This window comes from Strongylocentrotus purpuratus, unplaced genomic scaffold (assembly GCF_000002235.5).
Source record: "Strongylocentrotus purpuratus isolate Spur 01 unplaced genomic scaffold, Spur_5.0 spur5_scaffold_19, whole genome shotgun sequence".
NCBI lineage: Eukaryota > Metazoa > Echinodermata > Echinoidea > Camarodonta > Strongylocentrotidae > Strongylocentrotus > Strongylocentrotus purpuratus.
Window position 1 is genome coordinate 25,851,120 of NW_022145604.1, and position 72,089 is coordinate 25,923,208.

General features: G+C 38.5%; 2 protein-coding genes across 3 annotated transcripts; both read left to right on the top strand.

Annotated features, from left to right (window-relative positions):
• Positions 1-26,591: 26,591 nt before the first annotated feature.
• Positions 26,592-36,448, top strand: LOC590442 (protein LSM12 homolog B). 2 transcript variants are annotated; one of them, XM_790047.4, is made up of 5 exons: positions 26,592-26,770; positions 32,268-32,404; positions 33,868-33,977; positions 34,657-34,777; positions 36,377-36,448. In XM_790047.4, the coding sequence occupies exons 1-5, from the start codon at positions 26,617-26,619 to the stop codon at positions 36,413-36,415; spliced, it is 561 nt and encodes a 186-aa protein (XP_795140.2). In that variant the 5' UTR covers positions 26,592-26,616; the 3' UTR covers positions 36,416-36,448. The 2 variants fall into 2 exon arrangements, with proteins under 2 accessions (XP_795140.2, XP_011677539.1); XM_011679237.2 differs by lacking the exons at positions 34,657-34,777; positions 36,377-36,448 and adding an exon at positions 34,537-34,647.
• A 26,377-nt stretch (positions 36,449-62,825) lies between these two features.
• On the top strand, positions 62,826-64,776 carry LOC115925858 (alpha-2,8-sialyltransferase 8B-like). The gene is made up of 2 exons (XM_030989873.1): positions 62,826-62,854; positions 64,201-64,776. Exons 1-2 carry the CDS (start codon positions 62,826-62,828, stop codon positions 64,736-64,738), a joined length of 567 nt encoding a protein of 188 aa, XP_030845733.1. The 3' UTR covers positions 64,739-64,776.
• The last annotated feature ends 7,313 nt before the right edge of the window (positions 64,777-72,089 follow it).

A 72,089-nucleotide genomic window follows, 5' to 3' on the forward strand; every position in this document is an offset into this window, starting at 1 on the left:
ATTGATTTTCTTCTGTTTCTAAAAGCCTTGGCGTTTGAGTTTATGACTGGTGCATGACTCTAAACTGAACCACTGATACACTGGAAAGAGCAATCTAGATGTACATAAGACCTCGGTGCATCATGTATTCTAGATAGGCCTACTATACTATCCCATTTCGAATTCCCGATTTTCGAAACTATCAAGCGGGGACGAAGATGATCGAATTTAGCGTCTTAAAAGTACGGCAGAGGTGGCAGTGACTGAATATGAGGCCCGAGGGGAGGAGGAGGAGGAGGAGGAGGAGGAGGAGGAGGAGGAGGAGGAGGAGGAGGAGGAGGATGAGGAGGAGGAGGAGGATGAGGAGGAGGAGGAGGAGGAGGAAGAGGAGGAGGAGGAGGAGGAAGAGGAGGAGGAGGAAGAGGAGGAAGAGGAGGAGGAGGAGGAGGAGGAGGAGGAGGAGGATGAAGAGGAGGAGGAGGAGGAGAAGGAGGAGGAGGAAGAGGATAAGGAGGAGGAGGAGGAGAAGGAGGAGGAGGAGGAGGAGGAGGATGAGGAGGAGGAGGAGGAAGAGGAGGAGGAGGAAGAGGATGAGGAGGAGGAGGAGGAGGAGGAGAAGGAGGAGGAGGAGGAGGAGGAAGAAGAGGATGAAGAGGAGGAGTAAGAGGATGAAAGGAGGAGGAGGAGGAGGAGGAGGAGGAGGAGGAGGAGGAGGAGGAGGAGGAGGAGGAAGAGGAGGAGGAAGAGGAGGTGGAGGAGTAAGTGGAGGAGGAAGAGGATGAAGAGGAGGAGGAAGAGGATGACGAGGAGGAGGAGGAGGAGGAAGAGGGGGAGGAGGAAGAAGAAGAGGAGTATGGGATAATACTGATGACGATGATAATGATGATGATAATGCTAACAATACTGATAATGATGAAAATTATAATGATAATGATGATGATAATCATGATGATGAGGATAATGGTACTGATAATGATGAACTTATAATGATAATGATGTTGATGATGATGCTGATGACAATAAAAAATATGGTAACGATGAAGGCGACGGCAATGATGCTGATGACGATGGTGAAGGTTTAAGTCGACGATGGCGATTGTCTTTGCTGTTGGGATGATGATAAATAAAATCAAATACAATTCTAATTTTTCATTCAGAGTTATTCTTCCGCTTTTTAAAATGTTACTTCATCTCTTGATCTCAAGATAATGTGAATGATCAAATAGCTTTGGAGGGAGTCGCTGAAATGATCACTAAATATTCGCCACAAATGTTTTTTTTTATAATTGACATATGCAAAGGGTTATTGATAGAGAGTCAGATTTTTAAAACATATCTTTAATAAAACGAAAGAAAAAAACAAAACAAAACAAAATGAAATAAAGGAATAATCATAAACAAAAAATACAAACCAAGCTGCTTTTTTTAAGCGACGATTACTGTCATCCTCATAATACTACATTATTTTGATCGAGAGAGGACGTTTCTCGCTATCTAGGTACACACGGTGGGAAGCTCTCTACACACGTATAGAGCCGGTATACAAGTACTTGCAAACCGAATCGGCTAAAATTGGAAGTGACCAGATGGAAGGCGTACTAGTTAAATGAGGCAGGGCGAAGGGGGCTGAGAAGGAGAGGGCTGCAGCTCATCCAATAATTGTTTACAAACTTCATATTGTTTCGTTTTTAAATTTTCCATATCTTTCCTTAAATATTTCAACAACAAAAAAATAAAAAAAAATCGCAATATATTCCTAAACGAATCGCCCATAACTGAACTGCATGGAATGACACAGTACAGCATCCGCAGCCCACATCCACGTTAAAATGAAAGAAAAAGTCTCAAATCTTAGCTCTTCCGTTTCGCTTGCTCGCCGCAGTTGTTGACTATGAAAGTTGATGTTTGGAAAGAGACAACAGCCGCTGAGAATGAGAGAAAGAGAAAGAGAGGGAGAGAGAAAGATGGGGAAAGATAGAAGAATAGAGAAAGGGAGGGAAGCGGAAGATGCAACAGACAACGTCATACCCATCAATTGACAAAAGAATGATGACATAATATATTAATATAAAAATTGAAAATTGAAATGAACTGAATTGATCGTATTTGCCTGATTTTGTCTATTTCTTTTAATAATAAATGCACCTTTTGCAAAATAACATCAGTAACTTTTATCCTTCACAGAATTCAGTATGACCGAATACCCTACCTACCCCCCCCCCCCACCCCAACCTCTCCTTGCATTTTCGCTTATCGAACCCTCAACAGGCACTTGGCATACAAACACCGGGGGTGCCAATCCAAAAGATTCCGAGAAGTAGGCACGAAATCTTTAATTATCAATCTTATCCTCCCACCGCCCTATAAACCCTATACCCCAAACTCGCCCTAACCTGTTTCTCAAATTGTTTAATTTCTGATTACGAAACGAGAGGCCAACGTTAAAAGAGAACTTGTCCGCGATCAATATTGGTTAAGTGTGCCAGCCTGTTTACACAATTCTTCAACGGGGTGCTAATGTTATTTTAATTTTACGCAATCTTGAAGCGATTATTTCCAACGCCAATTTTCCTCCTTTAAAATCCACACTTCTTCTTCTTTTGTTCGTGGCATCGAAAGATAAACTTTGCTCTTATGAGAGATAAGACATATGTTTGGATTCTCATCAGTTTCTTCTCTAGCAAAAAAAGAATAAAAGGAAGATGGACTATGATCCGTGTCTTCAACGTCGTTTAGGATCCTGCCCCGGCGGTCGATGTACACTTATACCATGAAAGCTCTTGCACTTTTAGGTGCAATAAATAAATTAGAGGGGGAAAAGAAAGGAAGGGAGAGAGAGAGAGAGAGAGAGAGAGAGAGAGAGAGAGAGAGAGAGAGAGAGTGTGTGTGTGTGTGTGAGAGAGAGAGAGCGAAATTAAAATTAAATACAGAGATATTATTTTAAGTAAAGTTGTAATAATGTCGATTCGGAATAATAAACTGTTTGGTGGATACCAGTCTGTTGTCACGAACGTCAAAACATCATGAAATAAATCATTTGAACAACTTCTGAATTAGGATCAACTTGGAGAACCATGGCAATAATAATGCGATTCCCTTCATGTTTCGGAAGTTCCATATGGCGGATTTTTTTCTTCTTCCAAATAAATGTGGATATCAAAAGAGAAAAGAAAGAAAAAATCCCAAATGCTCCTTTCAAATCATGAATCAGTCCTCTAATACAAGAATTAAGAATTAAATTTAGCAAGCGGTACTGTTCTCAATACTCTCTATATTGTCTTGCTGTGCGCTAGATAATGTACCGACAGAATAATCATGATAAAATTAAAAGTGAAAAACATTAAGCAAAATCAACCACCAGTAATTAATGCGTGGCAGACATGCAAACAACTTACAAATGGCGCGCTAAATATAGCTTGGTTATCAAGTCGAGTCTGCGAAACAAATGTTACGACAAATGTTTAATCATATCCAATATTCTTTGTTTCACGAAACATGTTTCTTCTCATTTTTTGTTGATGTTCTTTTTTTTTTTAAATGAGGGCTTAGCTATTGCCTGCATGCTCCGTGACTTCACATGATGACAACTGTTCTTGGGGTGCTTCAATTCTTACTAAATATTAGCTTGAAGAAGCTCCAGATGAGTATTTGCCTTCTCCCTTAAGAAGAGAGAGATAACGGACAATTGAGCGAACAAAAGTCTCGTCATTATTCGTGATAAAGAGAGTACCTGAAATCTCTTTGAATAAACACATAAATCGTGACTGCCTTCTGTGTGTTAGCTGGTGTGCAAAGGTTTCTGCCCCCTTCCCCTCCCCACCCCTCCATCCTCTTTGTAGATGGTGTGTATGCTTGCTTGATAAAAGGAGATACATATGATGCACAGCGTTGTCTTTCTGTTTGTCTAACAAGAGATAAACTTCTGTCACTGACGTCAATGTTTCTTTCATTCATTATAATCAAAGATGTTTTATTAAGAAGGTTCTGTTAAAGGCATTGTTTAACAATGTTTCCAGTTGTACAAATCTGAGATGCATGGTGTTATATACGTGTTATCAGTGTCTGTGATACGGGTTATATTGAAGGAATGAAGCATAAAAATATTGCGCTTCAAAATAATCATGAAGTGCCTGAAAAAAGTTAAAATCTTTGAGTGACCGGTTTTACCCTACTCATTTTCCCCAATAGACTGTAGTGTTATAAAAACTGTTGGGAAAACGGTTTTTGAAATTTCGCTTTCCAATCATAAATATCTTGATAATCAGACGGGCGATCGGCTTGTAAAAGTCATGGGATTCCTGACTGACCTAAAGGTTTATAATTATGATTGAGCTAAATCCAGGATTTTGTTTAGAATCTGAGACAAGGATATCCAATCCCTTTAAATAGTTGAGTTATATCTGAGTTTACTCCTAATGAAATACAATAGCATTAACAGCAGCTTATCCCACCTAAAAATAGTCTGTGATGTCTTTCTAAAAGTTAAAAGTATTATTTTGTTAGTATATTATTACTTTGGATCCATGGGTCGGATAGATATAGCAACCGACTTAAGGTATATTTTGTTTTATAATAATGATGATAATAATGATAATAATAATTATAATGATAACGATAACGATAATGATGATGATGATAATAATAATAACATAATAATAATAATAATAATAATAATAATAATAATAATAATAATAATAATAATAATAATAATAATAAGTCTTGTTTACCCAGGGTAATCTCATCAGTATACTGTTCTCCCTGAAGCCCTGCAATCATATCATTATCCGGTTTTATAATGATAATGATAATGAGAATAATAATGATAATGAGAATAATAATAATAGTAATAGTAATAATATTATGAGTTTATATAGCAATTAGTACGTCGACAAACTCTTTTTGTGCTTTACAGATACATGTATATCATTAGCCCGGGCTCCGCCTTATAAAGAGTTACGATTGATCCAAATCAGTCGTAAGTCCGCCAATCAATCGCAAGTTTGCAATCTCTTATGTACATAGTTGCGATCGATATCAACTCTCTATGCGAGGCTGCATGGGGGGAAAAGGAGACGGACCCCTGGTCATCAGATTCAGGCTTGCCTGCCCGCACATACCGTATGCACATTCTCCACTCCATGGGGAGCATTCCAGCCATGCGCCGTTTTAAAAAATGCTCACAATGCGGAGCAAAATGGAATAACTTTCTTATCTAACCGGGCACCAATGTTAACCCGTCTACTGCTGAATTCGCTTTTTCCCATAGGTTTAATACAGGGGCCATCATGTTCCAGAAGGCAATGGATTAATGTCTTGCCATATGACATTTAATAGCGCCGGGATGGGAATTGAACGCCGTAACTTGTGATCTACAGTCCGGTGACTTATCCACAACACTTCTACATATTATTACAAATAGGAAGTCACAATATGAAACATGAAAGATGAACTGAGGAAAAGCATCGTCACCATTCTCAGACAGAGATCTATCATGGCGATGAAGAGTTATCGTCATCGACTTCATAATTGTCACCGTAATCGCAGTCGTCATCCTCGTCGTATGCTGCACCCCTATTTCTTTTCCCTCGCTCCTCCTCCTGCTTCTTCTCTCTCGTTGTTCTCCTTCTTCTCATCACCCAGCTCATTCTCTTGTTCCCCCTTCCTCTTCTCTCGCTCGTCCTTCTCCTTCTTCTCATCATCCCATCTATTCTCTTGCTCCTCCTTCCTCTTTTCTCTCTCGTCCTTCTTCTTCTTCTCATCACCCCCTCTATTCTCTTGCTCCTCCTCCTTCTTCTCCCTCTCGTTCTTCTCCTTCTTCTCATCACTGACCCCTCTATTCTCTTGCTCCTCCTTCCTCTTCTTCTCTCTCGTTCTTCTCCTTCTTCTCATCACTGACCCCTCTATTCTCTTGCTCCTCCTTCCTCTTCTTCTCTCTCGTTCTTCTCCTTCTTCTCATCATCCCTCTATTCCCTCGCTCCTCCTCCTTCTTCTCTCTCTCGTCCTTCTCCTTCTTCTCATCACTGACCCCTCTATTCTCTTGCTCCTCCTTCCTCTTCTTCTCTCTCGTTCTTCTCCTTCTTCTCATCATCCCTCTATTCCCTCGCTCCTCCTCCTTCTTCTCCCTCTCGTTCTTCTCCTTCTTCTCATCACTGACCCCTCTATTCTCTTGCTCCTCCTTCCTCTTCTTCTCTCTCGTTCGTCTCCTTCTTCTCATCACCCACCTCATTCTCTTGCTCCTTCTTCCTCTGCTTCATCAGGTGACATGTGAGGGAATGAAGAGACCGAACGCGAGGGGAGAGGGTAGGTCTAACTTCCTTCCAGTGTATTGCATGTCATAACCTAGGGCATCACAGGTATGGCATGAAAGTCTTGGGTTATTTATTTTATTTATTTATTTATTTATTTCTGATATATATACAGAGCTATGCATTGTTTGAGATTTACGATTTGCAAAAAAACATATCTGATTGTACTTTTGACGAAGATTCTTCCGTAATATTTGACATTTTATAATATCTGTTTTTTGAGGCTTATTTTGTCTCTCAAATGTTCACACATTTTCATTTCCCCTATATTTACTCTTGCAAAATTAGTACTTTAATTGTTCGTTTGTGATACTTATATTTCATTATTGAATCAATTATATTATCATCATGATCATAGCACATCGACGCTATTTCATATAACATTCTACAATAATAAATCTCATCCCTCTTCTCCTCTTCCTTGTCGTCATGATCATGATCATCTTCATCTCCATCATCATCGTCATCACAGCCGACAACATTGATACAACAACCGATACCATCATCATCACCGCCGTTTTCATCGTCATTCTCGACTCCATTTTCTTTCCTTCTTATCATCGCCACCGTCATCATTGTTTACTTCGCTTTTAGCAAAATCGCAATCTAATTATTATTTTTCATGTTAATCAACGTGTTAGCGTATACGGCCTCCAAGCGAGTGAAGTGACTGCGTGCTGCTAGAAGCGGGAAGGGGGATGGAGGGGGGGGGGGGGGGGGTAGGAAGAGAGGTTAATGTAACTTGGAAAACTTATTGAGAGGGCCTACGGTCCTGAACTGCGCTATAGAAGAACAATATGTTAGTAGTAGTAGTAGTAGTAGTAGTATGGAGGAACACAAATACACATTGATTAATAGTGAAGGGTACATTAACTTTGATTAGAGGGGTCTCAGACAGTGTTCAGCATTTGGGTGGGTATTTGCGTATTCAGTATCTTTATCCACATCCTCATAATCTTCCTCCTCCTCGTCCTCACCATCATAATCATCATCGCCACCACCACCATCATCATCATCATCATCATCACCATCATCACCACCACCACCATTACCACCACCACCACCACCAACAGCATCATCCTCACCACCACCACTACCACAACCACCACCACCATCAACAACAACACCATCATCAGCCCTTCCGTGTTACATGTATTTTCCTATCGGTAATTGACTTATTGGGTAACGTGTGTTGTTATGTACGGAGCCCGGGAAGGGATGTGTGAAAAATATTTGTTATCTCATTAAAACCAGATAATATCTCATTTTAATAAGATAATTTTCTCATTAAAACTACATATTTATCTCATTAAAACGAGATGTATCTCATTAAAACGAGATAATTCTGAATTGGCGAATTTGTGCAACATATAGGCCTATACCAAGCTGTATAGCTGATAGCTACGACTTCGATGTTGCACATCCTCATGGTCATATGGCGCTGACGTATATACGTGTGGAAAGGTAAGTGCTATGTCAGTATGTGATCCTTTTGCTGCCGATTAAAACACTAAGCTTTATCAATAAGACCTTTTTACTGGCTGAATTTGTCTCAATCAAATGTACTTAAGTCTTGACAGTTGACATCAGGTGCGTAGCCAGGGGGCGGTCGCCCCCCCCCCCCCAAACGCCGGCCATAAAGAGAGAGAGAGAGAGAAAAAAGAAAAAAGTAACGGTACAACGAATAGTCTTCTTTCTCTAATAATTTAATGAAACGTCAAAGCTCCGCGCTTTGCGCGGGAGGGGAAAACTGAATTCAGACAGGGATTAAGAATAGAGAACGGTACAACGAACTATTTTTTTTTCTCAAATAATTTAATGAAACGTCGAAGCTTCCGCGGTTCGATCGCGCGTGAGGGGGAACTGAATTCAAACAAGGATTAAGAGTGCGCTTTGGATACATACCCTGCCCCCCACTCCGGGGTCGGAGGGACCGCATGCGTGCTCCCAAAATGTCTGGTAAAGGGGCACTTTTCATGCACCAAAATCCGGCCCGTATTGACTTTACACACCGGACTTAGGGGGTTGTTTTCAAAAGGAGGGAACATGCATACGCGTACCCTAAATAACACTGAGTGGGGGGGGGGGGGCGGGGATACATCCAACTAGAGTAGTAACAGACTTTATAACAAGTGTATCAACCGCCCGCCCCCCCCCCCCCCACTCAGTGTTATTTAGGGTACGCATATGCTTGTTCCCTCTTTTTGAAAGCACCCCCTATCTGAGGACTGCCAACATTTCCGAATCCCCCTTTCGCGGGCTTTTCGCGGGCTTTTCCTGCCTTGGAGACCCCCCTAAATCATGAAAAATGCTCAATGTACCCCCCCCCCTAAATTCGGAATTATTTCTCAGGAGTCCAAAGAGATGAGAGAAAAAAAAGAAAAAACACCCCTTTTTTAAAGAAATCTCCGGGTGAAAAGTTAATACACCCTTTTTTTTTTTTTTTTACAATTCTCAGGCCGGAGTTTGTCGCACGAAAAGTACTCCTTTACCGGACATTTTGGTAACACGCATGGGGTCCGTCCGTTCTCGGAGTGGGGGGGGGGGGGTCAACCGTCAAGACTCAATTACATTTGATTGAGACAAATTCAGGCAGTGTAAAGGTCTGATTATTATTAATAAAGCTTAGTATTTTAATCGGCATCAAAACGATCACATTGCACTGATCACCGCCATGTCCAAAATAATGTGCAAAGTCGAAGTCGTAGCTAGTTATAGCTGCTTGGTATGATACGCGTACGGTGCACAAATTCGCCAATTCAGAATTATCTCGTTTTAATGAGATAATTATTTCATTAAAATGAAATGAAATATATGTCGTTTTAATGAGATATTTATCTTATTAACATGAGATATTATCTCGTTATAATGAGATAAAAAATATTTTCCCCATGTCCCTTCCCGGGCTCCGTAGTTATGGCTATGGCCCACGCACTGGGAACTGTTTCCTTTGCCCCCCCCCCCCCCCCCCCCCCCTCCCCTTCCGTTCTGTGTCTCTCCCTCTCTCTCTCTCTCTCTTTCTCTCTCTCTCTCTCCCTTACCTAATCTTTCTTTCGCTATATAGTATTTTAAAAATCCATCTATCTACCTCAGCTTTATTTTATCTTCTATTCCACAGTTTCTCTCTATTACCCATCCCCTCCCAGCTGTTTCTTAGTTGACTCCATGCAGCACCTTTGTGAAAATTTGTTACTTTAGATTATTTGACAAATTAACTCAATGGCCCAATTCGTATGAATCAAATGTGAGAGTTACATCTCCATTTATTCTTTTCAACATTTCTCGGTAAAACACAGCAGCTGCCAGGTTTATAAAGAAAAAAGAAAACAAATGCGGCAAGAACTCGATTATATGATTCCTCTTTCGTCTCCGACAAAAGGACCGAGTCACGTGGTCTTTTTTTTTGTAGCTGAAAGATGGTGAGGGAGGAATGGAGAGGCTTGTAGGATGGTTCAGGTTCGTTGCCCGGGGCACACCTCGTAAAGATGAGGGCACTTGTCTGTGGCCGACAATGAATGAACATGGACGCTGTTAGAGAGCGATGATGAGCTTCGTATTACCCGCATATTGATAGAGAATTCAAGGAATACATTGATGACTAAAGGGTTTAACAGGAGGTCACTTCTTTTACATTTTTAGCGATGTGGATAGGGGTAAGTGGGGGTCGGGGGGGGGGGGGGTGATGATAACATTTGGAGGGTTTGAAGTTTACTACTAATCGTTTACGACTCCATATTTGGATATCGCATTCAAGTGCGCACGAAGTTGTAGGGTACACAGGGTATTCGTCAAAGATTCGACATTTTGTATACTTAAAGATGAAGACCAGTTCTGGTCATGCTATTGTAGTGTGAAAAAAACGCTGTGGAATCGATCAGAAAAGGTTGATCATCTAGCATATAAGTATCGGTGTGTACTGCAAGGTTCTGGAATCATCAAAATCATTAGCAATTTGGCCCAGTCTTGGTAAAGTTCCAGGCACTGTACACAGAAAGATGTATATGGGACTACGCGACATGTGTGCGATATCTATCCGGTCCGGATAATATAGATACAATAATTTACCAAATATATTAATTAGTAGGCGGTTTCCCGGCAAAATTTGTACCATCACGTATTAGTCAAAACATATTCTTTCACATGATTGGTAATAATTAAGAGCTTCCATTTCATTTTTTGAGAGGGGGGGGGGGCGTTTCCAAAACTGGTCTATACCTTTAATGGTAATGATGATGACTGATTTCATATTTTCTGTGATAGCACTATCTCCCAGAAACCACTGATCAAATTGCTTCATTCTTCAGCATGTGAAGCGTTTCACTATATACATGTATGCGTCGTGGGCATTTGATTTCAAATAGATTTGGTGCCTTAAAAATTAACATATATATATCTCATTATTATCATAAAATAATCCACAATTGACAAATTAGGTACATCCTAGTGGGATGTTCAGGATACTTCAAATTTATATTGACTTCTTTTAAACTAGGTTATGTAAAACAATATTTTGCATTTTGTATGTAATTCACGTATTTCGAATTGTATTAACCTCTCCTGTATTAGCATACAATAGCTTTATAGGCAGATTATCAATTTATAGCAAATGCCTACATGTATACTGCAGTTTGGTATTCATGCAAAAGAAAAGTATTAGATTGAGATTGGAATGGAAGTGGAGTAGGAAGACGATTAGGAAAGTCTGAATCGCGAGGGGAGTGGTGTGCAAATTACTGAGCTTTTCCTTATCTGTGAGTTGGGTTTAAAAGACTGAAATCCTCGTCGATATCTTTAACATTATCACGGACGCTAACATCATAATTATTCATCATCGCCTTCGTCTTCGGCATCATCATAATCATCACTACCACCACACTCACCATCTTCATCACCACCACCACCACCACCACCATCATCATAATCATCATCACCACCACCACCACAACCATCATCATCATAATCATCACTACCACCACAACTACTATCTTCATCATCAGCACCACCACCACCATCATCATAATCATCATCACCACCACCACCACCACCATCGTCATCATCATAACCACCACCACCCCCACCATCATCATCATCTGCACCATCATCATCATTATCCTCATCATCATCATCACCACCACCACCATCATCATCATCATCATCATCACCACCACCACCACCATCATCATCATCATCATCACCACCACCACCACCATCACCATTATCATCACCATCATCACCATCACCATCACCATCACCATCCTAATCATCATCAGCACCACCACCATCATCACCATCACCATCACCACCACCACCACCATCATCATCATCATCATCACCACCACCACCACCATCACCATCATCATCATCACCACCACCACCACCATCACCATCATCATCATCATCATCACCATCACCATCACCATCCTAATCATCATCAGCACCACCACCACCATCACCATTATCATCACCATTATCACCATCACCATCACCACCACCATCACCACCACCATCACCATCATCATCATCACCACCACCACCACCATCACCATTATCATCACCATCATCACCATCACCATCACCATCCTAATCATCATCATCACCATCACAATCACCATCCTTATCACCATCACCATCACAATCACCATCCTTATCACCATCATCACCACCACCCCAACGATTACCACCACCACCACCACGGTTATCATTATCCGGCCGTTATCTCGTCACTGCAAGGCTTCCCATCCATCTCTTTGTATTGTTTTATGTCCATATTTGTTTAATTTCCGTACCAACAAAGTTGCTACAGTTTTCCACAAGTGAACCAATAGTTATGCTTTGGTTTCGAATAAAAAAATTTATGACATGATTCCTAAATTATACGCATGTATTACATATTGTCTATTGATTATCATTGATTAGTGACGAATAATATAAATATTACACATAATTATTATCAATAAAGATATAAGACTAAATCTACCGTATTGTTCTTATTACAGAAGAGATGATAAGATATGACCGGTTCACCTATTTCATTTAACTAAGTATTGTTCCTTCAGGTGCTTTGTTTTTTTTTTGCGATTTTGTCTGAACGTTACAGAGACATCAATGTATATATATATTTTTTTCCTCAGAGCATTTATTTCATATCAAGATCTTTAAAATCAATAGAATGTTAAGCATACACAAATACAAAAAGGTAACTATAACGTCACGTATCAGTTAAATTTTCAAATTAAAATGAAATGATTCCTTTATCATTTATTCGTTGTATCAGTACTTTTCCTTTCTGTTGCATTTGTTCTACCCTTTTCTCTGATTTCCTTTCAAACACATGTTCAAATACAGAATCTCTTTAATCTATTCCAGTTATGTTGCGTTCCCAAATAAAAATAAAAAAGACAGTAATTGTGATTTGTGTTAAGCAGGAGTAATCTTAGTGCTTAAAGATGAAATTAGCAGGTAATATCTATATGATATTTTAAGAAAGAAAGTTTTATTTGAATGTTTTTGAAAATAAATATTTGCGAGAAGTATTGCCAAGATGTTAAAAAAGCATTAACACACCTTGTTCATCATATAAATGGCTTCATGATTTGAATGATATCTTAATAAACCAGTAAAATAACGACACCCCTTGTTTTTTAAAAAGCAACAAGTCTGCTATAAAACACTCTTCATGATCATCACCAGTATGGATGCCATGGCTTGTTGATTTGAATTGTATTTTGATCTGTAGTTTATTCTCGTTAATCAAATTTTGATAGGACGTGGGGGCTGGGTATCGACGGCTGGTGTCTGGGGAGATGGGTCATGATTGATGATGTTAACAACGGGAGTGTTGCTGGGAGAGATATGAGGGTAAATAGATGGACGGGCGGAGGAGGAGGGAGGGGTGAAATAGGGAACAGAGTATTTTTTAAAGAGGGATTCGTCCTTAACCAAGTTTTGGTTCTTAACGAGTTTTCCGTAACAGTCTTAGTATGTAGACGTAGTCTTAGTATGTAACTACAACTTTTAGAAAGATAAGGATGGAGAGGGACATGGGTAGATGAGGATAATATGAAGCTGGGTGTGTGTGTATGTGGGACAGAGTAAGGCAGAGATAGGGAGAGAGAGAGAGAGAGAGAGTGAGAGAGAATTAAAGAGAGATAATGAGAGAGAATTAAAGAGAGATAATGACAGAGATAAGTAAAGACAGAATGAGATAGCGTAAGACAGTGCGTGTGTGTGTGTGAGAAAGAGAGCGAGAGAGAGAAAATTAAAGAGAGAGAATGACAGAGATATGACAAGACAAAATGAAAGAGAGAGAGAGAGAGAGAGAGAGAGAAAGAAAGGGAGAGAGAATGGCTAGATATATGGGTAGATAAAGATCTGATATAGATAGATAAATCAATGGATAGATATATTTTGATAAATAGACATATAAATAGAATTGGGACTCCCTCACTAAGCGTTCGCCTCATATAGGTAGTCTACGTTTACCCAACACCAATATACAAACTTCTCATGTATTATCCCTTCACCCGAACGCTCAATGTTGAAATACCGTGATTGGCGCAATCAATGCTCTCCATATATTCCATTTTCAATAGATCCGACGACAGAATAGAGCATGATTTATTTTGTTTGAAGAAGGGATTGAAACAGTATTATTCAGCTCACCACCCCCTTTGACGCGCCGCATGAAAGAGAGAGAGAGAGAGAGAGAGAGAGAGAGAGAGAGAGAGAGAGAGAAAGGGAAAGAATGAGAGGGAGGGAGAGGGGAGGGGAGTTGCATGTCTCTGTCTCTGCAGTCTCTTTATCGACATGATCATCGACTTTCATCCCTGCAGGGGCGGGATGGGCGAAATTTTCCTTTCCAAAACAAACAGACAATATCGAGGAGTAATACAGTGAGATCCCATGTAACCAAATGGTACACATGTGTCTCTGCTTGTTTTAGGCAGATGATGGCGGGCATTTTCAACAAGAAAAATAAGCGCAAACCATTTCATGTTCCGAAAACATATTGTATGGGAAGATTGAACCGCCGTCGCATCATCTATTTTTTTTTCTTCTTGATGCCTCCCCGCCTTGTTAGCATTGATGGGCTTGAATGTGATGTTAAAATTGTATTTTCCGGCAACAAAGCGCTCTCGTTGTGTTGGATAAGCAGGACACATTTCGTCTAGCCACCATTGTTCTACATTTTCAACGCTTATGTTTGTTTTTTAGTATTGAAAATAATGAACATTCAGTAAAACTTTGAAATAAAGCAGCTCCTGAAAATCACATCGAATGCTCACATAAGGATTACGATTTTGAATCCAATAGTCCAGATGTCTGCAGCGATTGGATGATTGATGAATAAAAGGTGAATTCAGCATTTAAATACTGCCTTATTTGTGCGTAATGCACCGACACAATATGATGATCAATTTCACATGATATCTTAATTCCATGCCGGATTTTTATCCCAGAATTTCCTTTATTAAAACCCCCAAATCAAGTATTCTGTGAGATATTTAGTGCATAGTTGTATCATCTGTTAAATGACGCACACATAGTCATTTTTCAAGCCATATAAAGCCACCATGTGCAATAAAATCCAATTGTCTGCCATCCCTTGCAAACCAAATTACATTTGGGAGAACCAGTCGTAATGTTCAATTACATTTTCAATAGTAATACTTAATATGATTTTCCCCATGTGAATAACAGATTCGGTTGACTGAACAACAATTCATCAAAGATTTACGATATGTTGACGGTACACATGAAGAAAGCGTAATCGGTGAATAGGGAAAATGATAGGGGGCCTGTCAAAATATATCGCCTGTTATGAGATGGATGGTTGAACAGCAGAATGATGAAAGAACGTTCCCAGGAAGAAATGAATTAAATGTTGTCGAAGTTTGTTAAAGGTTTTTTCCGCTACATTCTATAAATTGATAGTAATGAACAAAGGCGAATTTTCGTCACCCTATATCACAAAAGAAAATACTGTTTGCATAATTCGAATATATGTAGGGGGAAGGTGGTGGATTTAAATCACCGACAGAGACATTAAGAAAGAGGCTATCATTAAAACCTCAGCTATCTCAAATTGAGATGAACATTTGAAAATAAAAAGTTTAGAAATATTTATTGAAAAAGGAAGAACATATTTGTATTAGTCGATAGCAAATATCCGGACATTCGTCTCCCTGTCTAATACTTCTATGATTCAGCTTATAGTGATCGAAGGGTATGGAAACATACAAAATAGGATGTGATTCGAATCTAAATGGTCGGTTTGGGCTGCAACATTTTGCATTATTCCTTAGGATTTTTTCTTTAAAAAACCCATAAAATCCATCTTCGAAATCGGGCGATTTGCAGAATTCACGGAAATTCTACATTTCGTCACCCAAGTGGTTGCATAACATGGTATGACGTCATCATGCAATTTTTTAATGAAAACTTAAAATATAATGAAATAACAACATGCGATGATTATGTCTGTTATTGAGCAAACATGTTTTTTCGATCCGTGATGAAATTTTATGCGTCTTTTAATCAATTTTGATCATCAAAATCTTTTTTCCGATTGCCAATTTTAGCGACTTTCTGCAAATTTATCAATTTTCGTCACCCTCGTCACCCGGTCTGTTGTCAAAAGTGATGACGTAATTATAAAGAATAACATTAAATAATGACCTTGAATTGGGTTCTTAAGAAATGTATGAAGAATTGAAGATTTATTAAATGCAAAATCATGCGCACTTTCATTTTCTCACTTCTCAAATTAGAGTTAAAAGAGAAGAAATTCAAGAAATTAACCCAAATTTTGCTCCAACTCAATCTCGTCACCCTTTTAGTGCTACTTAAAGACTAATTAATGTCATATCAATACAAAGAGATTACGCAATACATGTGTGATTAAAGTCTTGGTAGTGTGCGTATATATTAACCACATTACTATATTTGATGAAAATATTCAAGAAACTTTAACATAAACTTTAAAACTTTAGAAATTGTTCAAATTAGATGGTGCCTTTCCTTTCTTTCGACATCAACAATTTCTACGATTTCACTCCCAGAGTCTGAAATACCGTCATATTCTGTTACGTAACAGGGCAACAAGCAATACTACAAGGCTACTGTTGCTCGAACAGCTTTATTATTACCAGGAGAACGTGTGGGGGAATTGTGCATCCGGTTTATCACCTTGAATGTTTATATTTTGAAAGTTGAATTGACTTATTTGTAATATGTACAATTTATATTTTCGTCAACACAATTCTAAACAATGTACAAGCTCTCTCGATAATCTTTGTTTGAGTGTTCTGGTATAGCATGATGGGTGCTTATATTCAAAAGCTCGTAAATGGACCATTGGTGCGTCAAAAAAAGGTGTTATGATGTGGAAAATCATATTGATTATACTTTTTACTTTTCAGAAAATTGGGAGATCGGTTTGTAAAGTTCATTTCGTCACCTTTCATTTAGCCTTGAAATGGAAAACCTTTATCATTCATTGCCTGATACCACGTAATGCTACGTCATAACCCCCTATTTTGATCTAAACTAATGCATTGCTTGAAAGAAGTGAATCTGAAATATATTAACAGATCTCTCAAAAAGATCTCTTAAAAATGTATACCTTTCCAAATTCAATCAAAAGTGATGAAAATAATTCGGCAATTAACAATCTTTTCATATTTAACATGAAATTCCCTACCAGTTTTATGTGATTCTAACCATTTGTATTGCTCTTACGAATGCATATATATATTAAAGGAAACGCCAAATAAAAGTTGCTAAGATGTTTCTGACATTCTATTAAAACTGGGTCAGCCGAAACAATTTTCTTAAAGCATCAACAATATTGTATTTAAAAAAAATTCTGCTCAACTATTTTTGCTGACTATAGGCTGTTGTAGATTTAGTTACGCCATCAGCGAAGCAAGGCAGTACGCTTTGTTGGAAAAACGGCTTCTGATATAGATCCTATTTGGTTAAATCCCGGCTTTCAATTAGTGGCACATTTTTACGACCCGGATTTGGAAATGTTAAAAAATTGACGTTTTCGCACCTTCCCCAAAATTGAGAATTAATGGAAGCGTTCTCCGTCCTGACCGAACACCAACTTGGACGGCGTTCCTCCCCCTTCTCACAGCGGGCTTCTAGCCAGGCGCTTGGGGTTAATGCATCTTTCTTAATTCATCGTGACGCATGACCACTGACTGATGGCCAGCCTACAATGTTTGCTAAAAGCATTAAAACAAAATGCCTCTGTTTTGCCTCAATTTACGAGAAAAATATTGAAAATATAAACAGTGGAGTTTGATAAACGCCAGTGGGGGCCTAAAGTGAATTTGTTAACACCATGCCCTATGTTGACTTGACGGTTTAACGATGGACAGACGGCCTGCGCGCATATGTTGCCCTTATGGATTACGCCTGGTCATTGATTTTAAATACAAGTAGAAAAGGTTTTGCGCGCAGCTTATGAAGCCAATATGTTATTGCTCCGAAGATTATATACTCGGCAAAAGGTTGATGAAAGGATTAGAGAAGAAACGGCGAGTGTCGAGACAGGGTAGGACGCAGGTCGGATGAAGAGAATCGGAGAGATGGGTATGGAATGAGTAGGGGTAGGGGGAAATTAAAAGATGAGGGATTTATTTCTGAGGTTTGAATGAAGCACCTGCTGATGTGTAGCGCTGGTTAGGGGCGAGCGGGAAGACGTCAGTCGATTAAAATCAGGTTCATTCGTAACAGGTGGCACTTTCTTTGACCGACATAGGGTCAACGTAGCCCCCATTGCCGACCTCCAAACAACCCTCGCCAGACATTAACTACCCCCCTTCTCTTACCCCTATCAGGGATGCCGCGCTCTTGGCTAGCCCAGGCTTTAGACACCCTCCTGATAAATTGTGTATGTTTAACTGCATATATGTGCACCTGGGGAGGAGTGGCTTGAAAATGGAAAGGCGAGGGAAGAGAGACGCAAAAGAGTCGGGGACGGCGGGGCAGCTGGTCCGGGCGAAGTCTCCATCTCTTAGCCCCCCGACTACTAACAATGTCCCCCTGACTAACAGGTCCGTACATCAGTCTCGCCCTTCCCCCTACCCCCTTCCACCATTGTCCCTTGACAATGTATGCACAGCTCGTGATGATGACGTCTGCCCCATAAAAACACACTTTTCCATTGGTCTAGGTTTCCTGTAAGCCTTTGAAGTAAACACAGAGAGAAACAGAAGGCGCCTTTGTTAGAGAGGTAAAGCCAGTGGAGACACACGACAGGTCGAGAGAAGTAGCGAGCCGGCTGCCCGCCACCCGTACCGGCCTCCACACGCATTGTTACCGCACTTGACACACTTGAATTGAAAAACATCGGTGCCAAAAAGTCCTCCCCATCACCTGCCAGCGAGCTAATCATTATTATACCTCCAATCCGCGGTAGCTCTAGCTAATGACACTCGGCAGTGATTGGCTGGTGAAGGACCGGCCGAGGAGCGGGGGAAGGAGGCGGTCATGTCTCGTTCTTACCCTAGGCAGCATCTCCTACCCTGTCACTGACAATGAACTTCGATTAGAACAAAGAACAAGAGAGTCTTGCCACTTTTCCTACGCCAATCGCAAACCCTAAAAGCAGATGTTTCGATAGAAAATACAAATAATTGAATCTTCCATCTTCTTTGGAATTTTCCCTGAAAGTTTGAGCGAATCACCGCGCGAGTTTGAGACAGGACGCGTCAATCTTAGTCCCCATCTCAAGTTGAATCACTCGCGGGATGAATATTTAAATGAGGTACGCGGTGGGGGCAGAGTGCGTAATTATCATAAATGATACTCGGCGTGAACTCTCCAACAAACGAGACTGAAGTGTGAGGTGCATCGCTCGGTACAGGTGCATAGCATCTTATCATCAGTCGTCAGCGTGGCGCGGTCTTTCTCAACACTCAGTGAGTATAAGACCCATCCTACCCAGTTGCTAGACGCGTGTTATAGGCAAACAATCCAAGCTCAGACACGTTTCTTTACTTTTCCAGCTTTGACAAAGTCCAAAGTATTATCGCCCCCACCTGCTTGGCGTATTCGAGCCACAGGTGTCGCGACGCAAAACGCGCGCCGCAAAAACTCTGGTCGCACCGTCCGGGCCGAGAACTTTTCGTCACCCTGCCGCCTTTTCCTATACAAAACACGCCCCTTTTATAAAGACACCATATTTTGCTAGCCTACATATCATACTATGCGTAGGAAAGATACCAGAATCAAGGCGCAAAAGACACGCCGATCAGAGAAGGTAATTTCGAAGAGCGCGAAGCCAAAACTTTGCTCAAAGACGCAACAAAATTGCCTTCTCGCGCCGCGAAAAGCCGAAATACTGTACGCATTCAACACAGGGAGCTTGTATTGTCCTCTCATGCATAACAAACGTGTACATTATGAGCGCACAACTGACCAGACAGGGCCAATCGGCACTCGAAAACACCCTTGCATCCTACAACTTACGCTTGACGTCTTTTTGCCAATTTTCGTTGTATTTTCTTAGCAATCGAGCTCAAATTATCGCTTAAAATGTCATATTCCTTGATTTTTTCCATTGTGTGTATCGTTCACTTTCTATTGTTTCGTACGCACACACAGAGTAGGAAACATAAATGTATCTTTGAATGCAGGGTAGGTAGAGCGCTCATACTAGCCGCGCTATATTGACGCTGTATGTAAGCATAACCGTACGCAACAATACCACCTTGCAAAATTCGTCTTTTGGTTTTCTTATTATTTGTCCTTCAAACATGGTCAAAATATATCATTGATGAAAGACAGAAAGTTATTTTTTATCTATCTTCAATAAAGAATTATTTTCAAAGAAGAAACTGAAGAGTTTTGGGAGAAAAGGCTGCTCTAAAATTTAAATACCCATGTCGTGTAGTGGGAATTATAACGCCTTGTATGGTGTCTTCTATCACAGAAGATATCACCTTAATTCTTCTATGTCGTTAAAATAACATTATTTCAAGATAGTTCGAATTTCTTACGAATCGACCATTCTGTGTGTTCTTAGAGCACCATTTTGCCTCATATCTCCTGCTATATGTGATCTTAATTCGAGACTTCCTTGTGTTCATCCCTTTGTGCCATTTAGTGTCAGGATAAAAGGAAAATCTCGTTAATGTTCCTAAGATAATAATGTAAATCAACATTCAATGAAGACCTCAACAAACCCGGTCGTGTTTTTGTTATAACTAGTCTCTTCATTACGGTAAAAGAGCAAAACTGCCGTCATACATGAAATAGATATGTCCTGAAAATATTAAGAGTGATTTAGATTCACAACTTATTTCACGCATGCTATTGCAAATTATGACTATCAAACGCTTAATATTCTTTTTGGTAGAGATGAAAAGTATACTACCAGAACATGGAGAACATTTGAAGGTAAAACAAACTTCTACGGATGTATTTCCAGATAACAAAACAGTCGGGGCTGTTTTTCCCAATAATTTATCATTTTTCTGGTAAATTAATGATGGCATTAACATTGCAGATCAAAATATTACGTTGACGAACGGAAAAACAAAAGAAGAAGCAATATTTCACAACTATAATGCAACTATTTAACCAATCTTTCCATTTATAAGCCAAACTCAAGACATACTCCCTCCAGGTATAGGCTCGTGTATAATGTAAGAATCATAACGCCGCACAGAACCGAAAACATACATACTCAAGACCCCTTTTACATAAACGTATCACACAAATATCAATACAAACTTTCAATGCCTTTACAAGGGGATTTTTCTCCAAATCCCTATCTAGGCCAAGGTGTAGAAATAATGTAGATATCTGATAGACTTAACATTATTGGGCGTCGTAGTAGTCCCCGAAGAAGAATTAGAGTAATACAATATTCGGGCACAAAGAGCGTTACTAAGTTTAAATTTACTTAAGAGCTATACATTAAGGCAAGAGCGCTTATATAGAGATTTTTGTATTTGTTGATAATATAAAACAATGTTTTTTTTTTTTTAGTGTATCCTCTTTATAAATGCCACGAATGCCTGCATTAATAATTCCTTAATCGTACTTAGAATGTGTTTTCCCCCTCCACAATATACCTAAAATCTTGTTCTCCGTCAAAAACAAAAAAAATCAACCCCGTGAAAATATGATGAAACACGTAAATTATATGAAGCTCCTCACTTGATGAAATGTAAAATAAATCCATAATTTACGGAGCGGCACTATGCAAGCAGACAAAAAATATCATCAACATTGAATTCACAGATGAGGTTTAAACATTTTAGACAAAATAAATTCGGGAACCGGGTTTCCCCTTTTTAAATGTATACCTATGAGCACACACTTGCTCTCTGATCCCTTACTGACACTGTCCCATTAAAACCTGTTCTTAGAAATCCGTTATTGGTCTTTGAATTTATTGACTTAATCACGCAATATAGTTTCAAAGAATAACAATTCCATACGTTATGGCAGTTCCCCGAATATTAAAACATCCACTTTTAAAGGTTTATCACGGAGTGCGAGATTTTACAATCCCGTTCACGGCATTCGGGATTATATTTATGCCTCAATTTTGTGATACGATTTGTGCTGTGCTCATAAATAAATTATGCTCTCGACTAAAACTATTTTACTTATTCCATGCGTCTGATGAAGCTACTTAAAGTCTAATTTCGTTTGCCTTTTTTTCTCTTCATTGTCAAAATCACAAGTATTTTATTGCCCGACTCCTCACCGGAATCGCCGCCGGATTGACGTTGAACGTAGTCGGAGACATGTATTTATCCCTCATAGCCCCCAGCATTGCCTCCCTCTCGCGTTCTGTTCTAGTTAATCTCCCCCTCATTTTGTCCATTCTAAGTGGCAGGCTTCTGCGTCAGTTTACGAGGGAGGGAAGGGAAGGGATTAGGGAAAAGACTATTAAAAACCGCAAAATGTGTAGAACCATGGTAGCGGTTAAACTTTGTTGTAAAGCCCTATTCAATAAAGAAAACCGCAAGTTTTTTTCTTCTTCATTTGATGTTGAGCGCTTTATTCGTAATTTCTGTCTTGTATGTGGATTGTCATTAAAAAGAATTTTTCTCTTTTCTTTATGTGATGTCAAATAAAGACTTAATTGACGTCTATGCATGATGTTATTTTCAATCTATTTTTTATCAATTCCTGTCTCTTTTCCTTCAGTCCTTTAATATCTCTGTCTGTTTCTGTCTCTCTCTCTCTCTCTCTGTATATACATCTCTCAACTGCTTCATTCCCTTATTTTGTTTTCTCTCTCTCTCTCTCTCTCTCTCTCTCCTTCCCTCCCTCCCTCCCTCACCCCTCCCGTTCTCTCATTTTCCTTTCTTCTTTTTCTTCTTCCTCCTCATCCCCTTCTATACCCTTTTGCGTTCCCGGCCTGCTCATCCAACCTCCCCCTCTCTCCCCTTTTATATTTTCAAACTATTTCACAATTAATTTACATAAGAAAAGATTCTCCACATGATTATGATAACTATCGCGACGGTCGGGGAAAAATAGGCGAAGTTCACCATCCGTTTCTCCCATCTCTGATCTGCATGCTCCCTTGACCTCCCAGCCGCAAGCTTGCGGTCCGACATCGCACAACAAAAGGGGGCAGGGTCACTCATGGGCACGGAAACTCATCGGGTGGAAGTTGAATGGTTGAGCACATCTCGGACAAAAGCCGCTCACCGGGCAATGCATTAGGTAAAGCGAAACGGGGTAACAGTCTTCTTACGCGCGCAACAATGTCGTGTGTGCGGAGAAACGCAATGTTTATCATATCATGCTGTTCTTTTTAAATGTATTATATTCAATTTGCATAATGTGCCATCAACATATGCCGATGATAGGCACCCACAAATGTCATTAGAAAACTGCAGGAATTCTAATTCATTAAATCAATATGCACGCAAAATAATTTAGACTTCTACTACGGCTGCTGCTGCTACGACTACTACGTCTAATACTGCTAATAATAATGATAATTACAATGATAGTAATAATAACTATAATGATAATAATAATTATGATTACAATAATACTACTAATAATAATAATGAAGAAAAAATAATAATAACCCAGTTCAAAAGTTCTTTACAAATTGAAATTACTCACAGGGAGCCTCGAAGCTAGTATTTGTTTCCAGTTCATCGTGACTGTGCCATGGACCAGTGATAGGCCTGGTGGTAGAGTTGCTGCCCGACAAGTAATAGATGACAGGTTCAAATCCAGCTGGTTCTTTATTTACTGGGTGCTAGCCGAAATTTCTTTCGAACTGAAATTACCCACAGGAAGCCTAACTTTCGAAGCTGGAAAATCAGATGTGAGTAAGATTGAGGCGAAATATCCCATATTTATATATTTTGCAATCAGAAGATTTAATGTTCTTGAGATGGGCAAATCACAAAATCTCAAAATATTTCTCTTTGAAGATGGGATAAACTTTATCTCCCTCTTATTAAGAAGAAAACTATTTGGCCTACAATTTTCGTATCGGCTAAATGAGGTTACTTTTGTATAACTTGTCTGTCCAATTATTGTAATTATCTTTACAATATTATATAGCGGATCGAATTGACCTGCCCCGATGAAATGAACCCGTTCTGCTTTCTCAATGTTTTCAAAGTATACGTGGCCATTTTACGCTAAATTAAACATTGTCATCAAATTTGAGTTCGTTGTAAACCACCTGCAAAATTATTGGTATTAATCGGGACCAACCGCCCAATATTTTGATGGTAAAGGAAAGAAATACAATAAAAACGGCAAGTTAGATTTCTCATCAACGTCATAATATTTGCTCCTAAAATCACCGCGTTTATAATGAAGAATAAAATGCGGAGCATAACCCGCGGGCATTGTGAGTGAAAACACTTGGGTCGCAAGTAGCGCGTAGCCTGCATGGCGTTTACGTGTGATGCAAGAGTTCCGATTTCACTCATAATCATAATTGTATTCTCGTTTATTAATGAAGGTGTGTTCATAACGTTTAAAAGAAACACCCCCTAGGTGCCGAAGAAAGGCAAGTTCAAACTACAGTATAAGTCATAAAAAGGAAACCGAGATTAGACCCTAAATATCGGTGCAATCATTTCATCAAGATTTAGTCAAAGAGAGATGGCATGTAATGTTTTCTTTAATTTCATACCTTGGTCAATAAAATCCAGTGACGGAGAGATGTAGCAGTTCCCCGATTCATGTTAATTTAGCCTAAGTGATGCCCAAGCTTTGAATAAAATGGGTGGTAAACGCAAGGTTGCTTCAATATTTTCTATTCCAAATAAATGCCTCCACGCCTGATGAAAGCAACTTCTGAACACAATCCATCTCTTGCAAGGGCGATTTATGGCATGCTTTCATTTGAAAGAATAGCCAGTCCTCATTGTCATCCGTAATCGCATTTTGACGAGCAGCTATCATAATTGTTAAAGAGAACTGTATAAACTTTTATACCGCTATAGCATATGTCAGCAAATTTTGAATGCTTTTTAAGATATCGGTGTTTGAATACGGGTATCCTTTTATTGACTCACTCTGTACAGGCGGTTTTAATCAAGATGTCTTTGGATGGCGATTAGACCGCCCTCTAGGTGGGTACGGAAGAAAGGGAAAGAGAACACAGAGAGGTTGAAAGAAGTATGTCAGTGGCATTTCAGGGGGAGGGGTGGGAGCATGGGGGCATCTCCTGGCAAAACCCAATACTGTATATCCGAGGAAATATCAAGTATAAAACGAAAATGTCCTGCAGTTTATTTCCCCAGCATAATAGTTAGACTCGAAAGAGCACTTGAAAATTGATTTTAATCAGAGAATATTTGGGGCCTAAAACGCATTACGAAAACCTGCTAAGCTTCTTTCCAGATGATTTTGTGCTAAAAATGTACCGCTAAATTATGACGACCCAACCTTTTTTGTGTCAGAGAATTGCAGAAGTGCCCCCCCTTCAAACGATTTGTTATGTTATTCTATTGTTACAAAATCTTCCTCTCATAATATTATGAACCGCCCCACCCCCCTGCAACGATAATGTGCACAAATGAGATTTTGGAATCTCTCTAACTTTCTAACGAGGGAAATTTCAATAGCCGTGACCATGACATACTACCATGGACTATGACGTAATCCGAACGCTATGTATATGAGACAAACAATATATGGTATTTAAAGCCCCAGTGTCCTACTTGTAGCTACTTGCTCCCTCTATATAGAGAACTTCCCCAGTCGGTGCCTGTTGGTCCCCCGTGATCCCCTTTTCTTATGTTAGTTGAGAGCTGAGTTAATGAGCTGTGTGGTCTAATCCCTTCTGGCCCAGTAGTGTTGACGGTCATTAAATTGCCCTTATTAAGCTGATTTTGCAAATGTCTTTACGCTCGACAGGTCTATCTTGTTATTATTCCTCGCTCATCGAAGGGTACAGATTGATTGAATTCGCGGTGTTTGGCATGACGATAATCTACATTTGCCTCTCTCTACACATGTGTAGTAAATAGATAACCAGTGGGAAGAAATTTCTTGACAGTTTCTGCATCTTATCATGGTAGCTCGGCTTAACTGGGGGCAATAATTATGTTTGCAGGCCCTCAGGAAGAACAGTATTAATACTGATGAGGCTACCCTGGAAAATAAGACAAGTCATACTATTATAAATATCATTAATTTGTTCGTCTTTATCCACTGCGAATCAAGATGTATAGCTCATTCACCAATTGAATGCTTTCGATACTCAGTGCGGTATTCGGGGGTTGCAAGATCACGTCCTAGAGATTTTAAAAAAATCTTTCTCTCTCTCTCTCTCTCTCTCTCTCTCTATCTCTTTCTCGTCCAAATACTTCCCTCTCCCTCTTCCTCTCTGTTTCTAAATATTATCTCTCTGTCAGTCGACATTTTAAATGAAATTTTTGAAAATTCGCATTTTTGCCTAGACATAGACCTGACTTGGTAAGCGCTAGCTTAAACATTCAGCAAAACACTCACCAAAGAAAAATGCAAACCGTTTTTTTTTATCTCTTTAGTTCTTCAGTGGAAAAAAGTGCCCAATTTCGACAAAATTATAATAGACAAGTTCCATATATCAATTCAACTCAAACCTATCCCTTGTTTCATACGCTAGAAACAAACCGGATGGTCTCATATCATGCATGATGATTGATGACATAGATGTACATTGTCTTATCATCAATGTTTTCATTTTATCATCAATAGTTTTGGTTTTGGTTCTACTGTTGAGGAATTTTGCGCAGTTCATTCCAGACGCCATCTCCCGTCCATAGTAGGAACAACAATAACAATGACAGATTTACAATGCGCATGCGCAATACGAGCATCGGAGAACATGATTATTTTCAACATGGCAGCAGGCTCCGCTGGGGAACCGGGTCCTCCACCGTGTAAAGTCGGCGATATCGTTACTTGCAAGAATTGTCTTGAAGTTAATATTGAAGGAGAAGTTTTGGCCTATGATCCGACTAGTCGACTGCTCGCCCTGAGTATCCTTTTATTTGCAAAATGCGATTTGAAAATGACGTGTGCTCAGTCCAGATGCACGAAAGCAAAGTTGGTGGTGTTACACAGTGCACACACAGTTAACTTGCATTCGAATCCTGATTCATTTTCTGGAATCACAACTCAGATTCTGTGCAGTGAACATGGTGAAAATCAATCAGAATTGACTTAATTTCAACTAATGTAGATCTATGCATCAAACCCGAACCCATATTAAGAAGAAGATAAAAGTGAAATACAAAATTTGTGTGAAAAAAAATCATTTTGGTATTGGGACTTTTCAGTTTCACTTTCAGGTTGTGGAATTGAATGAAACACCTCGGGCTCAAGAAATTATCAAAATCTGCCGAGAGTAAGACTCAAGAAAAGTGTCTCATTGTCTGTTTTTGTGTGAATATGACTTTGTATTTTGGTATGTGTGTGTGTGTAAGTTGGGATTTTACAGACTTGTATCAATTCTAGATTATGATTTACGTCTGGGGACCAAAGCCAAAGTGGCAAAGACTTGCCTTTCAAACTCAAAGTTTAATGTCACCATCCGAAAGATGTGACTCAGTTTCAAACCGGGGTTAGAGAGCTATTAAAACAAGTGAATCCTCTTCATCTTAACTGCCGAATACCCCCACACATATGAGATGAGCATGCGCACATGGAATCCGGTAGAGTTAGTGATAGGTTATGAATTAAATGTGCAGGGTATTCTGCAGTTGTTCCCATTTATACTTTACCTTTACCTTTACCGCAAATACTGGAAGAATGCTGAGACAGCAGTCAAGCTTCCAGGTCTATCTTCTTGTACTCGTACTCTTTAATAATAATTCTCATTATATACAATTTTTCATTTTAGATCTATACCCCAATTAATATTGTCTGCCCCATTATCCACAGTTCTCATCTTCTTCTTCTTGACTTCATCCAGGTTTTGAGAACTGTGTAGAGTGGGGCAGACAATATTACATGTAATTGGGGTTCATAATAACCCTGTAAACGATCATTGGATCGGACGCCAACACCGATCCGATCAGGGGTGATCGGACGATCATTTCCGATCGCTGATCACTTAAAATGATCTGGAAATAATCGGCAGAATATTTTTTTTTTTTTTTTTTTTTATGACGAAAATTTTCAAGTTTTTGGCTATCAAATGCTCAAAAAAAATTAATGGCTAGGATTATTTTGTCATTTGGAGTTGTTGGAGTTGTTGTAGACCATGTTTGTTGATATTTAGTGCCTTTTCATGACTTTGAAATTAATAATATTGGTCCAAGAGCAGAGGCAAAACATGTGGGCCGCCAGCTTGGATTATAATGCATACCTACATTATAATCCAAGATGGCTCCCGTATGTTTTGCCTCTGCTCTTAGACCAATATTATTAATTTCAAAGTCATGAAAAGGCACTAAATATCAACAAACATGGTCTACAACAACTCCAAATGACAAAATAATCCCAGCCAAGAATTTTTTTTGAGCATTTGATAGCCAAAAACTTAAAATTTTCGTCATTAAAAAAAAATAAAATACCTACATTATAATCCAAGATGGCGGCCCGCATGTTTTGCCTCTGCTCTTAGACCAATATTAATCATTTCAAAGTCATGAAAAGGCACTTAATATCAACAAACATGGTCTACAACAACTCCAAATGAAAAAATAATCCCAGCCAAGAATTTTTTTTTTTTTGAGCATTTGATAGCCAAAAACTTAAAAATTTTCGTCAAAAAAAAAAAAAAAATCAGCCGATTTTTTTAGTCGATCTTCCAATGCGATACCGATCAAAGGTGCGAGGTGTCGCTCCGATCTTCTGATCCGATCAGAGCCCCAACTTACAGGGTTAGTTCATAAATGTATCTCATAATGTATATCATAAATGCTTCAGTCTCTGATATCGACGGTTGTTCCGCTGAGATTGCATCTGGCTCTTCTGACCGCCTCAATACATGTAGGGTGTCTGGACAATTTTTCAATTTGGGATCATTTTTCACCATTTTTGTTTTATTTGTGAATAAAAAATATAATCAGAATAATACATTTCAAATTTCAAGACTCACCGATGTTTCTATCAAAAGATACAGCCCCTCCAAAACTCTGCAATATTCATAGCATTTTGGTCAGACTTGACGAAAAAGAAGTAAACGCAGAGTTATGTTGTTTTGTTACATTTAGCCAAACAGCTTGATCGCGCAATATGCATGCGTATGCATAGCGTACGCATGTTGCTAAGCTGAATGCGACACTAAGCACGTTGTCTACGCAATACCTCCACTAACTATAATGTGCATTCACTTCCGGGTATGAGAGCGCAATCTGCAAGCCATACCTCCATTCACTATAACGTGCACTGTGTTTTGGTAGGTTGACCCGGAAATATATCGGCCGGGTCATGTCATAGACTACCAGTTTGAATGGATGAACATACCGTTTCACGGTTCTGAGATAAGAATTGGATAACTCATACATGTACCGTAAGTACTGTACATGTAAGTCCGTAAATTTCGCATTTTGAAATAAGTAATAAAAAGTTGCATACCGGTAACTGTAAATAGGAGAAAAATATACATTTCTATCTGATTTATAAATCAGAAAATTAAATATTGAAAATCGGGGCAGAAACTTTCTGAGTAAAAAGAGGTACAGATATTGGCCAATCTAACCCCCCGGTGCGAGTAGTCTGGGATACCGTCTGTGTAAGGGGAATGTAAGCAAATGTCAGTTTTATTAAAGAAATGACCCATATCAGACGGTTATTTCTGTCTAATGCAGGAGTTGCTTTGTTCACAGAAGATCGTTTAAAGTGCTTTTCCAGGATGAATTTTAGGGATGCGGCATGTCAATCCAGGGCCTCTGCAGTTTGGGTGGGTAATGATCGACTCCAAGGAGGAGGAGATTTGTGGTGACAGTGACAGCCACAAAATGGTGAGGAACTGATGTGGTTGGTGTTGACTGCAAGTTCTTGATGAAGTCTTCCCTTTTGTCTTTATATAGCGGACATGCCCCTATCCAGAGCTGCCAACCATTTCGTTTTTGCCGGAATTACTCCAATTTTCCTCCAAGTTACGATATTAAGTTTTTTCTTCATAAAATACGTTTTGTAATAAATTTTTGAATAATTAAAAAAAAAAAAAAATTTAAATTTATTTATTTATTTTTTTGTTTTTACCACACGTCAAACAACTGCCCTTAAATGGTGATTTGATCACAAATTCAATAGAAAACTAATTTTTAAACATACTTGAAGAGAAAAATATTCTCAAAAGAAATGAAATGCCGATAATACAAAAATAACCACCAAAAAAATTACCTGCTTGTATGGAAAAAACGGCACGATGAATGAACATTTCTGCATTGGAAGTGTGTCGCGCGTGGTTATAAGTTTCTTTTTCATGAATTCCTTTTTTTGGCTTGAAATTCCTTTTTTTTTGCCATCATGATTCCTTTTTATGGTCGCACAAGGTTGGCAGATCTGCCTATCAGATGGTTGACTATTTCATCCGCTGTCAGGCAGGGACATGCTGGACTCTGTAAGCCATTTGACAAGGTAGCCAATCTTTGGTTGGTTCGGTACATGCCGCAAAGTATGGCATTTGATTGGGATGGTTTGTCTACTTATTATGGGGTTCTCCTGGGAAGAAGGCTAGCCAACATGTTGAGGGTTGCTTTGATGGATGTTGCAGATGCTGTATTTTCATGTCTGTGCTCTGAGAATCTGAGATGGTGGATTTGACTGTCTTCTTCCAGGAAAAATATGGGATTGGCGAATTGCAGAAGCTCCTGTATGGGTGGTAGCTGGTAAGTCGCTGAATGAAGCAATATACCTGGTGCTAGGATGGTGGCATAACGTTGGGAAGAAGACCCTGGATTCAAATCTGCTGTATGAGGAAAGCAGCAGTTGGTCGAGAAGTCTCAGTTGCTGGATATGGAGGCTGTCAGAGATACATGTAGGTAATAGTCCTGTGAGGAGCTGTTTTGCTTCGATAGCTACGGTGTGAGGGAGTCCGAGGATAGTTTTCACTTTTGAACATCTGGGTCTGGGCCCTGTCCAAGACTATATCATCTTAGGGATGCAGAACTTCTCTCATAGCCAGGATTGAGTAGATGTGAGGGGGTAGGCCCCTTCTGTGTGCCCCAACACCTGTAAGGGCGTACATCATTCTGTTACCAGTTAGGCCTGTAACCGATCATCGGATCGGGGGCCGATCTTGGATTATAATGCATGCCTACATTGTAATCCAAGATGGCGGCCCGCATGTTTTACCTCTTCTCTTAGACCAATATTATTAATTTCAAAGTCATGAAAAGGCACTAAATATCAACAAACATGGTCTACAACAACTCCAAATGACAAAATAATCCCAGCTATAATTTTTTTTAAAGCATTTGATGGCCCAAAACTTGAAAATTTTCGGTATTAAAAAACAAAAACAAATAACTCTGCTGATTTTTTTTGCCGATACCGATCACAGGTGCAAGGGTGTCGCTCCAATCTTCCAATCCGATCAAAGCCCCAACTTACAGGGTTATTACCAGTGGACATCATCCTGGCGCTGGGGTCTGATGGGCAAGCCGAGCGCATGATTCCAAGATGAGGGTGCATCTCCATCTGCCAGTCTGGGGTATCTCATTCCTACGGTAAAGGAAAGGAGAGGTTCTGGAGGATCCCATCATCACAATGGCACTCTTAGACTACAGGCGTTGATGGTGTACCGCCATTTGTACCCCTAGACCAACTCACATCTCCCTATGTGGGGTATGTTGGGTTAGGGCACACCAGTTAAAACGAGTGGTTGAAATATGTATGTGTATGGGGATAGCCTAGACTCTTAGAAAGCCTCTGGAAAATTATTTGGAATTCGTCCAAACTCACAGCGAAGAGATCTAAACGTCCAAAACACTTGTTTACTGCTTGCGTGCGGGCAGCTTTATTTTTGCTTACTGTCCAGACAAATGACACAATCCTCGGGCCATATTCTGCACCGAGCCGGGAGGACGCTCAGCCCAAGAGTTGTGACCTCAGCAAAAAATAAACCTGTCACATTGGCCATTGGATTGAAGAAATTTGCATCAAATAATGATTAACACTGTAAATATTTGTCAGTTACAACAGTGGCTAATATATGTTTAATAATATTCATGAAATGTTGTAGGCAAACTTGTTCAAATTACTGTTCAATCAGCCAACTGGTCCCGGGCATACATTTTGTGGGAATACAGTTTGAGAATTCCCAGACGAAAGTAAAGTACATGTACTTAACAAATATTTTTTCTTTCCACTTTCGCAAATAATTCCTGAAACAACTATACGATGTATTTTCAGAATGAAAACTTTAATCTGATCCAAAAGCTATTTGATATTGCGCCTTTTCCTTGCGGTTACAAAGCCCTGCACACACTGCTCCACAATGTTTGGGCCACTTATAAACAAAAGTTAGCCACTTCTTATTATTGTCATATTGTAGCATTATACCTTAACCATCGATGCCAGAAAAACCTCCCACGTCCAGTGAGAGAAAGAACTTGTGCGATATCTGCATTGTGAACCTCAATCTAGTGAGTGATTTCCAAGTCAAACACGAGAATGCTGAACCACCACGGGAACCACCCTCCCTTGACACCAACAAGGTAACTATATTTTTTTACGATGACCTGGGGTCATTTTCTCAAAACCGTTGTATGTCTAAACATCGCCTTGAAACTTGTGATATGAATTAAAGGGCGCGTTCAAGTCATTTTAAAAATCTAGAATCACAAATCAAACACCGTTTATTTTCAGCGTTTCATGTTTGCGTTTTTAAACACGTTTATTTTTACGACCAAAAAAAAAGAAAAAAGTGTTGCTTAAATGATGTATATCCACAAGTTTAGGTACACATTTGATGGTTTGAGAAACTGACCCTGTGTGATATTGAACTGTGGACTATACAAGACAAAAATTGAGTTTGGAGATTTCCCCCAAACCCTAGAAATGCCACTGTGACAAAGCAGTCCCTGTAAAATCATTTTTTGTTGCTGACTTGTACATTGTAAGGCATTTAATTTCTGAAAACAGTATCTTGGAACAAATTTCATTACCATTTAAAGAGAAAGTTGAGTTCTGGGAAGAGGTGAAAAATAGTTCGTGAGCATTATCATTGTTATTATGCAAGGGTGGAAGATAATCAGATAAAACATGTTCCCTGAAAAGCATGGCTCCTCAAATGCCTTCATATTCTAGATATGGCTTGTAACATTGTAAAATTTGGGACAGATTTTTTACGCTACGTATTCGTGTAGTCCCATATACATTCTTCTGTGTACAGTGCTTGTAACTTTACCAAGACTGGGCCAAATTTCTTATTATTTTGATGATTCCAGAACCTTGCAATACACATAAATACTTATATGCTAGATGATCAATCAACCTTTTCTGATCAATTCCACACCGTTTCTTTCACAATGTAATCGCATGACCAGAACTCAACTTTATCTGTAAGTTTGTGCCATCTTTATCAATGTGCATGTATTTAAATAGGCTCTTGTTATGTGATTACCGGTAGTAAGTTGGTAACTCTGAAGTTTATTGAATTCTTTATCTCTTGAGGCAGGATAATACTATTAAGTCTGTGTTCCAGTAAATATGAGTTAACACCCACCTTGCTCCTGACATACAACTTATTACTGTCACTCTACCTCAAGGTAACATTTAAAATGGTTTCTTAACTGATTAAAAAATAATATTTTTTGGACTAATTCCAGTTCATGGTTAACTCACATTGCTTTCAAGATACATTTTAATATGGTTCATCTAACAAAACCAGTGATGCCACATGTAATTGGGCAATAATCCATATCCATAGGATACCCAAATGGTTTGACCTTTGACCTTTGATCTCTCTCACTTTTCATTGCAGCTGAAGAGAAGAACAGACGAGAACATTACCGAAAAGATGATTCCAGAACCTTGTAGTACATACCAATACTTATATGCTAGATGATCAACCTTTTCTGATCGATTCCACAACGTTTCTTTCACGATGCAATCGCATCACCATAACTGGTCTTTATCTTTAACTCTAACATTTGACCTCTCTCACTTTTCATTGCAGCTGAAGAGAAGAACAGACGAGAACATTAGCGAAAAGATGATGTTGATCCAACTAAACAGCAAGGGAATCAGTAAACAAGGAATACAGCTATACCAAACCATCAAGAAGACGTGAGTGTTTTAAAGTTTTATTTTAGTTTTAATTCGTCTTTGTGTTGTACTGTTGTCTTCTTTACATTGTCTCACATTTTTTTCTTCTTTTTTTTTTGTGGGTATTATATCTAGGGTGATTCCGTATTAGAAAGAAAGGACCTTTTAGACATTTTCTACCCTGCTGACTAGTACCGAGTGAAACCTCCATACAGAAATACATGTACAGTACAATTGATAACAAATTATTTTGTGATCATTAAAGTGATACCCGAAGAAGGGAACATGAAATACATTCTCTTCACAATGGAATTCATATTTATTGCAGTAACTTTCACACAACTTGAAACTGTAGGTACTGGTTTTGCATGTGTTTGAGACTTTTCATTGTGCATTTTGACTATTGCAAATATGTTAGAGATGGATCTGAAAAATCATTTCATTTGTTGGAATAGATTCATGACACTGTCTGAAGATCACTCAAAATAAAAGATACATACCGAGATGACAGAAAAATATTTTTTATTCATTTATTTTGTTCATATAAATATGTATCTATAAACTGATCTCATTTGAGCAGATTGAAGTGCAGATGGGTTGAGGATAAGATGATTGTCAATGAAGATGACAGAAAAATATCTTTCATTCATATATTATTTTCATATAAACATGTATTTATAAAATGATCTCATTTGACCAGATTGAAGTGCAGATGGGTTGAGGATAAGATGATTGTCAATGAAGATGTTCACGTTATACCACCGTACACTGCTGCCTGTTGCTCTGGACCAGAAACTGCCGTTAACCACATCAAAAACATTGTAAGCATACATCGTACGTCTTGCCCCTTTCCCACATTGTAAACATATGACTGTGTTATACAGTGCTTCCTAATTTGACCTAATAAAGTCAGTCATCATAATAATAATAATAATCTCGATTTATACAGCTCTTAATACGGATTACCCTCTCTTAGCGCTTTACAGATATTATTATCTCGGTCAACGGATTCACTCACAATGTGCACCATCTCTACTCCCTGGCGATTATTGAGGGCGTATGGCAATTACTAACACAAATGCTGGGTCATCCTACCAAGCCCCTCTATCTCTCTTGGGTATTGAGCGGCAATTGTAGATTAAGCCTTGCCAAAGGACATTAGTGCCGTGTCGGGGATCTAACCTCGACCCTTAATTTTCGAGTCAAGAGTTTAAACCACTCGACTACGACACTTCTACGACGGTCATTTTGCCAAACCAACTCCAGACGTACTCCATTTGATGTACAAGTCTGGTGTCGGCTTCATCGGTGTGACCCGAGTCATTAGATAGACCCCAGTAAACAAGTAAAAAGTATTACTCTCCAGATATTTACTTTTTGATAATAGACTTCTTACCTTTACAAGCTTCTTATCAATAGATGTGCTATACAGAGATACGTGTATAGAGATACTTAACAGCTATGAAAACATTAAGCTTTCTCTAATAGTTCCACATTTTGTAACCCCAGTCCAGAATAGGTTGAATTTTGATGAAGAATATATTTCCTTTCATGGGAGCTCAGCTGATATGGCCGATAGATACTACAGGTCCATATAAACTTTGCTTTATTGCATGATTTGGGATTCCGTGATGAGTTTTTTTAGTTGATTAATTGTTAACATACATGTGTACCCTTAAAGGCATCGTTTAACAATGTTAAGTCTGAGTTGCATGGCTCTATGTGTTATCAGTGTCTGCAATGTGGTGTAATATTGAAGCCCTAAAAAAATGATCAATAAATGCCTCAAAAAAGTAAAAATCTTTGAGTAAAAATCTTTGAGTGACCGGTTTTACCATACTTGTTTTCCCCAATAGACTGTAGTGTTATGAAAACCGTTTGGCAAACGGTCTTCAATATTTGTAATTCCAATAATAAATATCGTGATAATCAGACAGGCAATCGATCGGCTTGTAAAAGTCATGGCGTTCCTGACTGACTTATAGGTTTATAATTATGATTGCAGCATGATCTAAATCCAGGATTTTGTTTTATAATCTGAGACAAAGTTACCGGATCCCCTTAAAGAAGTCTTTGCAGAGTCCCAGGTATTAAAGCTCGAATACAAAGCTTTCTCACCCAGACTAAAGGCAAGCTAAAGCATTGCCCCACCTATTGTCTCTTGAGTATGTAGCTTTCTCACCCAGGCTAAAGCTAAATCATTGCCCCCACCTATTGTCTCTTGAGTATGTAGCTTTCTCACTAAGACTAAAGCTAAAGCATTGCCCCACCTATTGTCTCTTGTGTGTGTAGCTTTCTCACCTAGGCTAAAGCTAAATCATTGCCCCACCTATTGTCTCTTGCATGTTGCTTTATCACCCAGACTAAAGCTACAGTCCTGTCCCACATACTGGATTTTGTGTATTTTGTTTCTTTTCCAGATCGAAAAACACATCAGAGAAAGGAAGGGTTCATTATGACAATAGGCCAGACAGCATGACCATTGGGAAAAACAAACAAACAGAGAGGCAAGAAGATGGGGCAAGTGGACCAGGGCTAACAGGACCAACACTCGTGACAGGGAAGTGAGGAGCCATCGGGCAAGTGGATTACGACAGGGAACAGTACAGCAAAGAAAAAGGAGAGTATGTGCGTAGACGTCAGGACAAGTGCAGGTACATGCTGGAAAGAACAATGAAGCTTAGCAGTGACCAAAGGGACTGAGGATCATCACTTATACCTAGGGCAACTGGGACAACCAGGAATACTTAATGTGCACCAGCCAACAAAATGAACCATTCTTCTTATTTTTGTTTGTTTTGGAAATGTTTTCTAATCATCTGTTTGGAGCCAGAAGGGCATTAAAGGTACTATGTCCCATTTGCAGGCCAAAAAAATGAAAAGGTTAAATACCAACGGCATTTGAAAGATAATACTAGTTTAGAACTTCCCTTTAAAAGGTGGGGCTTGAAAATGTCGTCAAGTGGGAAAATAACGACTATAAGTTGTCGAATCGACTTAGGAGCTATAGAGCCAATAAGTAATAGTCTTGATTTTCAGACCATTGTACTGAATTGTCATACGTTTTAATGCCGCGCAAAGATTCAATCAGTTTAATTTTGGCCATCACAAGAAGTGGGTTATGTTGATGTAGACAAATGCTCATGTACCCTTTACAGCTCATTTTATGTATTTTATTATCAAAGAAGGCAAAAAGTCACTCAATAGTGTCTGACGGTGAAGTCTAGCAAGTAAACAGGTTTCCTTGCATAATTTGAATATTAGGACAATGCTAACATTTAAATTTCACAGATAGGACATACACAACATATTCATAATTCTTGCAAAGTTCTACATAATTTGAGGTTGGCTGCAAAAGGGACATAGTACCTTTAACTCAGAAGAAAGAAAGACCACATTCTTTGTTTCCCTTGAAAATGGTTTCTCATTGAACCGTGTACTAAAGGAACCTGTACACCTGCATATAAAGGCCACTTTTCTCGTCTCCCTTGGGTGGTCTTTATAGACAGGTTTCACTTTCACTTCAGTACAGAGTTAATGTCCTTCTGGCTCTTCTAAAGGATTGATGGTGAAGAAACACTCCACACAAAATATAAATACCGGTACCTAATATGACCTCTTGAATGTGCTGAATGTGGGATGACATGTATGATAAATCTAACCACATCATCAGGGGGGTGTTTCACAAAACTTGTCATCAGTGACAAATGACAGTTGTTGTTATGAGCTACTGAATTCCTTGCTTCTGATTGGTTATCAACAGATTTGTTACTGATATTTCTCATTTGTCATTGAAAATAGGCTTTGTGAAACGGGTCCCTGTATTCTGTTTAAATGGCAGATCTGTGCATTAAATTAAACCCCATTCCCAGGATCCATTCAATAAAAAGCTCACTTTTTTTTCCTTTGAGGTGTGCTTTTGCAACAGTATGTGCTGACTATAATCAGGCTGGTTCGGGCATGTTACAGTATATCTTTTGCTACGCGAGACCAATTCAAGAAAAATTCCACAGATAATGTTAATGTTCTCTTCACCAAGTCTGGCTGTTAACGGGTCCTCCCCTCTGTTTAAGTCTCTCTTAAGCTCTGTTTGGTCAGTTCTGTTCACATATTGCTTGCTGAGAACCAGTAGTGCTCATAACTCATAACCCTAAACTGAGCGGTTGCCCTTCTGGCTTTCTGCAGACAATATCTGGTAGTGTCTGTAGAGCTCACCGATAATGTCCTAACCAAATCTCCACTTTCCTGCTAAGTGTCAATTTTTTTTTCCCTTCACATATTGCTCGCTGAGAACCATCAGGAGTCATGATTCATAATCCTCAACATGGCATAAATAGTCTGTTTGGATTCAGAAGAGCAGTAACTCCTAGATACTTTCACACAGAGCTAACGCCCTTCTGTCTCCAAACAGACAATATCTGGTAGTTCCATAGATGAACCTCTTCTTAAAGGTAATACAAAGTTTTGGTATGGGGTCATGAATTTGGTTCAAATGAACATATTGGAAACAAATGCGATCCCACATTATTAAGTGATCGTTGTCGCGTTAGAAAACGAGTCTTAAGTTTTGAAATTGTAAATAATAAACTCTTTATGTTGTATAGCTCCCTCTCAAGGTCAAGATATTAATTACGCTATAAAACAATGTTTCCTGACTAAAATCGACCGTTTAGCTATTCCCGTTTGGAAATTATATATCACAACTACATATACTGAGATTTTCATGGTCGCATCTAACATTGTGCTATTTGAAATTTATCAAAATGTACAGGGAGCACCGGTAACTTTTTATATTCAATTTTTCTTGAAAGCAGAAGTGTTTTAGGGGCTAATTTTTCTAGTGCTTATAATACATCCACAGGGGCATCCAAATATATCAAAATGGTAAAGAATCACTATCCACCCAATTTTTAAAATTTCCCAATACTTTGTATTACCTTTAAACATATATATATGGTAGTGCCCATAAAAGCTTAATACCTAATGTCTGACCACAATCTCCACTTTCCTACTCGATGTCAAATGTTTTGTTGAAATTCTTCAACATTGCATAAAGAGTCTGTTTGGAATCGAAAGGGCAGTAATTCCTGGATACTTTTACACAGAATTACCCCCCTTCTTTCTTTCACAAAGTTTCACAAAGCCTTTTTTCATTGACAAATAAAAAAAATAAGTGACATATCTGCTGATAACCAATCAGAAGCAAGGATTTCACTAGCTTATAACAAAAACTGTCATTTGTCACTGATGACAAGTTTTGTGAAACGGAGCCCAGTGTCTTTAAAATACCTCCACTTCCCTACGTAATATCTAAAGGCAGAATTCATATTGCGGTCTCTCTAAGCTGTCTGACTCTTCATGTCATGCTGTCTTCCCCATTGTTCTTGTCTTTAAAAATAAATAAATTGGGGGGTTCCTCATCTCCCTCACCTGAACACATAAGAATAGAGGCGTGCTGGCGGTCCAGACATATTGGATTGAATAATTTCTTAATCGTAGAAACTTAATTACACTTCACTACATTGTTGGTCCTTTTCTTCATGATGAAGTGTAATGAAATGTAATTGATTTCTTGATTTATGTTCTTGATTTTTTTTGGTAATTATTATTGTAGTTTTATATTATAATTATTGTTACTATTGTTATTATTATTATTATTATTATTATTATTATTATTATTATTATTATTATTATTTTTCTTCTTCTTTTTTTTTTTTTTTTTGGGGGGGGGGGGGGAGTTCAATTTAAAACAGTATGATAGTAAGCAATAAGATGAATAAAAGTTCCAGACACTTATTATGTCACTTTAAACTCACCATGAAGACTGAGTCCTGTCCTATAAAGCGTTGCGATTGATCCAGGTCGATCAAAAGTCCTCCAATCAATCACAATTTTACAAACTCCTTTCTCTTTGGAACAGAGTTGTGACTTGTGACTGATACCAAGTTGCTGCTGATTCAATTTTAATGACGACTGTTTCTAAGAAAGGGCTCTCATTTAGGTGTGCTTGTTTCAGTAAAGCAGGCTTGTTTCCATGATTGAGATTGAAAACCATAATTAGTCTAAGTGTCTAAAATGTCCCTTCTATGATGGAAGAATTGTCGGGTTATGTTAAAAACGATTGGATAAGTTAAAGTTAGGGCTCTACTTATCTTTCAGAGAAAGCATTTGCTAGTAAACCTTTCAACTCTTCATGAATAACGAATGACCAATGTGTATGATATCATGAAACTAGTACACATATTAACAGCTCTGTATTTTTGGATTAGCAACCTGTATTGAAAATGAATTCACAATAATTATTGTAGGGAGGTAAAAAAAAAAATGGCCGACACAAAGATTTAGATAAAGCTCTTTAGTGCCAAGTTCAAGTTTTTATCTCTTTTTCCCCCCAACTTTGCATTATTTAATGTAATAAACCATGATTGATCACAGAGACTTTTTAAAAACCAGCTTAAGGGCATTTTTCAATTCCTTATTCTTCAAATGTGTTTAGGGCTATTGAAATTGCCTAAGTTGATTTTTTGAAGTCTTTGTGATCTGGTTAATGCCACCTGTAGGTTTATTTAAAAAAAAAAAAATATTGAGAGTTGATATGCAAAGCAGGAATTAAATAAATGGTGCAAACATTTCTTAGTGGGAGAAAAAAAATAGGTTTGTACCTCGGAAAAGATTTGATCTGAATAAAATAGTTGTCCTTGTGAATGCCTGCTAACTTTATTTTGTGAAGTGTCCAGAAATACGTTTTGTTTTGCTGATCTCAATTTACTTTATCCCTTAAATGGATTTGTTTCTGATCTGTTTTTTTCTTCTTGTTTCATTAGCTTTTTATACATTTGTACAACATGTTAGAAATTGGGGGGTGGGAGAGAAATGCATGTTTAAAATTAACAGAATAATGTAAAACTCTAACTCAATCAAAAGCATTTGGAAATTGGCTGATTTCCTCTGTTTCAGTTATTGTTTGTGGCAGCAATATTATTTATGTTGTGTTACATTTTTTTCTTCTTTTCTTTTTATTGGGACTCCAAAAAGAGGTGGGCTATTTTTCACCTGCACCTACCTCTAAAAATGATGAGTTTCAAGAATTGTTTCAATTCCTCTATGTCAAGACATTCTCTCTCTTCCACATACTTGATGCTAAGAGGCATCTATGTTCTTCTGATTTATCATTAAAAAAAAAGAAAAAAAAAGGAATGCCCAGACGTTGAAGTGCTGCTTTTTGTTAATAGTGTCATCACAGATCGAAGGTATATTTGAGAAAGATTGTGCAGAGTGAGCTAGTGTATCAGAGAAGTAATGAGTGAGAATGGATGTTGGGGGGAAATTATTGTGGTCCTGAAAAAGTTGAGGACAGTATCGCTCTAAAGCAGAATGATTTGTATAAATGTAATGTATAATTCGGTCAGATGATTTCATAGAATTGCGCCATCGTAATAGTGTGAAGATGTACACCAGAACACTGCAGACTTAAAGAGATGTTCCGAAATTCGAATGAGCCCTCTTGCGGGAGTTTGATCGTTACCGAAGTCCAGAATTAATAGAAGGGTTCGTAGACAGCTTTGGTACAAAATATGACTCCCCAAATATCCACATATTTTTGTGCACATGGAGACGTCCTACTTCGTTATTGAAATTATTTTGTTCTCTATATAACTTTAGGCTTATGTTATATTCCGATTTCCTTTCTCTCTCGTTCTCTTCCTCTGTCCCAGTCTCTACCTGTCACTCCACCCCCTTGGTTCTAGGTCAAATTTACTCAAAATTTCAAGGTGTTGGGTAGTATCGCGAGTTAGCATTATAGCATTGTCCCTTTCTCTCTTCCTCTTCCTCTATCTCTCTCTCTCTCTCTCTCTCTGCCTATCTCACTCTCTCTTCTTCTTTTTTTCTCTCTTCAAATTTCTGCCCCTCTCTCGCTCTCCATGTGTCTCTGTCTCCTTCCCTCTCTCCCTCTCCCCCTCTCTCTCTCTCTCTCTCTCTCTCTCTCTCTCGTTCTCTCTCCATCCCTCTGCCTCTCTTTATATATATCTCTCTCTCACTCTCTCTCTTGTTATCTCTCTCTCCCCTCTCTCACTCTCTCTCTCTTTCACTCTCTCTCTCTCCCTCTCTCCCATCTCTCTCTCCCTCTCTCTCTCTCTCTCTTCGTGGTTTCAGCTTGCACCTGTCATGTCGGAAGAGGGTGACTTTGAACGTCTACACTTTTTCCCGGACGTCACAGTCAGCGGATCTCTCACTGCTCCAAGTCGTTTTCGAGATTAACTCTTCCGTTGTCTCAACAGGGGCTGTCGACCTAAAAACCCAGCGTGCCGACAGAAGAGAGAGAGAGAGAGATAGAGAGAGGGGGAGATGGAGAGAGGGGGGGGGCAGAGGGATAGAGAGAGAGAGAGAGAGAGAGAGAGAGAGAGAGAGAGAGATGGAGAGAGAGAGGGGGCAGAGGGATGGAGAGAGAGAGAGATGAAGAGAGAGAGAGAGAGAGAGAGAGAGGAGAGAGATAGAGAGACATAAATTATAGAGACAGTGAGAGAGTGAGAGAGAGAGAGAAGGAGAGAGAGAGAGACATAAATTATAGAGAGACAGTGAGAGAGTGAGGGAGAGAGAGAGAGAGAAAGGGGGGGGGGGGCTGCAATATTTTCAAGGTTAACGTGATACACTACCCTGATCCTTATTCTCAAATATGGATTATAGACGTGGCTAAATAAAAACCCAGATCTTAGTCAACTTGATCAACGGAATATAGCTTCCTTCAAAACTAATATAAGCTGCCAAGATCGCTATAAAACTTGTTAACATTTCAGAGCTGAGATCAATTTTAATATACTGTAGATCTGTGTAGTTGCCCGCATGTTGTTTTAAAGATACTGAGTCCTTTTTGGAGCCAACATCAAATTGTGTAGAACTTTGCAGGAATTATGAATATGTCATGTATGTCCTATCTGTGAAATCTAAACATTAGCAGTGTCCTAGTATTCAAATTATACAAGGAATCCTGTTTACCTTCTAGACTTCACAGTCGAGTGACTGCCTGACATCTTTTTCAAGTCTTTGGTAATAACAGGTACATGAGCATATTTTGTCTACATCAATAACCCACTTCATGTAATGAAAAAACAATTAAACTGATTGTATCTCTGCGCAAGGGTTGCATAAACTGGCTTTCTTCTTGTTGCATCGAGTACAATGATACTAAATAACATAACGGAAACTTAAAACGATGAATATCACCTTTTTCTCAAAGAATCTCTTTAATGATCCATTCCAGAAGGATATATAACACTCTGATAAAATGACATATATTTATTTACATCACCCGTGACAAGAAAACATCTTTTTCTTCTTCTTCTTCTTCTTAAACACTCTTAGACCTAAGCTAATTTAAATGCTAGGTAATATTGATTATCGTATATAGTTATATAAAGATTCAATCCGAAAATATTGCACTATACAGTGCTAAAAGACATGAATATTTACATACAAGTATTTGATGATTATTGCACACAGGATTGCACTAGCAAATTAATGAAATTCCGTTTTGTTTATACATCAATTTTGTAACAAGCATTTAATATGTTATAAGTATAATAGAAACAATACCTCAGTAATTACTCTATAATCAGAATAATTTCAGCGAGGTTAAGAAAGATATTGGTTTTGAAAGCTAAGTTTTCGACGTTTTTCTATAACTCGGTTCGACATTTCCACTGCAGTCGGTTTTACTCATGTACTGCATGTAATCAGTGCTCTTTTAAAGCTTAAAGACCAGTTATGGTCATGCGATTGCATTGTGAAAGAAACGTTGTGTAATGGATCAGAAAAGGTTGATCATCTAGCATGTAAGTATTGATGTGCACTGCAAGGTTCTGGAATCATCAAAATGATAAGAAACTTGGCCCAGTCTTCGTAAAGTTACAAGCACTGTACACAGAAAGATGTATATGGGACTATACGCACACGTGCGTTTATCTCTCACAGACCATCGGATAAACTAATTTACCAAATATATCAATTAGTAGGCGGTTTCCCGGCAATTTTTTATCATCATGTATTAGTCAACACATATTCTTTCACATGATTGGTAATAAGAGCTTCCATTTCAATTTTTTTAAATTGGGGCGTTTCCAATACTGGTCTTTACCTTTAAACTTCGCATTAACTGGGACTGTTTTGCAAGTGGCTGAACCGCTGATTTATAGCCAGATTATTGCACTTAGTTCAAAAGAAGAAGGATCAACATTAGCATGGCAACATGGCTTTATGAATATACACATGTTGCATGTCACCATGGTAAGTATACTCTTCTTAAAGACCGTCAATACTACTGGGCCAGAAGGGATTAGACCACACAGCGAGGTCACTGACAGGTGGCTATCTCATTAACTCAGCTCTCAACTAACATAAGAAAAAAGAGGATCCTGGGGGACCAATAGGCACCGATTGGGGAAGTTTTCTATATAGAGAGAGCAAGCAGCTACAAGTAGGACAATGGGGCTTTAAAGCCAAGTTAGATGTCAATAATAAACACTAAGAATATTTACAAAAGATTGAAAAAGACAACATGAAATTTGCAGCATCATTGAGCAACAAGCACATTGTGAACTTTCCAGATTCATTAAACAATCTAGCTTTATATATGAAACTGTAAATTGTCCATGTTGGCGTCTCTTGAGTGAGAAGACATGACCCCACGGGTTTTACGACACTTTTTATACAGTTTTCTTTTTCTTTTGTTCCTTAAAAATCTTAAGGTTTTATCATTTTTCATTTGTTTTATATTTGTTGAATAAAAAGATCTACATTTTAAATACTGGTATACCAAGGCTTAAAGACTACAACAAAAAGAGTAAGTCTATAAGGAAATTAATTTTTAAAGGTTCCGTCTTTATGGCATTTTTGAAATATTTATATCATTTAAATACCTGTCGACTTCAATTTAAGCAACACGTATTGGTCATGTTCACAGAAATCCATCACAAATAATGAAAGTCGATGCGTTGAATTCATGATAATGAAATATTTGTTCAACTGAATTTTGTAATGGTAAAGGGAACCAAGCCAATGAAATATGGCGATATTTCACATGAGCGTCAAGCTACGGTGTCCTTAAATGAGCGGTCTTATTTTCATCTCCGTGAACCGCAGCGAGTAGCTGTAACCACGCCACTGGTTCCAGACAACCCCGCGGGCGTACTGGCGGTTCGGTCCCTTTAGGTAGGCACCGTTGAGGTTGCTGTTGTGGCAGCTGGTATACCACCACGCCCCCATGTACTGGCGGGCGCAGTTGCCGCTCCATCGGTCGTTGTCACGATCGATTGTGGAGAAGGGAACGTTGTTATGTCCAGTCAGCGCATCACCTTTACATAGGGGAAGAAAAATATTATAGAATGAAGGAAGAATAGTATGGACATAGCGAAAGTATTGTCTTACAACTGATTTGTATGCTGCTTGTAAATATATAGGCTTGCATGGTAATGTAGATATACATTAGGCTTGCGGATGCACCATGTGTGAGAGCAGGCGCGTACGCAGGATTTTTTTCAAGGGGGGGGGGGGGGGGGTTAACATTTATAAATCGGGCCGAAAATTTCGCAACGACTCAGCCAGCCGTTGAATAAGCGGGGGGAGGGGGGGGGGGGGGGGGGGTAAGTAAGAGGACACTTTTTTCTTTATTTTGGTCCCCAAAAAAAAATCGCAACGACTCAGCCGACTGCTGAATAAGCGGGGGGGGGGGGGGGGGGGGGGGGGGGGGGGGTAAGAGGACACCTTTTTCTTTTTTTTTTGGTCTCGAAATTTGAAAATTTGACATTTTGCTCCGTTGGGGTGGGGGGGGGGGGTAAGGTCAGCCATGGGGGTAATTTTTTAATTAAAAAAAATAAAATCAAAAGGGGGGGGGGGGTTTCAGGTTTTTTTTTTTTTTTTTTTTTTTTTTTTTGGGGGGGGGGGGGGGGATTTACACACATAAAAATACCAAAGGGGGGAGGTTTAACCCCCCCCCCCCCCCCCCCCTGTGTACGCACCTGATTGCCACCTTTTTCTTTTTTTTGGTCTCGAAATTTGAAAATTGACATTTTGCTCCGTTGGGGTGGGGGGGGGGGGTAAGGTCAGCCATGGGGGTAATTTTTTTAATTAAAAAAAATAAAATCCAAAGGGGGGGGGGGTTTCAGGTTTTTTTTTTTTTTTTTTTTTTTTGGGGGGGGGATTTACACACATAAAAATACCAAAGGGGGGAGGTTTAACCCCCCCCCCCCCCCCCCCCTGTGTACGCGCCTGATTGCCACAACCAATTTCAAATAGGGTTACATTTCGACCCATGCTTGACCTGTTTCATGCAAAGATGAGATCCCATTTTGTGAAAATATTCTTGAAAGTATACAAAAATAGGGATAATTTTCGACTCCGCTTACAACCATGCGCTACACCTGTGAATATGTAGAGATACCACTGGGAAGGGGTGTGGTGGAGTTGTCTTCAATGTCCATTGCAGAGAGTTGTGTAAATATGTACACATAATATTGGATTATATGAAACACATGACTTATCATTGTATGTACGGATATATCCATGCGTTGTCAATGAAAGATGAATCAATCATCAAAGAGTCAATTTATTCGTGAAATATCAAGTGCTCCCGGTATTTAGTTCTTGGGGGTATTTAAAAAGTTGTGAATCTAGGGAAGGGGGAGGAGGAGGAGGAGGAGGGGAATATTGTTACCGATTCATATAGATAAACAGAACAGGAATGAGAAATTTGATAGCAATGAATGTAAGAAGAGACCGATATAATGTAATAGAAGAGAGGGGAGGGAGGGAGGGAGGGGAGGAGAGTGAGAGATTATTCAACACAATTAAATTAATAAACGGAACAGGAATGAGAAATGTGAGGTCTGTGTATGAATACAAAAAAGAGAGAAAGAGGGGGGGGGGGGGGGAGGAGGATGAGTGGGGAAAAGTATTATACTAAAGTTCAAAGTCTGACATGTCCAAGTCTCCCAACAATGAATAAAATAACTGCATAAATAAATGATTAAATAAAATTAGAATGAGAAATAAATACAACTTATTTAATAATTACCAGTGAACAAATTATTTTTTACAGTGCACACACCCAGAAAGAGAGAGAGAGAGAGAGAGAGTGTGTGTGTGTGTGTGTTTTGTGTGCGCGCGCGCAAAATGACATTGTTTTCGTTGAAAGAATATTGCCATCCATGCTCACAACCAATTTCCTTATAATTAAACAATATGTATGTTGGCTTATTTTTAAATTTGGCATCCGGTCACATCGGCCCGAATTCACAAAGCAAGGTTTGAGCTCAGACCAAGGTTTGTCGTCAAACCTCCTTTTGTTTCGCCAAACCTCCTTTTGTTATTTACAAACCTGGTTTGAAAAGAACAAAAGGAGGTTTGGCGAAACAAAAGGAGGTTTGAGTTGACGACAAACCTTGGTCTGAGCTCAAACCTTGCTTTGTGAATTCGGGCCATTAAGTCTGTTATGCTTCCCAGGCACTATGACCTCATTCGATGGTAGGCCTCTCTGATTTATTTTAAATTAGAAAAAATCTATTGTATCTAAAAGAAAAGGACGTTAATGGTGTTTTGAATTCTCATTTTGCTATTACATGTATTATTAGAATAACTTACACCTCACTCACTCACGCGGTAAACCGGTTCAAAAATACTTTTTTTTAAATTAAAAAAATAAAATATTGCGAGTGAAATAATAAAATAAAGACTGAACCAAACTGAAACAAACAATTAACTATTCTGAACACCATAACGAACCGAACTCAACAAGCTGACATGAGCTTTGATCGTCATATCTCCTAATCACTCGGTCGCAAACCAATTACAGACCATATTTACATATTTACATTTTACAGCGTGCCCTGGGCATTTATAGGCAGGTAATAGGGGTCTTTATTGCCCACAAAAACTTTATTGTATGTTTCTCTATTCATGAACAGGTGGTATTACAGGCGGATTTCGAACAAGGTAGACTGACTGTGATCGAAAAGGAGATCATTTAGTAGATCGTCGACGCCCCTAGCCTGTTCACTTCAAAATGGTTTTCATAAGTAATCTACGGAGACGTAGGAAAGGAAGTGTGTGTATCGTCGTAGCCGAGATCAGCTTCGCCTTTTTGTTGTGGTATCTGAATATTGTCAAATTCCAAGGCATAGTTCGTTCTGTCAGATCAGAATATTCCCATGAGCACACGTTCGATGATGGTAAGTGCTTTAAGTTTTACGTACTGCAATTCTTAATGTATTCCATCATAAAATCATTACTACAAGACAAGAATGGTTTTATATAACTGAAGTGACGTCTTTTGGTCGCCTCAAAATAGTTGATTATACATCCTACAAGGCGTAAAATATTGTCTTTCATATGAACGCAGTTGATAGAAAATAAGGAATTAATGTGTGAATGACATTCTAGATGATTATTCTGAATTATTTCAAAGTGATTCAGATCACATTTAACACAGCAAATCAATTATTTAAGCATATTAAAACAATAAATGGTGATAATACCGTAAGACATCCAAAATATTGTGCCCTTTTTCAAATTTCTCACTAAAGAGTGATGACCGCAGGGGCTGTTCTTAACGTTTAACTTTGAATCCGCGGCAAGAGATTTTAAGCGGCCGGTGTCATGTAGGACTTCTAAAAACAAGATCCTCATACAGATGGCCCCCACATTGAGCTCTGAACCCAACAATTTTGAAATTTGAGCGTGGGCCCTCAACATATACAAACCCTAAAGAATTATAATCATGACCGCCTATGAACAAAATAGTTTGGGATCCTGCATTTGTGCGGGGCTCCACACTAACTTTTTTGTCATAAGGAGTATATACATTTTGGGGGTTTGTCTACATACGGCACTTGTTTTTATTTTTAGAGGGGGGGGGGGGGGGGTCATCTTTAACCTATTCCTAATTTATACTACACATCTGTTTTGTAAATAACCTTGAATAAATTGATACAACTTTTCAACCAGATAATGCAAAACATATGTTATTTACCTCTTATTAGTCTAATATATTTATGTGGTCCCAAGACTTGTGCAAGGTTACCTGTACATTTAAACGTGTTAAATTGTAAGACTTACGGTCCGGAATAAGAGTCAGTGACGAAGCTCCGAGGGGAGGGGGGGGGGGTCAAAAGGGCACATGCATTTTCTGAATTGTATTGTAAGAAAGAGAGAGAGAGAGAGAGAGAGAGAGAGAGAGAGAGAGAAAGAGAAAGATAGAGAGAAATAGAGTGAGAGAGAAAGAATAAGAGATCATGGTCAAGGATTTAAATTCAATTTTCTTTAAAATTGTAAACCTGGTGTTAATGAAACTATCTGATATGTCATTGCCACGTAGTGCCACGTACACAAATTAACCACGACTATGATGTTTATTGCTGTGAAAAGAACTATTAACTTTTCACCCAGTAAATTATTATCATGTTTTCGATATTGTTATTGAAAAAGTCAGAATTTTCTTTTGTCCTCGAACCAGCGGGGTCTACTGGGTGCAAACAAAAATTTCTAAACATCAATTGAAACTTATTCCATGAAGCCTAACAATTGAAGCTTTTGTTTATTCAAATAGCCTTGTAGAGGCGATGACCACAGATATGACCATGGGAACGATTTTTTCACCGGGGCCGCTGAGATATATATACTGCGAAATTATTTTCGCAACGACTCAGCCAGGCACTGAATAAGCAGAGGGGGGGGGGGGGGGGGGGGGGGGGGGGGGGGGGGGGGGGGGGAAGAGGGCATTTTTGCTTGTGTGTGTCGAATAATTTGAAAATGTTGTCCATCCGTATTGGGGGGGGGGGGGAGGTCTGTCATTTCGGGGTCCCCAATTGGGACAATTTTTTTGTTTTTTGTTTTTTTGTTTTATTAAAAAAAAAAAAAATCTTTCTAATCTTCATTTGTGGCTGACGGCTGTGTGACAATTTTGTAAACGAAGCATATAATGATATACATTATAAATATATCATACGAACAAAAATTGCAGGGGGTGCCGCAGCACCCCAGCACCCCCGCTTCTCTCTCTCTCTCGTTCTCACTGCCGACTCTATTTTGTTCACCTTTTATCTTTCCTCTCGTATCAGTGCTCACATCTGTTTACCCCAAACACTTTTGTTTTCCTTGTTCCACTCTCTATTTACCGCCCCCCCTCTCTCTCTCTCTCTCTCTCTCTCTCTCTCTCTCTATCTCTTTCTCTCCCTTTACATGTATATTAATAATTGTCTAGCGTGCATAATTTTCGCTTTTCTTAATGTTCCAGGATGCACGAATTCATTATGTATTATGTTCTATATAAAATATTCATATTTAAAGTATCATACAATTATTTTGTGTAATGTTGTTTTCCATAGTATTGATTATCACTAATACTTCATGTATACTTGTAAAGAGTCTTGTGGAGACTGACTTCCCCTATAATGAAAAGGGTGGTAAGTTTCGGGAGGGTGGTGGTAAGTTTCGGGAGGGTGGGGGTAATTGTCATCGGGGTGGTTGTCCTTCATGGTTCTCCTCACCTTTTAACTTTCCTCTCGTATACGGTACTCAACCCCTTCTCTCTCTCTCTCTCTCTCTCTCTCTCTCTCTCTCAATGAATATTTAAAAATAGAATACCAAATTTGCATGAATTATAATTCAGTAGAGTAGCAAATTTGTAGCGCTATTATTTAAATGCAAGTGATTATCCAGTAAAACTTTTGCGTTGAATGGACCTTCCGTGGCCTAGATGTTACGCCCCCCCCCCCCCCCCCCCGCCCCGGCCCGGCCAGGTCAAACTTGCTCTCAGAAAGCCCAGTCATTATATTATACTTCAAGTTAGATGATACAATTGTTTTGAAGACACGTAGCATGCCCAAAAAGACAAGACCCATATAGTGAAGACAACATGAAGACAACGCAAGATGCGGTCCTGTTCCTCTTTAGTTAACATTACCTCACGACCATCACTATTGCATTTATGTTTTCGAATATTATATTATTATTTTATTTTATTTTTTATTATATTATACTTCAAGTTAGATGATACAATTGTTTTGAAGACACGTAGCATGCCCAAAAAGACAAGACCCATATAGTGAAGACAACATGAAGACAACGCAAGATGCGGTCCTGTTCCTCTTTAGTTAACATTACCTCACGACCATCACTATTGCATTTATGTTTTCGAATATTATAATAGCTTAATCCCGTCGCTGCCTATTCGAAAATTGCCCGCCTTTCGTCTTAATGATCTTTTCTGGTTTAATTAGGAGAAATTGTCAGGGTAAACCCCAATGATCAAGTACTGCCTGACAGCATCCATGATGATCTAACACAATACTAGCTGCTTTGGCCGTGGCCTGGACGCGTCTTATTTTTCGTACCAAGGCGAGCCCAGATTGAGCTCGCGAGGGAAACCAGCGAATGCGCATTCGCATAGGAAGCCAGCGCATGCGCACGTGGAATCCGGTAGGGTGGTTAATAGGGTGATACTTATCAGGTGGGCTGTATAACGTACAGACCACCTTATAATTTCGTTAGAATTGCCTTTATTTATTTATTTATTTATTTATTTTTCTTACATCTAACCACTTTTTTGTAAGCACGATTACTTGAAAATGGCTCAATCAAATGCCTTCAAATTTGGCACACATTATGTATAGGCATATGTACATATGTTTTCAACATTGACCTTTACTGATGACGTCATCTAGGCGCCATTATGTAAAATTTTACGAAAAACAACTCATGATCATATCTTCACAACCAAAAGGTATTTCTCATTCATATTTATCATGATCAAGGTCAATATCCGTCCGATCAATTTCAGGTCAAATAACGCGGGCGTGCGCGTACGTCCGCGCGTCAATGCGCGCGCAAAATTTCGAAAAGCTCAAAATCGTCTTAAAATCATTTTGCATACGTTTTAGGCCATTCTAAGCATTTTATAAAAAATCGCGCGTAAAACTATTGCACAACATAGAATCGCCATTTTTTTTTCTTTCATAATATTCCACATATATTTACCAACAAATTGATACCATGTTTGTCTCTTTATGACTATTAATAACGGAATGATCGACCGTTTAACAAAAATTTCCGTTCGCGCGAGCTCTTGTAATACATAGCATATATGGGCAAAAACATGCCTATACAAAATCCATTGTAGCTCTTTAGGATGCAAGGTGACCCCAATTTTGTTTCATATTTTAATAGAGTATGATTCGGAGATATTTTTTCATGTCTCATTTGACCCTCAATTATCTTCTGACGTCATCAAAATGGCCTCCGAACTCGAAATTCCAATTTGCATATTATGACGTCAGCATATTTATGGAAAATAGATTGTATCTCTGTAAATATTGATCGATTTTCTTCCAAATGTTCTAGCTGAGACAATTTTCTACAAATGCAGTCACTATTATCCTTCATTTTGACAAAGGCATCATGGCGTATTTTTGCGATTAAAGGAGGCATGTCAATTTTTCACATTTTGCGTGTATTCTCTATGGGACATGACTTTTCTCAAAACTGGATTCTTCATTCCCGTCTTTCGCGAGCAATATATTTGTCGTTTTAGCTTCGTTTTTGCTGAGCTTCGAGTATGTTGAAGCTGAGACAATAAGCTATCACAAATGTGCCCTTTAAATTTAATTGAAACAGCCCACCTATACTTGTTCAAAACAAGTATTACAAATCTAGTTATACAAATCAATCTGTCATCAACTCATCGTAATTTCAATCGGTAAAGACAGCGTGTTACTAATGGAACTTTGGAGTTGACGTAAAGGTTGGAATCTCAGTTTATTTATTTTTTTCCCTTTATAAATAGTGAAGCAAAGCAATAATAGTCCAATTGTTTGTGACCTCTTTGCAAGCTTTCGCAGCTTGTTATGTATGAAAATGAGTTCATACTGGAATCGGGGCTCGCCGTGGTACAAAAAAATAAGACGCGGCCTGAACGCGCATATTTTTTTTTACACAACTGTTTGGCTATTTTTGCGAAAAAAATTCCTAGAAGTGCTCTGGTGAAAGAGTCATCAACGCACACCGCTTACAATCACCAGCAGCAATATGGTACATGTGTATAAAGCACGTACACCCCGGGAATTCAAGATAATAGAAAAGGGAAAACAAAGAAATACATAAGGAGAGTGGAGAGGACCCCCCCCCCCACTCAGTGTTATTTAGGGTACGCATATGCGTGTTCCCTCCTTTTGAAAACACCCCCTAAGTCCGGTGTGTAAAGTCAATTTTGTGTATGTACGAGCCGGACTTTGGTGCGTGAAAAGTACCCCTTTACCGGACATTTTGGTAACACGCATGCGGTCATTCCGACCCCGGAGTGGGGTGGGGGGGGGGGGGGGGGGCGGGGGAGAGGATATGAAGCAGGAAAAAACAGGGAAATCAATAAAGAAAGAGAAGAGGATAGATCAAAGGAAAAACAAAGAAATACACGACGACAGAAAAGAGGATATATTTAAGCTAGCTGGCTGGCTCTCCAATCAATTAGGGCTTCTACAATCTTAATCAGGCGGCGATTTCTTTTCATGACCAGGGGGGGGGGGGGGGGGACGAAATGCGAGGGACGAGGGAACATAGTGAGCAAGAGGGGCCAGTGGCGTAATGAGCCGAAACGTTTGGGTGTGTGTGTGGGGGGGGGGGGGGCTAAAGTATTTACGATCAGGTAGAGCAAAGCGAGCGAAGCAAAAAGCTTAAATTGGCGTGGGGTCCAGGGGCAAAGCCCCGGCGGGAGTCATGGGCGGAGCCCCATGAAGCCCAGGAGTTCTTTAGGCATTTAATTACGGTCAGATGAGCATTTTGATAAGGTTTATTTGTGATACTGGCAGGTCACTAATTTGGAGTGAGGCCTAGGGGGTGGCGCCCCCAGAATCTCAGGGTTTTAAGGAATGAAATTACGATCAGACGGATGAGCATCTAGGGGCCGCCTTAGGGCCCTCGGAAGGGTCCATGGGGTAGAGCCCCGGGATTCCAGGGGAATATAATGCCATTTTAGCAGCATTTGTAAATTGCTGGTATTAATTTAGAAATAAACCATGTTTGATTTTATTGGGGGGGGGGGGGGGGGTTACTGGTCCCCCCATCAGTACGCCAGTGAACGGGGAGGAGGTGACGGAAGTGACTACCCCCATAGAGCTATATGATAAGTCTTATTATATAGCTCTATGCTACCCCCTCACAGGTTTGTTGTATTACAAAATCACATTCTTTAGCAAAACTATAGTATAAAAATTACAAGCAATATACTTTTTTCACACTTCAATTTTACTTTGTCGGTATCTAGTGTGCATTACGAAGGGTTGTAAATATATATTAGGTAAATGTTAGTAAGTAGGCAGGAAGGGACTTTTTAAAAGAGCAAGCTGAATATTCATTTTTGTACCACAGATCTTATTCTATAACTCTCAATCTTGTACACATACAATGTAAACTGTGTTTACGTGATACCAACAGAATACATAATTATTTCTACAATATTTACTCGTACATTTTGAAGGATATTAGTAAACGTCCATTTTAGGCCACAGTCCATTATAGTATATAGTACCCAATTTTTCACATATCGGTCCCTTTCTGAATTGCCCACGCCCTCACCCCCCCCCCCCAAAGAAAAATATTTTCAAATTGTTACATGTATACACAATATATATATTGATGTGTCAACCTTCATAATGATTATTGACCTCCTTTAAATTTATATATGGAAGACTTTAGAAGACAACTGTTACAGTTCAACTATAGAGCTAATCTGTCCTGACTAAAATGTAAAACGTTGTTCACATTTTGTATTCGTTGTTGAAAAACTTGCTTGCTGGCAAAAGTGTATGCATGTTTAAATTGTTGTTTACATGTCTAATCCGGTTAATAGTAGCACGTAATGATGTTATTATTCGACACGTTATTCACATTATCCTATCGATAAGCGTAACGATTTGCTTTAGTATCATATAACAAATATAACAAGTGACAAGTATGGTCTTCCTGAAAATTGCATTACTATGTATATTCATCGTTATGGAAAATGTTGTATAATATACAACAATGGGCAAATATTGTTGTTTCCAGACCGATGATTTAAGTGAGAAGAACTTACATTTTATATTGAAACTGTTGCCGTTTGTATATACATGAACTCGAAATAATAAGTAGCTTCGAAAGTGTCGCATTATCATGTGTGAGTGAGCTTGAAGTTTAATGGTGTAGATTTGTTTGAGACTATAATAGCCTTTAGTGAGATATATCTCCAATCAAATCGAATTGAGTGCTGTTATCGAACAACTTAACAATATCAATCTTCTATTCTCCTAAATAAACCTGGGAAACGTGAAAATTGCATTACAATGTAAATTCATCGTTAGTGGAAATGTAATACAATATGCAACAATGGGCAAATAATTGTTTCCAGACCAATGATTTAAGTGGGAAGAACTTACATTTTATATTGAAACTGTTGCCGTTTGTATATACATGAAATTGAAATAATAAGTAGCCTTGAAAGTGTCGCAATATATCATGTCTGAGTGAGCTTGAATGTGTAGATTTGTTTGAGACTATATTGCCTTTACTGCTTGGGGTCCAGGGGAAAAGCCCCAAAGGGGGTCAAGGGGTGGACCCCTGAAGCTCAGGGGTTTTAGGCGTTTAATTACGGTAAGATAAGCATATTTTAATACCTTATTTGTGACACTGTCAGGTCGTTAATTGACGTGGGGTCAAGGGGCCCCCTTAAGCTCAGGGGTTTTACGCATTAAATTACGGTCAAATGAGCATATAGGGGCCCTCCTTATGGCCCTTAGTGGGGTCCAAGGGCAGAGCCCCTGGAAGCTCGGGGGTTTTAGGCATTTAATTACGGTCAGATAAGCATCCAGGGGCCCGCCTTATAGGGTCCATTGTAGGACCCAAGGGGTGGATCCCCCGCAAGCTCAGGATTTTAGGTATTTAATTACGGTCAGACGAGCATATATTGCGACACTTTTTCAAAACAGTGAGGGGGCGGGGGGGGGGGGGGGCGCTCCCGATCCGCGGGCCTTGACACGTAGGCTTCTAAATAAGCATATTTTTGGCTGACTGTAAATTTGGGAATTTTCCATAAACGAATACGACAGTATAATTTACAAAAAAGTGAGAAATACGTTTGAATCTTTTTTTTTTTTGGGGGGGGGGGGGCAACTGCCCCAAGCCCCCATCAGTACGCCAGTGCGAGGGGCGATGGAGCATTGTAAACGATAGGGGCGAAGGTGACGGCACTGACTACCCCCTCACAGGTTTTGAAGTTTTGTTGTATTAAAAAATTACTTTACTTTATTAATAGCAAAACTATATTATAAAACCAATCAATATACCTCTTTTACTTTGCTGGTAACTTGTGGGTAGTCCGAAGGGTTGTAAATATTTTAGGAGGTAAATTTTAGTATCAGTACGAAACTTGGGCATGGATAGGATTTCTATTTCCCACTCTAGACCTCTGTCATATACATGTATATTGATATCGCTATGGGAGTTGAAATGGCAAATATCAGCCTGGTGGCGGGTATTTTACCTGACTGCTAAGAAAGCATAAATGCTTGTTTTGTTAGTAAGTAACCAGACGGCCGACGGCTTTAGGTCCTCTCCGAAGGGCCTGGTAATGAGGAATAATGCCTTCCAAAAGGGCACTAGCGCCTTGACTTGGTTTCGAACCCGGGTCACCGGATTACAAGACCACTGCTCTACCGATGTTAAATTATCAGCCTGGCAAATATATACACTTAATATCTTGTATTACTCCTTACTGAAAAGAGCAAGCGGAATGTTCATTTTTGTAGCACGCTAGCACTGATCTATTTCTATAACTCTTAATCTTGTAAATATACAGTGTAAAATGTGCATACGTGATACCAATGGAATATAGATTTTCTACAATATTTACTTGTATGTTTTGAAGGATATTAAGGGATGCTATAGCGAACGAGCGAGAATATTTTTATTTCATTTTATTAGTCTAAACGCTGTACTCTTGGGCCCTCCAGAGCTTATAAGTGTGTTGCAGTCTTTAGTCAGTGTTTGCTATTAATTTTTTGCACTTTTTCGGATTTCCGAGGGGACGTGTCCCCCGCCCCCCTGGGATCGCCGCCCCTGCCGACAATTAATAAGAGGACACTTTTTTTTGGGGGGGGGGGGGTCTCGAAATTTGAAAATTTGACATTTTGCTCCCTTCGGGGAGGGGGGTAAGGTCACCTTTTTTAGGTCAGCCATGGGAATAATTTTTTTTTATAAAAAAAATAAAAAAATAAAATAAAGGGGGGGGGGGGGGGTTTAGGGGGGTTATGGGGTGTTTTCACAGAGACAATTACCAAGGGGGGGGGGGGTTAATCCCCCCCCCCCCCTGTGTACGCGCCTGTACTTGACTAAACTGGCTTAATAACAGTTGTGTAAACAAATATGCGCGGCCTGGACGTACGTACGTACGTACATTTCCGCGCGCCCAGTCTAAGAATTCAGACTCGTATTCCGAATATGCATGTAGACATGTTAAACGATTTAAATTAATGGCTGTGCAGTGAATAATTGCCCCGAGGATGATTAGAAATATATTGACATTTAAGTTATACTGACATTAAACTTAATTATTGAAAATATATCGCCATTTTGTTTTAATGTAGAGATTTCGTTTCATATAGTTGCAAAATATGAGTTATTTGCAATCGATTGCAACTTAACATTTTTTGCAACGTCCCATTATAAAAACATAACACTTCAATATAAAGTCTCTAAGACGCATATCGCCTGGCGATATGCGTCTGTACAGACGTGATTTCGCTAAGACACATAACGCCACGACACCGGCCCAACCCCCCTCTATTCAATGACGTTTGCCAAGCCTTCTGGAATGACCCCAAATCTCCCGATTACAGTTTTCCCTCATTCGTCGTTACTGTCACTTAGTCCTATTTCCTTGTCTTTCCCCTTTCTCACCCGACTTTTCTTTTTCCCACCCCCCCGCCCCCCACCCAAGACGAAAATCCAATTGAATCCCCATTGAATGTCCCCATTGAATCCCAATTGGCAATTTGGAGTAAATGGAAAGTGAAACAATGGGTACCCATTGAAACCAATTGGCAATTGGTCCCCATTGAAACCAACTGGCAATTGGTTTTAATGGGGACCAATTACCAATTGGTTCCAATGGGGACCAATTGCCAATTGGTTTCAATGGATACCCATTGATTGTTTCACTTTCCATGTACTCCAAATTGCCAATTGGTATTGAATTGGGATTCAATGGGGGCATTAAATGGGGATTCAATTGGTAAATCGATCCAGTTAGAAGAACCAGTGATAGATTACTGATACTTCATAATCGATATTGGCAACTGTCCACCAATTAGGTATATTCCACTCTCATTTGCATTAACTTCATCACATAGATCATTTGAAGTGAATTTAATAGTTACATTTACAGTGACACAGGCTCGTACACATATATATACTAAATATGCATGTTGTTTCTTGGTTAGTAATCATATAATCAATATATCTATTGCTAAAACGTGAATGTAATTGTAACATGATCAGACAAAATAATCTATTGGTTAATAATTGCCGAAGGAAAAAAGAAATCACAAAATTGATGTGCATTGTCATAATTTGCTTAACAAATCATGATAAATTTATTTTTCTGTGACACGTGGGAAGTGATAATGAATATTCATGAGATGCCTATTAAGGCCAATTGGTCCAATTAAAACCAATTGGGACCCATTAAAGTCTAATGGGGCCTAGGCCAATGGGGCCAATTTGTCCAATGGGGCCAATCTGGACCAATTGAAACCAATTGGGGACCCATTAAAGTCTAATGGGGCCTAGGCCAATGGGGCCAATTGGCCCAATGGGGCCAATCTGGACCAATTGAAACCATCTAAAGTCCTATTAAAGTCCCATTGAAACCTGTTAAAACCTATTGAGACCAATTGGAACCAATTGAAACCAATTGAAACCAATTGAAATTTCAATTGGTGTTCAATTGGTTTCAATTGGATTTTCTTGGGTGCACCCCCACCCACTCAGTGTTATCTAAGGTACGAACATGTATGTTCCCTCTCTTTGAAAGCACCCCTCTATCTCCGGTGTGTTAAGTCAGTACGGGCCGGATTTTTGTGTATTACGGGCCGGAATTTGTTGCGTGAAAAGTACCTCTTTATCTGAAATTTTGGGAACACAAATTCGGTCCCTCCGGGAGGGAGGGGGGAGGGGGAGGGGGGGGGCTTTGTTCTTTATCTTTTCTCTTCTCTTTTCCTTTCTCTTCTTTTTTTCCTTTCTCTTCTCCTTTCTTTTCTCTTCTCCCAGTTTCTTTTCCTCCTCTTCTCCTTCTCTTTTTCTCTTTTTTCTTCCTCTTTTTTTCTTCCGTTTGCGCCGCCAATAGGGGGGGGGGGGGGGGGGGGGCCGCGGCCGTTTCGGCCCCCCTGGATCCGCCACTGTATTATGGCTCAAGGCACGGGCACACAGAAGTTCTTTTTATGTTGGGAACCGGGGTAAACTAATGCAAAAAATTATTGAAAATGTATTGCATTTAAAAAAAAAAAATTATTTATGGAAACTGCCTCCTACCCTAGCCCCCGCTGCGTACAGTCATGGCTCAGTGACAAAGCAATGGCCTCGTAACTGTGAGGCCCCAGGATCAAAACCGTGTCGATGTGCTATATTAGTGCCCTTTTGTGGGGCATTAATCCTCATTACTGTCATTTATGACTAAAGGGCGTAGGTCCCCTAGTTGATAAGCATAGTAGCATACACAATGCTTTAGCACTCACGCAAAACACACATTGGCAAATTATTATTCAATAAAATCTGAGAATGTATACTATTATCTAGATCTATTATTATTATTTTTTTTTTTAAATAATTCTATAAATTGGGGTAACAAAAAAATATTCCACCTTTATGAGCGACAGTGTATTACACACATTGATACTTATTTGCCATTTCACTTCGATGTGATGAAATTATTCCCCAAACAACGTGTTGTCGCTGTAATAAGTAAAACATTTTGTACACGCACTGCGAATCAAAAAGTTTGTTGACCCACATAGACGCGCGTGTAATAGCCACACAGCGTTCGTTCTTACGAACCGGCGAGTAGGCGTCGAATAGGTATTCTCTGACTGCGCGTTGTATGCTGTTCGTTCTGACATGCGGTGAATAAGCGTCGAATAGCGTAGAACGTGAACGCGTTTGATAACTTTTGTTTTTATACGAACCGGCGAACAAGGTTTCTCGGCTTATAACTTTATTATTTTATAAAGATATAAATTGATACATATATGATATTAAAGGGCAGACCCCACACGTTTTTTCTGTGTAAATATTGTTCGGAAATATTAATCAGAATCATGATGAAATCCTCGTTTAAAAAGGGCTAAAACTTTAAATGCGTCTTTCTCGAAACTATATGTTTACGCGCACTGGGGTGGCTATTCGCCGGTTTGTAAGACTGACGACGATTATATGTCAAACAATTGAAAGGTTGGTTTAAATACATGTATATAGTTGAGTTCTGGTCATGCGATTTCATTGTAAAAGAAACGGTGTGGAATCGATCAGAAAAAGTTGATGTAGCATATAAGTATTGTTGTGTACTGCAAGGTTCTGTAGTCATCAAAACGATAAGAAATTCGGCCCATTCTTGGTAAATTAACAAGCACTGTACACTGAAAGATGTATATGGGACTTCACAAACATGTGGCATAAAAATTTGGCCTTGTTTTTAGCTGTTACTTGTCATATTTAAGAGCCATGCTTTTCAGGGAACATTTTTTCTCTGATGTTCTTCCATACTTGCATGATAAGAATGATAACGCTCACAAATTATTGTTTACCTCTCCCCAGAACTCAACCTTATCTTTAAAGGTGAAATTCAAAGAAAATCACAAATATGTCAACTAATGTATGACTAGAAAATGGTAAGCTAGCAGATGACCATCGTACAAGTTTTAGGTCAACTACATATCGGGTGATTTATAAAAATACAAATACAACCACCTGCATAGCAGCTGGGATATACGAGAGTGATTCGCCGGAAAAATAACGATGTTTTAATGACGTCACTATATGGACCAATACTGCCCAAGCAGACGACATCCCATGAAGAATGAACATAATTGCAAAGCTTTTATTTGTCAAATTATAATGAGTTTAGTGTATATAAATGTGATGGCATGTCAAACCATTCAAAAGGGAATATGACCCGATTCCGATAACTAAAATCTTTTGCTTGTAAATACACAGGATAGGGGTTAATTAACAATCAAAGAAACCAGACTTTCGAATTGAAAACCCCCTGGAATGATATTAAGGACGGCATTTGTTCCTTCTTGAAACGCCGAACATACCGCGGTGTGTGCAGCTGAATATTCAATGACGTCTTATTTTGTTTACAAGCGACAGATTCCTTTATTTTTGTATCGCTGCATTTGTCATAAAAATAAAACCATGTGCGGGGTTTAGAGTGTGGCAATTGATTATACACTTAGCCTGACGGTATTAAAGTAAGAGTAAGAACTCAAGAGAAGATGAAAACACAGGCACTGAAAATGTGTGAGATGTCATGCATGGGACATCGTCTGCTTGTGCAAATCGTGTCCATACTGTGATCTCACACATCTCAGCAGCGTTCGGAGAGCTCTTCAGGTGCTATGCCGGGGCTGTATTTAAGCGTTTTATAATTTATAATAATCATTACTTCGAATGTTTCCAAGCATTGAATTTTGATAACCTTGTCGAATCAAAGTTTCAACTTTGCAATAATGAAATTAAGTTAGTTTTTAAAATCAATGAATATCTACTTTAAGTCCTGTACTTGACACGGCAACTTATCTTAATGGGGCCATCAATATAGTTTTTGATCTCTCACCATGCCTGTTGTCTTCGTAGTTTGTATATACATGCATACTAGTATATAATTATCATCTCAACAAATCTTTTTATTTTTATGTACATAACAATCATCATCATCATCAACATTGTTATTTTCGCCTTGTAGTTCCACTGGCCGACGCCGGCGGTACCCCAGAAGGTTTGAAGGTAACGGTCGACCAGCAATCCCCTCATCATCGACGTCGGGTACAGCTAATGAAACCGTTATCCACTCAAGCTATAGAAGAGGCTAGGTATGCATGAGTCACAGAATGTATTATCAAGCTCAGAACCTCAGAAACTTTTTTACGGATAAGCCATCAAACATTTCAAATTGTTCAACGGTTTAAAAAGAAATGATATCCTGGACAGGTGTATTAAAGAGCATAATCATCATGTCGCCAAATTATCAATTTTTGCAAGATGTCAAATGAGGTTACATAGTAATATACTTTATACACGAAAGATATTATAAACACTTTTTTAGTTGTTGGTTTATGTCATGATAAAAGTACAATTATTATACCAAACAAAATGGGTAAATAATTTGTTCGTCTTTTATAAAAAGTTCAAACAATTTAATTTTACAATTGTATTGTGTACATAAGCCTCAGTCGGGATGAAACTAATTTAATAGTTTGCGACTTTGGAATCTTTTAGATGAAACTTACGATCAAATACCTTAGAGGTCATCACTCTCTGACTCTGCGTCTATTCCTACACTTTCTTAGAGGAAAAACAGCAGGTATATAATTTATAGCTAAATTGCTTATTCTAATCTAAAATGACTAAAATCTTGATATTCACCATAATTGATAATCAATGTTGGTGTTTTGGAGGGTTATTGTATATCAATAGTCGTGCATGTACATGGACCATGAACTCGTGGACTATGTTCAGTGGTATATTATACATTACACTTTCCGACATGTTATTCCCCTATTTCCTGATACATTGCCGAACATGGCACTGGGATGGACTGATATTGGCAGGTCGATTATTACCAAGTTGCACGTAATTTTGTATACTATAATAAGACCATGTTAAAATTTGATTCATAATTACATTTGAGTTTATGAGTGTCAAGTTCATACGCACCTGACACTGGTTGCTAATTTAGTGAGAAAAAACAGTTGTGTAAGTGTTATATTTTTGTTGTAAAGAATTTTTTGGCTTGAACCCAGTAGATAAAGATCGCAAGCTCGATCTTCCAATTAAAAACAAGTCAGAAAAATACATACCGTGTATATATAATTTTTCAAAGATGACTTAATTTGATAGGATATATAACTGATAGCCTTGGTTACGATCATGCAGCACACTTACCATGACCATCAAAAGCTGGAAGTGCAAATTTTATGAGGTGATAACAATTGACCTATATTCATTTATTGTCATAATAAATTGTGTGCTCTTGTGCAATAAAAGTGAGGCAAAAGGATTCTTCGTTTCTAAATTATTGTGAAGTTTGTCTTACCTAAATTGCGCTGTAATACACTGTTGCCCATAAAGTTGATATAATATCAACTCGTTCTTTCTTCTTTTTATGAAAAAGATTGTGAGAATGTGATTTATTATTAATAGATAAAGCTTATATCATCTCAGATCTTTGTCAATCTAAAGAATCAGAGAGATCGATCTAAAAGACTCTGAGGAGATATGAATCTAGCCATTAGAAATAAATCATATTGTCACAATATCAAGAGTCATAGAGATTGGTCGATTAAGTTGTGAGAAGATATAAGCTTTATCTATCAAGCATTAATCACATTCTCACTTTCATTTCATGAATAGGGATATTATAAATATATATATTTTTTTAATTCCAGCTTTATGGGCAACAGTATACGTTCGAAAAATTAACTTTTTATATTTCTAGAGTATCCATACCCCCATTTTTTTCTCGAAAAGGGCGGGGAGAGGGTGGGTGAGTGATTAAAAAACTCTCCTGAGATGTTAAGATGTGTTTTTTAAAATAAATATAGAGTTTAATAGTAATAGTTTTCTTCAAAATGTCTATAAACCAACCTACCCAAAACTTCATTTTAGTGAATGATCAAATGGACCATAATTTTCTATACTTACATTGTTTTAAATTTGAATAAGTAGGTTATTTCACGTAACTTAATTTGTCGTTTATTAAAGATCATGTTTGGATTGTAAAGGGTGGGGTTGACAGGCAAGTCAGAACCGTTCCAATTTTTTTAATTTTTTTTTTTTTTTTGGGGGGGGGGGGGGGGGGGAGGGGGGTAAGGGGTTCATGTTAAGCCAATTTATATACAAAAATCCAGTACGGAAATGTAGTTAATTTTTAATATAATTGTTTTCCACCATGCAGGCGCAAGATATTGAAATACTTGAATACGAGTACAACATTCAGGATATTTCGTCGTGACATCGACCCCGAAAATTATAAGTTCGGCACCAACTTATCCACGATCATGGAGCACAATCAGACGAACGTGCTGCCCTCACCGGTGGGTCACCGATGCGCTGTGGTAGGCAACTCAGGCATCCTTCTATCAAGCCTCTGCGGGCGTGAGGTCGATGACCACGACTTCGTTTTCCGATTGAACCTTGCCCCGGTCGACGGTGAGTTCTCCAGAGATGTCGGATCCAAAGTCGACCTCATCACCGTGAATCGGATGCAGCTTCTCGCGCTGGCGAAACTCTCGAAAGACTTGAATACAACGGTGCAAGGATGGATGTACATTAATAGATTGAATAATACTGTCACCGACAGCAGTATCGTCTGGTTTCCTAAAGGTTTTCCAGAGAAATTGAGTCAAATAGCTGTTTCCTTCAGAGATACTCTACAACTCCAACCTGCATGGGCGTACAGCCCTGAATCGTTAATGTACCTCGCATCGAAGTAAGAAACAGTTCTCAATTTAGCATAATGTACACGTGCATGACGTCACTATGTTGCTCTTTGACGCATCGTGGTCAGAGTGATAGCGTACATAAATTAAGTGTAAAACTAGAATTTTTCAAACATAGCGCCGAATTTCTGGCGTGTAGGGTTTGATTTTAACGCAATCGATTCGAAGCCTCGTGTGCAACCGGAATATGAGTGCTCATTCTGCACGTCTTGTGTTTTAAAAGTAATATGTATAGTAGTAGAATTAGTAGTTTTTATTTCCCCGTTCCATTATGGTTAGGGTTAGTAGTTAATATGAATATATATACTTAACTAGCCACTCGTGCTCTTCAGTGTGCTCTCTTAGTCTTAAAGCTTATCTGCCGTAGTTTATAGGAGGGATTAGACTGCCCTGCAAGGTCACTGGACAGGTGGTTATCTCATCAACTCAGCTCTCAGTTAACATAAGAAAAAGAGGATCATGGGGGAGCAATGGTCACCGATTAGGCATTGTTTGTTATATAGAGGGCGCAAGTAGCTGCAAGTAGTGCAGTGGGCCTTTAAAGGGATCCGGTAACATTGTCTTAGATCCTTTAGAAATAATCCTTGATTTTACTTATGCTGCAATGATAATTATAAACCTTTAGGTCAGTAAGGAACTCCATGATTTTTACAAGCCGATCGCCTGACTGATTATCAAGATATTAATGATTGGATTACAAATTTTGAAAACCGTTCGCCGAACGGTTTTGATAACACTACAGTCTATTGGGAAAACGAGTATGGTAAAACCGGTCATTCAAAGATTTCTACTTTTTTGAAGCACTTGATCATTTTGAAGCTCGATTTTTTTTTAGGGCTTCAATATTACATCATATCACAGACACTGGTAACATGTAGGGCCGTATATCTCAGATTTAACATTGTTAAACGATCCAGATCATACCTGTGACACAATCGCAAATATTGTCGAAAATCAACTCAAGGGCAACTTCAGTACCCTGTTGTCAAATCAAATGGAATTTAATGATGACTTCTCAATATGTTTTTTCTTCTTTAAACTTGTGTTGGTAGAGTATGGAAAATGCCAGTGCCTTCGACGGGTCTATCTGTGATGACTGCAGCCCTACTACACTGTGATGAGGTCACAATGTATGGATTCTTCCCGTTCCCGCAGGATTCCCGGGGACGCACCTTGCGATACCATTACTACGAGCCTAATACGGGGCCGTTCTACAGCAAAGGAAACCACTCCATCGGCGTTCACAAGATGCCAAAAGAATTCACGCTTTTACAAAAGCTAGCAGAAGATGGCGCACTCCGCTTAGTCACAGAGCGATGTTATGATAACATAATTATTTGATGTTGGCTGATATTTTCTTTTTTCTTTTTTTATTCAAACTATAGTTTCAAATGGATTTATATCCAAAAAGTTTAGAGTCACTAAATAAGAGACAACATTAAAATCACTTATTGACACTTCGAAAATATGGTCAGTCAAACTAGTATTGATGGGTGTTTTTCGTAGTCGATAGGTTACCAGTACCTTTGATAAGGAGTTACGAGTAAAATGGGTCAAGACATTATTTGGTTTATATTCCTAGTAAAAAAATCACTTGGTCGATGTATGGCCTACAAAACGTCTATCAAGGAAGGGCATCGACAAAACAAACACTTGGTAGTGGCGTGTTCAGAGGGTCTGCACAAAGTGGAAAGTTACCATTAAGAGACACTAACTGGTATATACACACCTAAAATAATCTAACAGTATCAAGTGTCATCTGGAACGTTTCATAGTTTTCTGTCTGTACCTCCTGGTTGGGTGTAATGGTATCGTAATTCATTTGCGTGCGAGCGAAGCAAGTGAGCAAAATAATTCAAGAACTGTTCTAATCTTCTTGTGATGAAAGGTAATCGAAATGGGGAATGCATTAAAGTACCTCTCCCGTCTCTCTCTCTCTTCTTTGCTACCAACTGCCACTCTACCTATAAAGTAGGCCTATAATGTCTTTCAAATTAATGCAAGTGAAAAAAATTGTCTTTCAAGTAAAATTGTTATTTTTTATAATGTCATATACTTGCTCAGCCTTTAGAAATGTCTTTTACATTTGTAGGATTTAATTACTGTTTATTACTTAATCTATTGATATGCAAAATCTGTACTTTTAGCATAGTATTGTTCTTAACTGTATTTAGCTTATAAAAAGAGTCAATTTGAAGAGAGATATGTTTTAATTAAAATGGTGACCAAATAATGAAGAAAACAATGATAACAAGCAAATTTTGCACTTGCACTGAAACAAGTGAAGACACGAATCGGGGTGTTATAACACAATATATAGTATCCCCCAGGGGCGTACGCAGGGAGGGGGGGGGGGGGGGGGGGGGGGGGGTAAGAGGACACTTTTTTTTTTGGTCTCGAAATTTGAAAATTTGACATTTTTCTTTGTTGGGGGGAGGGTGGTAAGGTTACCTTTTTTAGGTCAGCCATGGGCATATTTTTATTATTTTAATTTTTTTAAATTTTTTATAATTAAAAAAAAAAAAAAAAAAAAAAATCAAAGGGGGGGGGGGGGGTTAGTTTTTTTAGGGGGGTTTACACACATACAAATACCAAAGGGGGGGGGGGTTCAACCCCATCACCCCCCCCCCCCTGCGTACGCGCCCGTGTGAGAGAGGGGGAGGGAGGATGGAGGAGTCCTGAAAAACGTCGAACCACTCCCGCTACCCATCCTCTCCAAGCGCTATAGTTCTCCTTAGAACTATAAGCTAAGAAAGATAACCAATAGTCTTTTTCAAGACTACACCAAATGAACTTTTCAGGACTACATAACCTCAAGAAAGATTACCAAGAGTCCTTTTTCAGGACTCTTCAATCCTCCCTCTCTCTCACACGTTGCATCCGCAAGCCTACTGTATAATTGATTTGTATAGTTTATGGGGTATTCAAGTTGCTCGAAAACTTTAATGGAGGAAACTTGGGATGTCAGGTCAGATTTACCTACATTTGTTTCGTTGCAAAGATTCTAACTACACAAAAGGGTCATCAGACCAACCCTAACCCCACCTTCTTCTCTCACTTTTCTGCCTTTATTAAAACCAATTTAATATCAGGGTAGACTAACCCCTTTAAGTTACATCACTGTCCTTAGTGATATTGAAATTTCAGCCCCACCTTCTATCATTGGTAAGTTCAGCAAACCTCTACGTCACGACCCCAATTATCTTTACTAATTGCCTCGGATGACTTTTAAAAATGAATCATTATTCTCCTATGTCATGCTCCGTCCCCAAAACTATCAAACATAGGCGTCAAGCACGAGTTAGTCGACAAATTTAAGATGTAAAAAAAAAGGTCTTAACCTTAACATCTCCAAAAAGCTGTCAAGAAAAAGATGCTGATAGCTAATAATAGCTTGAGGCACTGGTTTTTTTAAAACACATACCAAATGTGTCCGCAATAGGGTCTGAAATGAAATCATGTTTACTCACTTCAAACATGTATTTTTAGGAACAGGACTATTCATATTTTTGAGAAATGCAAATTTTAGACCTTAATCTATCTCCTTTTTTATTCACCAGATATGAATACTTTGAGTTTTTACAATTTTATTGTGAACTATAGCATATCTAATAACTGTGATATAAAACTAATTTGCTATTAACTTCACCAACAAATATGTTGGTCTTTAAGAATATGTTTCAGAGATTATTCATGCAAATTTTTGAGTTTCTATCTTGAAAAATACAGATTTTCTGTCCTTGAAAGTGAAAAATAGCTCCAAATTAGGGTTTTGACAATAATTTTTTTTTTTTATTTCAATAGGTAAAATGTTTTTTTCTTAGGTCAAACTTATTTTATTATAACAACTGATGATATAAGTTACATAAATCCAAACAAATTGGGGAACCAGTGCATTGCCTAATAATTTTCATATGTCACACCACTGGTGTTTCGGACGTTACACATTGTTAACATGATAACTTTATTCAAGTTAATTGCTTTTCTTTAGGTATTATTAACCTAAGTTACATTAATTGTTTGCAGAAAAATATTTCTTTAACATTTATTGAAAAACTTGTGCAGTTTTAATTAGTTTTGCACATATACCTAGTTTGTCTTCATGGACTTCTCAATTTGTGTAAGGTATACTGTTCATTTCAGGAACGTGTAGTTAAATATGAAGCTAATAGCAATTGTAGTCATCACAACTCCTAGAAAATTCACTAACAAACATACTCTCTTTTGCAGGTTATGAACAACAGTGTACAATATATGCTATAGTTTGTTTCGGATGTTACACGATGTGAACATTTCAATCAGATCATCAATTTCAACAAACTTTACAACATAGATGTTTAATCGGCTTGCTTTGTACTTTGCCTTAAACTAGATTCATGTAGTGTGTCATTCAATAATATCACTATCACATATGTACAGTATGTACAGTGTAAGCAAAACATTACAAAAATACTTTTAATAAATAAAAGTATACAAAAGTATCCCCAGCCATTTAAGTAATAAGAAATATGGGAATCCTAATTCATTGTACATCCCGATATTTTTGCATAAATTTGAGGAAGATACTATATCTTTAGGATCATGAAATGATCATTAACATGTACATTTTGTTATGAGGTCAAGCATTTGAAAAGTATTTGTACATAAGGCTAGTACATTTGAGGGTAATTCATCAAATGAAAGGAATTTTTTTTTGAATTAATTAATTTTGAAGAGGCTACACCTTATTTTCATGTTCATGCTTTAATTACCCCCATAAATTGGTAATCCATTTTCTTGTCATTTATAAATTTCGGCAGATCTACAGCTACGTGAACATTATGTTGTACAAGTTTCTATAATAGGAATTGGATACTGATTACTGATTATTGTTTTATAATGGAAGCCTTTGTGCTCATCAATAATCGTCCTTGTTTTCACGAAGTAACGGTAGTGAGGAAAATCGTAACGCAAAGTGAATGCAATTTTTTTTCACTACCGTCACTTCGTGAAAACAGCGACGAATTGTACATGTATGCAACCAATGAGTGTGTCATGTAGTGTGCAAGCCAATTTCATAAAATTGCTTGATAAATTGTTATCATTATTAAGCGTAAATGCCAATTCCAGTTTTGGATAATGGCAGTAGTAATCCTTTCAACATAGATTAGTTATGTACTGAGTGCCCTGTTTTAAATGTATTTTCAGATGAAAATACATATTTCCCATAAATGTTTAGAAAAACTTTTTAATTTGCTTGATTTTATCAACTTCATATACCTGTATCATATCCATGTCATGACCATGTACACTGGGTATTGCTTAAGTGGGTGATTTTGAGTTTTGTAACCTACCAGATAGTGTAAATTGACCATACAATCTTTGGTTATATGACATCATTTGGAACAACCTCTATAAAAATGAAAACCTCATGATTTGCAAACACACACCGATGTAAATAGCAAAGGAGAGGTTGAACAATTGAAATTTGCTATTCTCACATCTATCATTGCCCCTCATTTGAACTAGTTAAAGTATGAAAATGTCTGTTAACAGTTTAATGTAACGTCCGAAACGTGCTAACAGCATACCAGAAAGTGCTGTTAAAGTGGCTAAATATTTGTTATGAGTCACTTTTGTTGAGATTTTTTCTGATAAATTACAATTAGGGATATACTGAAGCAGCCAGCCATGCCTTGCATCACAATGTGTGGCTTCAATATTTTATGTTTTAGAAGTCAATTTTGCAGAAAATTTAGATATTTTACGGATTATTTGATTTTTGGTATCATATTTCTACACATTTTTATATTTAAATCTAAATAAAATCATCAAAATAGTGTTTTTAACAGGAGAGTCCATTGTGAAATGGTAACTTGCAGATATGATCGAAAATTAGGTGAAATTTGTCGACTTTGTGTTAACAATAAAATTGTGTAACGTCCGAAACACCATTCTTGTGATTACAAAAAATTAATGGATTTGAAAGACCTAATTTGTGTTTTGACTTGTGTTAAGACTTATAATAACTTATTTAATAATGATTTAGTCACTCTAGATACCTTAAAATATGGATTATCATCATTTTATTGGTATTTTTTGTTTCGGACGTTACATTTGTTTCGGACGTTACAACTGTTAACGGAAAATTGGTTTTAACTATAAAATAGTATTGTAGTAATGTATTGCAAATTTCTTTGTTTTTGGTGGGTAGCTGCCATGAGATGTTACCAAAATGTTATGATAGATATATCCTGCTGTTCATATATTTTCTGCTACTTCAAATTGAAAATTGTTTCGGACGTTACAAAACTGTTAACGGAAAATGAGACGAATTTTTCAAATTTCGAGTTAATTTCTAATATAAGCGCTACTATAATTAAATTATATTTTCTTTTAATATAATCACTTGGAGCAACTAATAAACTCACTCAAACCATATATAATCTCATTAATTTGTTGTTCTAGTGGGTTAAATGAGGGTCTACATTGTTTACGGAAAATGTAATGTCCGAAACGCCTATTTCAATTGCACTTTTCCATCAAAATAGGGGAGTTGATTCCGATTACTGTTAAGTTTCTTTAAGATCCACTCATGCTCATTAATCATCAATAGAAAAAAAACATATTGTTTGTGGCTTTATATTTTTTTCAGCTCGGTGGGGGGGGGGGGATGTCAATTTTCAGGCTCTCAAAGGGCCATTTAGCTATTTGGTCATAGTTAAAAAAAAATCAGTGCCTTGAACAAATTCCTCCACTTAACATGCTGAAACCTAAAAAACACACTAAAAAGTCGTCGACGAAAAATATGAATAAAGATCAGATCAACTTGAGCTTTTTTTCCTGTAGTAACGAAATACTAAAAACCCGAGCATTTGAGTTTTATTTCAAGGACAGTCTACCGCACAAAAATATTCGCTCGAAAATGATTTACCGAGAACAAAACGCAAAATGGAAACTTTAACACAAAACGATTAACGTTTTATTTCAGTTATTATCCTTATTTTATTCATCACGCACACAAACAAAGATGGTGGAGATGTATCTACAGAATTCGAGAGAAAATATTTTACCTGATGCCACAGACATGTACATATCTGCCCCCAGGCGCGGATCCAGGATTTCTTAGGGGAGGGGGCCCAACTATTTTTTTTTTCGCTCCTAGAAAATTTGAAAATCGCGCCGGCCGAAAAGTCGCTCAGTGGGTGGGGGGGGGGGGGGGGTGGGGGTGGGGGGTAGTGATCACTATATATATATAAATATATATTATATATATATATATATATATATATTTTTTTTTTTTTTTTTTTTTTTTTTTTTGCTCCCGAAAATTTGCTCCCAACAAAATCGCAACGACTCAGCCAGC

Excerpts from the sequence above, each read along its gene's own strand:
- LOC590442 (XM_790047.4), top strand. The coding sequence starts at position 26,617 with ATGATTATTTTCAACATGGCAGCAGGCTCCGCTGGGGAACCGGGTCCT. Across the intron at positions 26,771-32,267 it reads TAGTCGACTGCTCGCCCTGA|AAAAACCTCCCACGTCCAGT; the intron begins GTATCCTTTTAT and ends CATCGATGCCAG. Across the intron at positions 32,405-33,867 it reads CCTCCCTTGACACCAACAAG|CTGAAGAGAAGAACAGACGA; the intron begins GTAACTATATTT and ends TTTTCATTGCAG.
- LOC115925858 (XM_030989873.1), top strand. The coding sequence starts at position 62,826 with ATGGCACTGGGATGGACTGATATTGGCAG. Across the intron at positions 62,855-64,200 it reads GGATGGACTGATATTGGCAG|GCGCAAGATATTGAAATACT; the intron begins GTCGATTATTAC and ends TCCACCATGCAG.